The 72,089-nt window shown below is 39.2% G+C and overlaps 2 protein-coding genes and 2 long non-coding RNA genes across 11 annotated transcripts; all 4 read right to left on the reverse strand.

Moving 5' to 3' along the window:
- Positions 1-24,856: 24,856 nt before the first annotated feature.
- LOC148872643 (uncharacterized) lies at positions 24,857-25,899 on the reverse strand. Its single transcript, XR_016107748.1, has 3 exons — positions 25,546-25,899; positions 25,420-25,463; positions 24,857-25,308 (listed from the first exon to the last, which is right to left on the reverse strand). It is a non-coding gene; the product is annotated as an uncharacterized LOC148872643 (long non-coding RNA).
- A 6,769-nt stretch (positions 25,900-32,668) lies between these two features.
- LOC148872644 (ETHYLENE INSENSITIVE 3-like 3 protein) lies at positions 32,669-37,083 on the reverse strand. 4 transcript variants are annotated; one of them, XR_016106604.1, is made up of 4 exons: positions 36,943-37,083; positions 36,699-36,814; positions 34,234-36,215; positions 32,669-33,341 (listed from the first exon to the last, which is right to left on the reverse strand). XR_016106604.1 is itself a non-coding variant. In XM_088967661.1 (3 exons), exons 1-3 carry the CDS (start codon positions 36,949-36,951, stop codon positions 34,433-34,435), a joined length of 1,908 nt encoding a protein of 635 aa, XP_088823787.1. In that variant the 5' UTR covers positions 36,952-37,083; the 3' UTR covers positions 34,036-34,432. The 4 variants fall into 4 exon arrangements, 1 of the variants encoding a protein (XP_088823787.1); XR_016106603.1 differs by having other exon boundaries at positions 32,669-33,743; XR_016106605.1 differs by lacking the exon at positions 36,943-37,083 and having other exon boundaries at positions 32,669-33,743; positions 36,699-36,872.
- Positions 37,084-49,118: 12,035 nt separating this feature from the next.
- Positions 49,119-51,236, reverse strand: LOC148872645 (uncharacterized). Its single transcript, XR_016107827.1, has 3 exons — positions 50,680-51,236; positions 50,420-50,579; positions 49,119-49,930 (listed from the first exon to the last, which is right to left on the reverse strand). It is a non-coding gene; the product is annotated as an uncharacterized LOC148872645 (long non-coding RNA).
- Positions 51,237-59,165: 7,929 nt separating this feature from the next.
- LOC148872646 (FT-interacting protein 3) lies at positions 59,166-63,058 on the reverse strand. 5 transcript variants are annotated; one of them, XM_088969240.1, is made up of 4 exons: positions 62,693-63,058; positions 62,377-62,518; positions 62,152-62,267; positions 59,166-62,017 (listed from the first exon to the last, which is right to left on the reverse strand). In XM_088969240.1, the coding sequence occupies exon 4, from the start codon at positions 61,776-61,778 to the stop codon at positions 59,448-59,450; it is 2,331 nt and encodes a 776-aa protein (XP_088825366.1). In that variant the 5' UTR covers positions 61,779-62,017; positions 62,152-62,267; positions 62,377-62,518; positions 62,693-63,058; the 3' UTR covers positions 59,166-59,447. The 5 variants fall into 5 exon arrangements, with proteins under 5 accessions (XP_088825366.1, XP_088825365.1, XP_088825367.1 ...); XM_088969239.1 differs by having other exon boundaries at positions 62,377-62,448; positions 62,693-62,961; XM_088969241.1 differs by having other exon boundaries at positions 59,166-62,267; positions 62,377-62,448; positions 62,693-62,961.
- Positions 63,059-72,089: the final 9,031 nt, after the last annotated feature.

Consider the following 72,089-nt stretch of genomic DNA (forward strand, 5'->3'; position numbering starts at 1 on the left):
GACAGCAGGATGCCATTAGATAACCAAATTTCAGATTAAAAATTCTGGAGCAGTTTACTCATCTACTCATTATAGAAAAGAACAAATCGATGCTCTATGAGGGTGAGCTTAAGAGATTGGTTAGTGCAATAAAATATGTGAGCAACAGAACATCTTTCTCTATAGCAAATTTTTAGTATTTTCTGGAATTCCGGATTTTATCAGAAAAAGTTTTAAATTCGGTTATTTGACAAATTCTTTATACAAATTAGGAAAATTAACTTTTTATTACTATGCATTTAGATATCATATGTGTATATTGAATGTATATATTTATTGATTCAGGTATTTCATTCTATAACATGAATATTTTTTTTTTCATTTGTTTTTTTAAATCGCCATATCAATAAACAAAAAGAAGAAAAACAAAACAAAAACAAGTTATTGAACTCTATTTTTGTTTCAAATAAGAAAAACAAGTTGGAGCAATACATGTTTTTGAAACCATTAAGGAGGTATTAGACAACACACTTTTGTTTTTTAGCAATTGTCACATCTGACATGGCAGTTGCTTTTGCTTTTCAAAACAAAACCAATCATCTTATCAAATACCCCCCAAAATAATTGTTTTTAAAAACAAAAACAAATTTTGTAATGTATAAAATATATGACTTATAGAATATGATATTAAATAATCAAATGAAAACATGTTTTTGAAACTAAAAATTCAATAACATATATATTTCTGGGTTTCAGTTTTGAAAACAAAAAACACACACAATCAAGAACTTGTGTTTTGTTTTTATAACAATCCGTCTTCAAATCAGATAGTTTTGATTTATTTTTAAAACCGACAACAAGAAAAACAATTCACATTGCATAATGGTCCATTAATTTTGCAAAAAATAAAAGAAAGAAAAAGAAATCTCCATCAAACTTGCCTATAATTGCCATGGACCTAGGTTTCAAACCCTATTTCTACATGTCATTCACTGGACACCTACCTGTTTGCCATAAAAAGAGACTTATTATGAAAAGATAGCATTTGATTCCCGTTTTAAATATTAAAATCGGGCCTTTCTACCTTTATTCACTTGATTACCTTTTGATTGGGATATTCAGTCTAATTTAATTTTGTAGTTGAGAGAGAGAGAGAGGAGTTAAGGAAGCACATTAAATTTAAGACACATGCTCCTAAAATTGAATTTAGAGTTTAAGGTTATGCTTGTTTTGAAGGAAAAGGTAAGGGAAGCAAGGGAAAGGATGGAAAAGGTTATACAAACCTTGTATAGGTTTTCTTACCTTTCCCTTCCTTTTCCTATTTTTTCCTTCAAACCAAACAAGGCATAAGTTTCAAAGGTGGGAAACAAAATAGAAAAAATGGATTTTTCACTTGACCATTCAAAACGGGGTTTATTCTTTCGGATAAGCCATCAATGCATGAATGGTACTTATAAATAATATTTTGGTGCACTAGAATTATATTCATATATGAAAATTGCTAAATCATTCCTATAACTATGAAAGAGGAGAAAAACTCTTGTTATGTTGCTTTAAGATTTTTTTTGTTTTTTGTTTATTTTGTTAATTTATTTTAAAATTTTCATTATCTTTTCAATTTTTTTAATATGCCTCTCATGGCTTGGATTGCGGCACGGCATAGCCTGGCCCGGGTTTTCCATGGGCCATACCGGGCTTGACCTCTAAAGTATCTCAAAGGAGGCAAGCATGGCCCGCAAAGTTGTGTCATGTTGCCCAATATGGCCCCATTAACACCTCTAGTCTAATCTAACCTATATTGATAGCGGTGTATATAATTAGCTTATAAGCTTATCCCAACACCTTACACTCCTTGGGCCAAAGCCCAAGAATAAATGGTTCAACTATGATACCGGAAGGATATGATATTGGAAAAACTTTTGATCAATCAACTGGAATTATAAACATGGTAGCCAATCAGGTGTTATCTATCAAAATTCATGGATGGTTTGATTGGTCAAAACTCTACCAATATTATATCTTTCCCATATTATAGATTTTCCCAAAATAAATTTTTATAATAACAAAAAAAAAAGTCTGATTAAAATATTTCCCAATATCCCCAACCCCTACTTTGTGGCTTTCTCACGATGGAAACTCCATTGTATCTTCCGGAGCTGAGTGAAGCTATAGAGGTGGGAGATGGAAAACTTTCGACTCACCGTATCAAGAGGTTAGAGAGCCCCCCCCACCCACCCCCAATTTGTTTTTATTTTAGAAAATAGAATTTTGTTGGTTTAGAAACATGTCTTATCTTTACAAAAAAAATTAACTCGTTTTTCCCATCTGAAAACAAAAACAAAGTCAAGGAACATGTTTTTGTTTTTCTTGCTGATGTGGCAATTTTAGAAACAAATGAAAATAAAACCAATCATGTTGTCAAACGCCCCTTCTGTTTTTTCATTTAGCATTTATAGTTACATTCAAGGTTTTTAAAATTGAATCGGACAACGAACCAGTCAGGGATCCGGTTCCCAGATCGAACAGTCCAACTGTTCGAACCAAACAGACGGCCTGTTCTAACAAAAAAAAAATAAAAAATAGCCAAACTGTTGGATGATTCAAACAATTCAAGCGCTCGAATCAATGATTTACTGACCAAATCAATGGTTTTTGACAAAATAACAATTTTAAATTTAAATGAAATCAGTCATCTGACGGATTCCAGATTTTTCTGATCTGGTCCGATTTGAAAATAATTGCATTGAGACGTTATCATTGGCTCCTAGGGCATTTAGCTTTTCCGATCGAATTACTCAATTAGATGGATGATAATGAACATGCCATTTCCTCTCATGGCTCCCTTTGTGGGCAATGCAGTTACATTTTTATTAGTATATAAATGAAAAGTGCCTAATATTCACTTGTATTTTTGCTTTGGACTTTACCTAAATTTGCTTCAGAGTATATTTCACTTCAAACAAACAAAATCAAGTAAAGCCTAAAACACAGAAAATTAGTATTTGCACTCAATTCATTATTAAATGCAAACCTTAGCCTTTCGGCTCATGGTTGCTGATGTCATAAGTAGTAAGTAGTGGGCAACTTACCAAATTTTATGAAAGGTGTATGGCCATAAACGTGAGCTTTATAATAAAGTTTGAATCTCAAACTTACACTGTAGGATTATACTTTTACACCAATTGACAAAAGCAACTAGACATTAAATTATAATTATAAAGAAAAAAACAATAACTAAACGACCTAAACTCCCAGTTAGTGAAGTCTGACCGTTCGAATCGGTTAGGGGTTTGGTTTCCAGGTCGAACAGTTTGATTGTTCGAATTGAATGGATGATTTGTTCTGATAAAAAAATAAAAACTGGTCAAACTATTAAATGATTTGAACGATTAACTGCTTGGATCAGTGGTTTATTGACCAAATCAACGGTTTTGGGAGAATAATGACTCTTCTGTGATAAAACGAAATCAGTCACTTGACCAGTTCCCGGTTTTTCCGGTCTGATCTTCCAGTGCAGTTCGATTTTGAAAACCATGATATATAGTACAAAATTCCTTTTAATTTCCCTTAACAAATGAAATTTGGTCGAAATTTTTTCTATCAAATCAAATATAAGAGCTTGTTTTAGTTCATGGAAATAAAGGGTTTAGAATTAGAATCGGAATGGGCCACTTTCTTGGCGAAATGGCGTTCCCACCATTCCATTCAATTCCAATCCTCATTCTGATTTCTGTCTGAATCGAACAAACTATAAGAATAAATCATTTGTGTCTGATATGTGGTTGAGGTCCCATCTTTCGGATGCATGTCTGGACACGCAGAGAGAGCCCTTTTGAAAGCCCAGGCTGTTGAACATGGAAAGTCAGAATTTCTTCTCATATCTCTATCGTCTCGGCATATTTTCTTACCAAAGCCACAAGTTTGGACTGTCTAAAAACGCCCATTAACCAAGGAAGTATACAGGGCTATCAACGGATACTGATAATCCGAAACCCAATCTGCCAATTCAATTATTTCGGATTCGGATGATCATTTTACATAATGAGACTGGATTTGGATTTAACTCATTATCTCTAATCCAATTAAAATTCGAATCCAGACAGCTTAATCTCCTGATCTCATAGTTGAAAATGAACTAGGTGCTAGTTCAAATTATGAATGATTAACTCATTGTTTCTTGGGGGTATTCAATACTATATGTGTTTAGGATTAAAGCTCGTTTGTAACTCTTTGGATGTATAGTTCAATCAGGCAAATAAGTTGATTGATTTTCTTGCTAACGCTGGGATTGATGATATATAATGTTATGACTGATAAAAATTTTACAAAATTGGTTCTAAAGATAGAATTGGTCTCCCTAATTTGCGGGTCAGATGGTAGTATTAGTTGTGTTTGCTTTGTCCTATTATTTTTATTTCTTCCTTTTGTTTGATTATTGGGCGTGTGTTAAGGGATCTATGTCCTCCCTTGTTATAATGTGATTTATTAACTTGATTTAATAAATTTTTAAGGTGGTCGCCCCTCCACCTGCAATAAAGTTTGGGTGTGTGTATTGATTTAATATAAAAAATTAAATAATTATCTATAAATATAAAATATATAATTTAATATGTTATACTATTTATAAATTAGTATATATATATATAACAAATTATAATTTATATTTATGTTAATTTATTATATATAAGTTAAAATGAGATTAACTTTCTATTTTCCCTTTATTTAAAAAAAATGAAACGGAGATGGATTAAAAATCTAATCCGAATCCAGCCCTATTACACCCTACATATATACCTAACCTTGTTTGTTTCGTTCAGGAATAAGGATCCTCTAAAAGAGTCAATCCCTTTAATCAAGACTAATACAATACTTCCCTTTTGGTATTCTTCATCATCATCATCATCAGCCATATATATATACCTTATCCCAATTATTGACCATGTTCTGTCAATCCACTCTATCATTATCAGGAGAAAACAATTTTTATCACCGATCGCAGTCTATATTGCTACAAACTGATGCCTTTCGGCCTCAAGCATGCCAGTGCCACTTATTAGTGACTAGTGAATGAGGTATTAAAAGATCAGCTCGACCAAAACATGGAAGCCTTACGTCGACGATATGCTCATGAAGAGCAAGAAGGTCGAGCACCACCTTACCAACTTAAAGGAAGTCTTCGACACCCTCAAGAAGTATAAGATGAAGCTGAACCCAACCAAATGTGCTTTCGGGGTTGGCTCCGGTAAATTCCTGGGGTTCATGGTGACATAGAGGGGGATTGAAGCCAACCCAAAAAAAATACAAGCCATCCTCGATATGCAATCGCCCCAGTCTCACAAAGAAGTGCAACGACCTACCGGCAAAGTAGCCGCCCTCAGTAGGTTCATGTCCAAATCCGTGGACCAGTGCCTGCCCTTCTTCAAAGCCCTTAATCAACCGAAGAACTTCCAATGGACTGAGGAATGCGAACGGTCCTTTCAAGAACTGAAGCAGTACTTGAGCTCTCCGCCTGTCCTCACCAAACCGAGCCCCGAGGATGAGCTACTACTCTACCTCTTAGCTGGGTATGAGGTCAGCAACTCGGTGCTGGTCAAGGAGGAAGATCGGGTATAGAGGTCGATCTACTATACCAGCAAGGTCCTCAGCAACGCAGAAACCCGATACTCCAACTTGGAGAAAATGGCCCTAGCATTGGCCACCTCAACCAGAAAGCTCAGGCCATATTTCTAGGTCTACATTATCCGAGTGCTCACTGACCTGCCCCTCATGTAGGTTCTCCAAAGGCCGGAGGCATCTAGCCACCTAATCAAGTGAAGTGTAGAGCTGAGTGAGTTTAACATCGAGTATGCACCCCATCCCGTGATCAAGGCCCGGTCTTTGGCAGACTTCATTTCCGAGTGTACGTTTACTTCCGAGGATCCAGCCCCACCGCCACAAGTATGGACTTTGCACGTGGATGGCTCATCGAATCGGCATGGTAGCAGGGCTGGCTTCATCCTCCTTGGCCCAGATGACACAGTGTTAGAACACACTCTCAGGTTAAAGTTTAAAGCATCCAATAACAAGGTTGAGTATAAGGCATTGATCACCGGACTTCGCCTCGCCCTAGACCTGGGAGCTCGAAGAATAGAAGCCTTCAACAACACTCAGCTGGTAGTCAACCAGATCCACAGCCAGTTTGAAATGTGAATGCCCACAATGGTGAGCTATCTATAGAAGATGCAAGAGCTCGTCCACTGGCTCGAGCACTTCAACATCCAACAAATTCCTCGAGCTGAAAACATACGAGCCGATGCACTATCCAAGCTAGCTAGCTCTCCAAAAATCGACATCAACATGACAGTAAGGTTGGATACACTAGCCCAGCCGAGCATCGCGCTAACAACTCTCCTTATCCTCCCGGTACAACACAATCCATCCTGGATGGACCCCATTATGCAATACCTTCGGGAAGGCATACTTCTAGAAGATTGGATAGAAGCAAAGAGGTTACAACATAGATCAGCCCGGTATTGACTTATCCAAGGTCAGCTTTACCGCTGCTCACATACTCTCCCATACCTGAAGTGCCTCTCCCCAGCCAAAGCAGATTACATCCTCAAGGAGATCCACGAAGGCATTTGTGGAGACCACCCTAACACGGGCACCCTAGCTTACAAGGCACTTTGGCAAGGTTATTTTTTGCTAACGATGAAGCAAGATGCAGCCCAGTTCATTCAAAAATGTGACAGTTGTCCGCAACATGCCAATCTCCATCACCAGCCCGTAGTCCCCTTGAAGTCGATCACTAGCCTGTGGTCATTCGCACAGTGGGGCATGGACATCCTCTGTCCTTTCCCCACCACAGTTGCACAGAAGAAGTTCCTCCTGGTGGCAGTAAATTACTTCACCAAGTGGGTGAAAGCTGAGGCACTAGCACGCATTACTGAGCATAATGCCCGAAACTTTTTTTGGCGATGTATTGTCTACCAGTTCGATATTCTGCAGATTCTCATCACAAACAATAGGACTTAATTCACTGATTGAAAGTTCGAGGCTCTTTGCACCGACCTGATATCATCCACCGAACCATCACTGTACATCGACCCCAAAGCAATGAGCAGACAGAGGTGACCAACCAAACGTTATCGCATGGCTTGAAAACTTGGTTGGACCAGACCAAGGGAAGGTAGGTCGAGGAACTATTGAAAATACTTTGGGCATACAGAACTACTCCGTGGACAGCCACTAGAGAGACACCCTTTAGCCTAACCTACGAGGCCGAGGCCATGGTGCCCATAGAGATTGGCCCCCCAAGTCTCCGGACTGAGCTTTTTTATGAAGACCAGAATGATGAGGACCTCCACCCAAAGTTAAATCTGGTTGAAGAAGCCCAAGACTGTGCACATATCAAGATGGTGGCATAGCAACAGAGGATGGTGAAGTACTATGATTCTAAAGTTAGAAGATGGGAGTTCTAAATAGGTGACTTCATCCTCCGCAAGGTCATTGTGCCCGCGCCCAAGAAAGGCAAGTTTAGACCAAATTGGGAGGGACTGTATAGAGTCACCAGAGTTCTTGGATCGAGCACCTACAGACTCGAATACCTCGATGGCCGTCCAATATTAAGGAGGTGAAACACAGTGAATCTTTGAATGTACTATCAGTAGTTTGATGATCAATGAAGGATGTTTTACCCGAGTCATCCGTTTGATTGTCCATCACACCGCACATGCACACACCGTGCAGAACATGACACTACACACACATCACATGAACCATACTACACTCACCTCACGACACATACACCATGCAACACGTGCATAGCTCGACACGATGCACTGACTCAGTTGATCTTCGAACGACCTGAGCCCATGACACATAGCTTGGCGGTGCACCGCCGACCAAGCAACTTGACTCGGTTGTTGACGACCTGAGCCTAAGGTGGAGAAGAATGCCCCTGCCCATCAAGGTCTGAGGGCATTCATCAAACTCCATTCGCCCACCATAGCTAGCCAAGGAACGACCAACCCTCGAAGAGCCCTAAAAGCTCCTAAGACCAGAAACTGAGCATCCCAAAGATGAAAGCTCAAAATGTACTTCGGCCCTACTAGCCAAAGACTGAAGGTCTCAGTCAACCCCAGACCTCGGCCAAGGTAAGACCAAGGAACCCAAAAAACAATACACACACACACACACACACACAAGTTTAGAACGAAAAGTTTCATTAAGTTAAGCCATCAGTACAGTAGATTAAAGCTCGGCATACCGAGCCATTACAAGAACAAGAAAAACAAAGAACCCCATGGATATTCAATCCTTGGTAGGGGGATCAACGGCTTCGTCACCGTCCTCACCATCTTCACCATCCTCGTCCCCATCAACCTCCTCATCAACAAGATTGTCCGAAGTAGGTGGAGTGTCCAAGTCATACGCCTCCTAAGTTTGCACAATCTCGCTCAACTCTAGGCAATGACATAGAGCCCTCCTATGGAAGATGTTGAATCCAACCTCAAAGGAAGCAGAGGCAAACTGGTCCATCTCTTATAGGAGCTTCACCGAGGCCTTGTATCGATCTACCGCCTCCTTAGCAGTCTCTTGCCTTAGCCACTCCTTCTCCGCCTTTAGCTCGGCAATCTCGTTCCTTAGACCACACACTATGTTCGCCTACTCAACCAACTGGGTCTTTAGCTCGGCCACCTCCTCCAGCGTGGCTGACTACTCCACTACTGCCCGAAGCTCGGCCAACTGAGCCTTTTGTCGCAGGTACTCGAAGTGCTCCGTTTCACACATTCCCCACAAGTGCCAAAGATGGTCAACTAGAGCTATTGCCGAGCACGCGTTCTGTGAACAACAGAAGTATCCTTAGAATGAAGAAATCTACTTAAGAGCAACAAGAGTGAGTACGAGCTTACCTGAGTTGCTGCCCGAATGAGTGAACACTGCAAGGTGCCACTCCCAGTATTCCCGACCTTCTCAGATATGTTTGAATTGTTGCCCCCCACCTTAGTCTATGAAGAAAAGGCAGCTCAACAAACCTCCTCGGGATCCATGACAATGATGTCTTCATCATCATTTCCCCGCCACTGAACTCTTTCTTGGCGATGGGATGCCCTCTCAGAAGACCTTGAAGGAGGAATTGCCTTAGGGCGGACCTATGGCTGTAAGCTAGCCCGGTTCTTCCTCTGCCAATTCTCCCTCACCCAACGTACAATCTCCTCCTCGTTCACCATCTCTACACCTGCACCACGAAAACATGACAATGAGTACAAGATCAAAGAAGTAAACAATATATAAGTAAGTGAAGCAATGAAAGGACAAACTGGCCACCTTTAATATTAACCCAACGAGCATCAACATCTCTGAGCATATGTACACAGCTATGTCTATCTCATGAATCATGCTCAGAGATGACCTCTCCTCCCAGGTGAGTGCAGACCATAAAGGTCACGACACTCTCATCCTCGGCTCTTGTAGCACAAACAGGAAGGGGAGGCCCCCGGGACAATTCACGAAGAAGAAAGTCTCCTTCCAATATTTCATAGAGGAAAGGGCCCCAACCAACAGTCTAATGTTCTTCGTAGTTGAGAAGTAATAATAGCCCTAGTGGTGAGGTTTGAGCTGAAGGAGGAAGCTCACCATACCTAGGGTCAACTCAATGTCACGAACTGCACAATAGGGCATAAGGCCGAACAAAAACCTAAAGGAGTTCAGCATCAGCTGCACTGGCAACACTCGGTACCATCCTAGCACTCCCGACAATTCCTTCATCCAAAGGAAACCTTAGCTCAGCTTCCAAACTGTTCTCGTACACGCATCTCTCGTTGGGCCAAGCATCTGTTGCCATCTCTCCGAGATGCGAGCACCTCATCCGGAATTCCTCGGGGATGTTGTATATAGCTTGGATATGAGTCGTATCCCTAGGAATCAAGATGTAGGGTGTGGTCCCAAACCGATGACCAACCCGCAAGGGAAGCTCTACTTCTACCCTAAAGGGACCAACCTTGGCCTCCTCAACTTTGGCAGCCTCGAAATCCCCAACCTCCGACTCATAGTCAGATTCACTAGAACCCGAAGAAGAACCAAAAGTAGAAGAAGAATGGGAAGCTGAGGAAGACATCTTACCGAACTTGAAGTTGAGGAATAAGAGCCAAGGCCGAGCAACACCAACAACAACTCATTGAGCAATCTGAGCAACTCCTCTCACAAAAGACAAAGGAGAAAGGCCCATCCACCCTTTCTTATAACCCCCAGGAACGTGAATCGGCGCTAGATCAATGGTAGGGATCAAGCACCACTCTGACGAAGCTCGGGAAGACCAATCGACGCGATCGTCACCGTGCACGCATAGCCTCGGGAACTGAAGTGACGATCTTGACAAGCAATGGTTAGGGCATTAATTTTCCCGGTTCGCCCTCCAGCACCGCTCCAACCAACACCGCGGATGCCCGGGGTTCACCTAGGACCATCGGTCCAATTAACTCACTGGGTCTCCTCAGGACACCCAGTAGCAGATGCCAACTAAAGTAGGCCATGCCGTGCCTTAGCCGGACACTCCACTCTTCAACTTCGTTAACAAGTTCCTCAACCGAAGAATAGAGGCCCCGACTTCGTAGCTCAGCACCTCCCTCGGTGCGTCATTGTCGAGCATCATGGAGGCCCCTGACTTTGGAGCTCAGCACCTTCCTCGGCATATCAGCACCTTCCTTGGCACTTGTCCGAACTAGATGACTATGCAGCATTCAACCGAGGAATGAAGAGCACTTCCTCGGCACCATCAGGAAAACCTAGAGCTCGAAGCTCGGCCCAACACCTCGGTGCCCCGCTGAGGTACATGACCGCACAACACCTCGACCAAGCACTCCCCCTCCTTAGCTCTAGAACTAGGGGAGTGGTGTTCGGATTCCGAAGTTACAATCCTTGGAGTTCTACAACTAATGATTGAAAGATTCTTTGACCGCACCCCACATTGCCTGGACCTCAAATTCTAGCAAGTACCATGGAACATCAAGCAGACCAGACGCTCAACCAGACTTCAACTAAACTTCAACTTGGAGTTCCTCAGCCGAGGAAAAAAGCATCTTGCCACACGAAACCTTGGCTGAACACTTTGTGCCTTGACTTCAGAACTAGGGGAGTGGTGTTCGGGTCATGGATGAGTTGGTACAGAGAGACACATGGCTGCTTAGTCATCGCTTGATCAGCCCGACCACGTCAGCATAGCTCCGCTTGCTCTGTGGTATACATTGACTCTGTAGCCTAAGTTGGGCTACGCTATTACTGTGGCCCCCACCTTATCTTCTCAACCACGTTAACTACACGTCACGTAGATAAGTGTAACTACGGATAAAGATGAATAAGGAAGACAACTTTGCCAAGGATTAGGACTCAATCCTAAATAACCCGGTGGTTGACCTCATCATAATAACCCCGGAAGCCCAATCCGTTCAAGAAATGGATCTTCGACTGTAAAAAGGTATTCCATAAGGAATTCCAACTTCTAACACCCGTACTTTCTCTTTGCTTGGCCCAGAACTCTCCTTGCTCAAATTGACCTTCTGGTACCTCCTACTGACTTGAGCGTCGAAGTACCTACCCGGGGATAACTCCTCGGGCCTCTAACATCTTTCTTAATCACAGGTCTTAAAGTGCAGCTCTGTCCTTCCACCTCGGCTCCGCCCTGTTGGCAAGGAATATCTAGTTGCTCTCCTCAGTTCATGTACCACCTCGGATTGAGCAGCATCAAAATCATTTTTTACTATTTCTATTTATGTTGTTGTTTTTGTCTATCTCTAGATCTTCTAATCCCTTCAAGTTGTAAGAACTTCCCTTTTGATGATGGTTAATAAAATTTTAAGGTGTTTTAGATTAGGAGATTTTTATTGAACGTGCTTCAAGGAATAGGTCTTTGACCTTCTTTTAGGAACATCTCTCACTAACAACTTTGGGAGATATTCCCAATGCATGCTGAGATGTATATGTAGGACGTTTATGGGGCGCCCTATGTGGGACACATATGTGATCTCACCTGAAAGGAGATGGATTCCTAAACGAATGGGATAAATGAATTTGCCCCCTGTTATCTAGAGTAAAAGATGGTTAGGCAGGGAATCTCATGCGAAGTTTGGTGGAACGGATAAATGATTTGTTAAAATTAGAAACTCCTACCACTTATTCACTTGTGAAAGGAATCTTATTTGGTTTGGGTGATTAGGGGTTGGGGGAGGATGATGGATAGTAATAACTCTACGCCAGCCGCCTACCATCATCATCCAAGTTTTTTTCTCTATGAATATCTATGTTTTTAGAGAGAGATTTTAGGGTTTCTGTTTCAACTTTTAACTTTGTGTTCTGTATGTTCACTTTGTCTCTACCTATCCCTTGATGTATTTAATCTATAGTTATAATATCACAATTTAAGGTCATATTAAGGTTTTTAAAACCAATCTGCACAACAAACCAGTAAGGGGTTCGGTTTTCGGGTTGAACGGTCCAATTATTCAAATTGAATAGATGGCCTATTCTAACAAAAAAATATAAAAAATTAAAAAACCATCAAACTGTTGAACAGTCTAACAGTTTGAGTGGTTCAACTGCCCAAATCAACAGTTTTGTGGGGAATAACGATTATGGGGTAAAATGGAACTGGTCACCTGACTGATTCCCAATTTTTTCGGTCTGACCGTTCGTTCCGGTCTGATTTTGAAAGCCATGTATCATATAATATCAGCTAATGATACATAGAAGCTGAGATGGTTATTTGGTGTCCCTCCATATAATTGAAGCACAAGATAAATAAATCTGTGTAATTGCAGACTTTCCGTGCGATTAGATCAGTAGACCTCACATCAACCCTTGCTTAACTACGCCCCCTTCCTCCCCTAACAATTAAAAGAAAAGAAATCATATAGGGTCAGTTTGAAAGGAGTACAAACTAAAATATATGAAATGCAAAAATCTGTATTTTGTATTATTTTATATGTATTTATATTTATATTTGTATGCCGCCAGAGATTAATGAACCAAAAAACCAACCATCTATTCCACCCATCGGCATCAGCGTGGTTGGTACTTGGTAGAGGAAACTAAGCAATCACTATTACATATTCTTTTATTTTTTTCTTTCGTATGGCTATCAAATTCTCGGGAACGAATTCGAAATGCTTTGAGCCATTACTTAATTAAGACTCTGAAATGTTCTTAATTAGAATAAATAGGAAGCACCATTTTTATCCCTCCGAGGATCAGTTTTTTTTTTATCAGAAATCTTCGCCTGAGTTCAGGTTATGCCATCACTCGGTTTGACTTGGAGCAGTAACAAGGGGTGCAATTTGAGTACCCAATTTGAAGTATTTAGATTGAATTAAGTTGTTTTCGTAGCTTCATCAAATTGTTTTCAAGTATATCCTAATTTTTCTCCGAGATGTATTCTGATACATCTATTAAAATTGTCTTTCGGATACACATGACATTTCTCCTGCTTTCAACTTTGGTTAGGAGTCATTTTAAAAATTATTTCACTTATTCAACTAATATTTCTCGATAAAAGAATATGAATACATGAATTTACCAGGATAAATCATTTCCCCCCCCCCGGTTAAAACCTTCTTGTCTCATTTCTCTCCCCCCCAAAAAAAAAATAAAAATATATATATAATAATAATAATAATAATAATAATAATAATCTTTCTTCCTTTCTCGTCTTTTGTAGGAAAGAAAACATGAATATAAGAATTGCAATTGTTCAATCACATCACCCACCAATTCTTTCATTTCCCGACATTCTTAGCGGGTCAGATTATCTTTAAATTTCTATTTTTCCATATAATCGATCAAATAGTCGCTATCGATGGGTTTTTCGATTGTGACATATTAACACCTTACTTGTGCCGCCACTATAGAAAAATCCAATTTCAATTTTATCCATGATAAAGAAGTTGGTCGACACAATATTCTAAAGATGACTAATATATTAAACAATTCCAAAACGAAAATACTAGAATTTTATAGATAAAATGGTTATTGCCTTGTTTACATGTAAAATAAAAGAACGCGTAAATGCACTTATCCAGGTAAGTATTTCTCTAAAAATACTTACCTAGGTAGCTGCATTTATCCGAATAAATAACTTATCGAAAAGCGAACGAGACCTTAAACCAAACACAGCTTTAATGTATCCATCCACATGTAGGTCACAACTCCTCATTGGTCAAGAAGCCAAGTTTGAGCTCAATAATGCTCTCCAATGCGGCAAATAAAGCAATTTTTAATAATTGACCCACCAACAAAAACTTCTAGTTTCCAATGACACTATATGATTGAAGTTCCTTGAAGGCTAGAACGAGTTCCAATTTCAAATTTCCCACCTAACATTTATGAAAGACTCCATTTGTTCCACTGAGATTTTGACAATGTAAATTGTTTCTGGTCCTAAGAGATATAATACCATCATATTCCTTCAATTATTTATAGGGTTTATCAATCTGCCCTCACTTGTCTAACTTTTGTACTCTCACTTCTGTACAATACCCATCCCGTGATCACTCCTTACCCACTTTCCCCTCATACTGTGATACTGATAGCTTCACTTCATGTTTTTATGTTGACAAATTTGTTGAATGAAATGACATTCATCGGACCAAAATTACAGGGATTTTTCCACAAATTCTTTTGACCATCCAAATGGATCGGGCCAGTTGGACAGCTACGGTCACCTGATCGGGCCGGGCCTCCTTTTGTGTTTTTGACATGAGAGGTATCATACTATCACCTGGTGGGCCCATCGAGTGGTGGGTAGATTCAACGTCATGTATCATGTTTAACAAGTGCTACTTAGAAAATCAATGTCGACCGTCAGTTCTGTCAAAGGCCCATACATTCTGTGCTAATTTATCAAACTTCCAACACTTGAACTTCTTTGTTTACTACTAGTTTGTTTAGAAGTTTGCACTAATACAATTGTACTTGTTTCTGAGTTATGACCTCTGATGTTTGCAGTTTATACCATTGAACTTTTCAACTGGGTCAGACAAATTCGGCGCTGATGTTGCCAATCGGGGCCTAAGAAGGCCCATGGACAAATTTCAGCTCAAACCCCTTTGTCAAGTATTAGATCTCAAACATACATTTGAAACTTAGATTACTAATGTGAATTAGTTTTTTTTTTTTTTTTTCTTTTTGAGTAGGGAGGAATTTACCAATGTAAATGGTTTAGGTTGGGATGGTTGAGTATTTTTCCTGGGCCCAACATAAAGTAAATTCTTCAAATCTGATACTCAGCCCCGTTTGCTTCGTAGGAATAGAGATCTGGAATCAGAATAAAATGGATAATTCCGATTCTAGTTGTTTTGTTGGGTGGAATCGGAATCCTATTCCCATTTCTACTGGAATGGTATTCCCCTATTTGAAAAAATGGCCATTCGTTGTTCCTCTTTCGGGAATGAAATCTCATTTCTGTTGATTCTAATTCCCATTTCCATTTCTGTCTAAATCAAACAGACTATCGGAATAAACCATTCCAATTCTGACTCTGAAAGATTTCAATTTCAAATCCAATTTTGATTCTGACTACGACCCTTGGGCTCCATTTGGGAAGAATGCATATAAGGGGTTAAGTAGATTTCTGATTACAATAATATACTATCCAATCCAGGCATGAGTTGAGCATTTGAATGGACCAGGCCCAGTTAAGAGTCAACTCTTCAAATTGAGTATCCCATTTTCACCCCTAAATCCACCCCATATCATATCAAAGGGCAAATTGAAAGAAAGGTTGTTTTTACATCTTGTGGGGTGCTCCCCAATGTGTATAATAGTTTTTTGAAAACAGAAACAATTGCCACATCAGTAAATTTGCTGATCTGGAAATGAAAACAAAGTCGTCTACATTGACAAACACCCATCTTAGCTATTTATTTATTCCATTTATTATTAATTTTAAACCAGAAGTCCTGTTAAGTGTTGTTCGGCTGCCCTAGCAGCTTCCTTATCCATCATATCTAATCGTATCAGATCGAATCCCTATTGTAATTGGATATTTGGATGGTATGAATGAATTAAGCTGAAAATTATCGAAGTATTATATATTAGCAATAAAATGAATTAAAAATAATTTTTCTATTATATCCTCTGTATAAAACTTGAACTTATGACAATTTAATAAGACTGCAACAACCAAACCAACTTCACTAATAGGTACAAGTATATATGAGCATACACATTTAGGTGGAATCAAATAGAATAGGGGTGGATCATATTTGGTCCAGTTTTAAAAGGATTGATTTTGGACCAGCCTTGAATATTCAGACAATTACCTATTATTTACAACCCTAATGTAAGCCGAACAAATTATGATGCGAATAGGTGTATAATAAAATCGAAAAATTACAAACAGGCTCAATGCAGATTTCTGAATTTAACTGTAGACCTATAAATATTCAAAATGTCAAAAAATTTTTACTCTATACATCAATGCTCGTCCATAAATTGACATCAATTCTGACCTGGCATCCACTCTAACTGTAATTTGGGCCTATGAATTCTGACGCTAGGCTGAATGATCATTCTCCTAATAAAATGTAATAATGCCAAGAATAGAAAGATTTATTGTTAAACCAATACACCTGCACAAAATTCTAAAAACAATTTTTTTTATTTATGTATATATTTACGATTCGATACACGTAAGTTTCGATAGGCGCCGTGGAGGAAAAAATATTTCTCCCCACAACAAACCTCAAAAAAGCCGTTTTCTAATAAAAAGATAATGAGGATGTTTGGTTCGTAGGAATTTTCTCAATAAATGCTGCCACATCAGCATTTGGTTCGATAAATATTTATTGGATTTGAAATCAGTGTTTGATGCAATCGTTTATTGAGAAAACATTGATAAATGTTTCTTCATTGATTTTCATGAGAGGAGTCATTGGGAAGCGTTAAATTCTTGCTTCTTCCCACGGTTAGACGTGAAATGCATAGCTGATGTGGCACCGACATGTAAGCTAATGTGGCACTTGAGATTTCTGGTCCCAGGCATCGCGAATCTACCATTTTACAAGAAAAAAAAACCTGCCCCAAACCCTATCGAGAGAGGATAGCTGCAGACAGTCGAACTTGTAGAGAGAGTGCTTCTTCTCACGCTGACCGGAGGTTGTGGACGCCGGTAAATTCGCCATTGACACCATCAATCCCCCACCTTGACGCTGACAACGTGCTTCATACACTGTTAATCCCCCGCAAACTTTTGTGTTTCTTGCCGATTTGAACAGTATATTCGCTGTCCCCTTCCGAACGTTGAGATTCCTATTTCCTGTTGATTATGATGTTGTTATAATTGTCTGTTTCCCTCTTTTATCTTTGGCTATTCTCACTTGTGCCCATTGGTTTCAAGATCTAATTTTACTTGGTTGGCAAACCAACATGCTAAAGAGATGTATTTCAGTCCATGTTTGACACTATTTTCTTTTGTTCTTTTTCTTCATGTTTTTCGATGTTGAGTGAAGCTTCCTTCGGTGGAGTGAAGATTCCCTCTTGTCATTATATTTGGATGTGTTCACAGATTATGATGTTGAATGTCCTTGATTTGTACATATGATGCTGAATGTTTTTCATTTACATCTCTGTTTTTTATTTAGGGTCAGTTTGGAAGAAGTAAAAATACAAATATGTACTGTAAAATTACATATAAAATAATATAAAATAGAAGGTTTTATGCTCTACATATTTGTATTTGTACTCCTTCCAAATGGAGCCTTAGCTCAGTTTGGAAGGAGTACAAATGCAAATTTGATGATACAAAACCTTGTATTTTGTATTATTTTCTATGTATTTGCACTTTACGTATTTGTATTTGTACTCTTTCCAAATTAAGCCTTACATATCTTGTCGTTCTTTCATTGGTAGCTCCACTTCCATCGGTGGAGTGAAGCTTCCAAGATCCACTATTAAATCTCAAAATCGTACATTATGTCCAAGCATGGGTAATTTGGACCATTGAATCGACTCAATGGCTCCTAAATATCAAGTAAAAGTGTCACACCAAATCACCCATATGGCAGTTTCTTGAAATAGGCCACTAAATACCCAATCATGAGGAAATATTTATTTTGCTGAATTGTAAAGTAACTTTATGGGTTGTTTCTTGAAACGTCCCGAAAAGGCCAAATCAAACAAATGAACAAAAAGCATTTAAAGTAAGTGTTTATCAAATAAACACCCCCCTTCCCCTCCAATAAACAGCAATGGTACCAAACATATACAATAAAACATTAACTAAATATAGTGTAATTCTCTACACTAAAAAATGCCTACATGGCTCTGAGTTGGCAGCATTTTTCTAAAAAAACAACAATAGTACCAAGTACTCCATGTGTAATTATATAATTAATCAAGGTTCCAATTTCAAATTTTGGAAACTAATGAAGTAATCATTCTTGTCTTCAAAAATAAACAATGAAAAAGAAGGAACTAGAAACTACTTTTCATGGTAGAGATTGCTTTCGAACTTGCTTTATCACTTAGGGTCTGTTCATTTTTTGGATTTTGAGAGTGGGGAAAATTGGTCCTTGGATTTTGGTTTCCGTTGATCAATAAACCCATTTTCTTTTTTCAAACTTATATGGATCTACAGAAAATTTATTTTCTCCCAAGTGGATAAGTAAACTTCCCACCTAATATGATAATTGGACTACAGAAAGGTGAAGTTTCATTTTGGTATGATAGTTGGACTAGTCTTGGCCCTCTTATTTTTTAATTAGATAATGAGAATCTTCAAGATTTCAATGTCAACCAAGTTTTAAGTGTTAATGGTAATTGGTGCTTTGAGTTGGTTGATTCTATTCCTCAATTCGTTGTGGATTTAGCTAGAAATTTGAAAGTCGTTCTTAATGATGAAGATGATAAGCTCATTTGGAACATAAACCCAAATGGTGGTTTCTCTATTTCTTCAGCTTGGAATCTCATTAGGGTCCATGGTAATTCTGTAAATTGGTTTCAATATGTTTGGAAAGTGGGCCTTCCTAATAAAATATCCATTTTTGTTCGGAAATTTCTTCATGGTGCTTTACCTCTTGATGATGTGATTATAAAGAAAGGGTTCCAGCTAGCTTCTAAATGTTGTTGTGGTGAGCATTGTATGAAAAGCTTTAACCATCTGTTTGCTAATGAAGATATTATAGTGACCTGTTCAACGTTCCAATAATTCTAACTCAACATGTTATTAATAGAATTTATATGTGGTGGAATCTTGCTAATAATGACTCTCAAGTTCATCGTCTCCTTTAAAATCCCCCCTCAATTATAATATGGTTAATATGGAAAGAAAGACGCAGTTGACGATTTGAAGGGAAAGGGGTCCTTGCATCAACAATCATTAGAAGGAGCATCAAGTGTGATGAGGGCAGATTTGGGCCTTCAGTGAAATTGTGACACGTGGCACTTCGTGACAAATAGGAAAACACCCAATCAACAAATTTACGAAGTTGGTGACCCACCCGGGCACCAGTCTGGCCGGCCTGGCGTGACCTGCACGCGGCCTGACGCGCACCTGCGCGACCTGCGCGCGACACACGCGACCTGCGCGACCTGCGCGCGACACACGCGGCCTGCGCGGCCTGCGCGAACTGTGCGCAGCACACGCGAAATACGCGCGGCACGCGCGCGGCCTGCCCGAACTGCACACGGCCTGCGCGAGCTGCGTGTGCGTGCGGCGTGCGGCCTGCGCTACCTGGCCGACCTGGACCAGCCTAGCGCATGATCCGGCCAAGCCGCCCATAAGGTGCCCACCGACAAACCTGGCTAGACACTGACCCGCCGACTGACACAGGCGCCAGCTTGACGACCTGGTCTAGACATTGACCTGCCGACTGACAGGCGCCGACCTGACGACCTGGCCTAGACACTGACCCGCCGACTGACGCAGGCGCCCCTCTGACAACCCGGCCCAGGCGCCGACCTGGCCGCCTGACACAAGCGTCAGCCTGACGACCTCGAGGAGTTCACCACCGTACCCCGGTTCTGATAGGATGCGACGAGTCTTACTGTTTGGAGGCTTTTCACCCACCTAATCCGCGAGGACTCTGGTATATAAAGACCTCACACCCCAAAGGGGAGGGGGATGAAAAAGGGGAAGTAACCCCTGCTCTCTAGCTCTCTCATATTATCTTCAAAGCTCTCTACAATAAGAGTGCTAACTTAAGCGTCGGAGAGCCCCCACCGGGAAAATACCCCCGGGACCTCTGATTCAGTTCTCGCAGGTCCTTCAGCTCTCGCCGCCTACAAAGAGGAGGAAAAGATGGAGTTCTCGCAGGTCTCTCAGCTCCCGCCACCTACAAAGAGGAGGAAAAGATGAAGCTCTCGCAGGTCCCTCAGCTCCCGCAGCCTACAAAGGAAAGAAGACCACCTCATGCTGAGGGCAGTCGGATTGCGCCGCACCAGGGAGCTCCAGCATTCTCTAAGTCATCGGCCGCCTAGTAGGCAGTCCGCCACCAGGCAGTTCACCACCGAGCAGCTCGCCATCGAGCAGCTCACCACCGGGCAGTTCGCCACCAGGCAGTTCGCCACCAAGCAATTCGCCACCAAGCAGTTCGCAACCAAGCAGCTCACCACCAGGCAGATCGCCACCAGGCAGTTCGCCACCGAGCAGCTCGCCACTGAGCAGCTCGCCACCGAGCAGTTCACCACCAGGCAGTTCACCACCGAGCAGCTCGCCATCGGGCAGTTCACCACCAGGCAGTTCGCCACCAGGCAGTTCACCACCAAGCAGTTCACCACCAGGCAGCTCGCCACTAGGCAGTTCACCACCAAGCAGTTCGCCACCAAGCAGTTCGCCACCAAGCAGCTCGCCACCAGGCATATCGCCACCAGGCAGATCGCCACCAGGCAGTTCACAACCGAGCAGCTCGCCACCGAGCAGCTCACCACCGGGCAGTTCGCCACTAGGCAGTTCGCCACTAGGCAGTTCGCCACCGAGCAGCTCGCCATCGGGCAGTTCGCCACCAGGCAGTTCGCCACCGAGCAACTCACCACCGGGCAGTTCGCCACCAGACAATTCGCCACCGGGCAGTTCGCCACCAAACAGTTCACCCCCAGGCAGTTCTCCACCGAGCAGTTAGCCAGTAGGCAGTTCACTACCAAGTAGCTCATCACTAAGGCACGCCTCCACCGGGTCAAATAACGAGGTACTTAGCCAAAAAATTTTACATCACAAAACATTGGTACGTGGCCGAAAACGGTTACATCAAAGTGGCTTATGGATTTAAACTTGATTCAAGCAAGCCCATCCTCTAAAAGCAACACTTATATCTTAAATGTGCTTCATATTCCTATCAAGCATGTTAAGAGGATCACTATTCACTAGACGTTGATGGAGCTTTTCCTGGGAATCTGGGTGTAAGCGGAGGAGGTGGTTTTGTGAGAAATGGTTCTTGTGCTTAACCACTATGGTCATGGTTCTTCAATTCTTGCTGAAGCTTTGGCCCTTTGTGATAAAGGAATAAGGGAGGTAAAAGTGGAGAGTGATAATAAATGGCTAGTAGAAATCCTTCTTGGAAATATCTCTCCTCCTGGAAAATAGTCTGTCTTGCGTGAAATCTAAAGGATGACCTCAACCATAAATATTTTTTCCACGTGTGCCCAGAGTAGGAAAAGATTGTATAGATTTTTTGGCCAACAAAGGAATTGATTTAAAGTGTTTCACTACTTACAACTCTTTGCTAAGTATTCCACATGAGATCGTGAATCTTTTAAGAGAAAGACTACCCAAGGCTTCCTGTGTTACGTATAGGTTAGTTTTCTTTGTTCTTGGTTGTATTGCATGTACTTTTTTAGGATAGTGAAGCTGTGTGTATTGTTCTTTAATTTGGGGGCAAGGCAAGCTACGTCCTCCCCTATACTAAGATTCCTCCCTTTTTGACAATGATTAGTAAAACTTAAGGTGCCTGTCCCTCCAACTGGAGTAATCTTAGGGTTCAAAAAAAAAAAAAAACAAATTTTCCATCTGGGGAGAAGTTGTCAACACTTGGATGGAACAAAATTGTCCCTTTTTATAATGGCTTTTTATGGATAAAATGGTCATCATCTTATTTACCTGAGAAATAAAGGAACATGGATAAATGCATTTACCCAGGTAAGTGTTTCCTACAAAAAACTTACCCATGTAAGTGCATCTACCTTGAAAATAAAATAATGAACACGGATGTAAAAAACCAAAAAAAAAAAATGATTGGTTTCCTATTTTTTCTTTAAGCCAGACTGTTTTAAGATTTTGAAAAGGGTAAATTACAAATTGGTACCCTATATTATTGGGGTAGTGTCACTTAAGGGTTTGAACTTTCAAGTATGACATTTTAGGACCTTGAACTTTTAGAAATATACATTTATTAAATTGGTTTTAGATTAAGGGTGAAATTACTTAAATGCCCATGTTTAGATTCTCCTTTTGAACACAGTCTAGTGGTTGCACAAAAGAAAAGACGATCCATAGAATAAGAAAGCAACTAAAGTTTGCATCTAATAAAAGAATCCAGAAACAAGTGAGAACATTTGAGTTCTCTAATGAAGCCTCCAAACGGTGAGGATGAATGAATTTCAAGCAATGCCTACACGTTGGTTTCTATATCCTACAGATGCACCACCCACCAAAGTTTTTTGCCACCACTGTTTGCATCCAAAGGCAAAAGAAAATGAAAAAGAGAATGTGAATAAGGGCATTTTCATAATTTTATTGCTAATTTTAACAGAATTGGATTCAAGTGTATATTTCTAAAAGTTTAGAGTATTAAACCATTGCATCGCAGTTGAAAGTTTAATCTCTCAACTGTCACTACCCCAAAGTACAGGGTACCTATCTATAATTTACCCTTTTAAAAATAGTGAAAACACATTATTTAAATATTGAGGATTGTTTCCTGAGTTAACAACCCTATGCCTAAAGGAAACAACCACATGATAAATGCTATCTACTTAGAAACTATGAACAGAAACTAAATCGAACCATTGGCAACATGGATGCCTTGTGTTCATTTCCATTGGTGATTTTCAACTTTCCCTTTCTATGATTTGATAAAACAGCATCACTCTATTTTATTTCATCATGGTATCATGTCTTTTTGACATCATAGATTTTTTTTTTAATTTTTAATTAAATTAAATTGAACGAATGAAAACAAAGAAGTTTCAATAAACATGGAAATATATATGTTTTGTTGATGTAGCAGTTGTTTTCGTTTTCAAAAACAAAACCAGTCATGTTCTCGAACCCCTCAAAATGTTTTAGTGAGTTCTAATATAGTGGAGGCATAGCACTGCATTGCGACCTCAATGAAACATGGGTATGCCAACCAAACATGGATATTAAAATCCAATTTTATTCCCTTTTGTGAGAAATCTGCTGTTGGAAACGTTTTTGGAAATGAGAAGAATTCCTGCGGAATTGCCTAAGAACATTTTCCAAACGGCCCAATAAGCTAGTGCCTTTTTGTTGGTGATTTAGGTATTGGTCAAAATATAGAAACTTAAACAACTGCCACATCAGCAAAAACAATACAAAGATTCTATCTACAGAATTTTAATGTAGATACAACTTGGGCAGCCATCACTACACAACTTGGAATAGACATTACATTGCCTCTGATGCAACAGGCCAGCTTGATCTAATAGTTATTCAAAGAGGTATATGTTAATCACTCTTCAAATGACTGATTAACAGCAGATTTAGGCTCTTAATTTTTTTTTTCTCCAAACATAACTTATTGGCTATTCATGTGGGCCCCTTAAATAGTCAAAAGCCTTCCCAAAGAATTGGGATCTGCTCCTCACACACACAGGGTGCCTCACAATGATTTTACAGATACATCCCACTGTGCATTGGGAACAGGTGTTACATGCTCAAGGCTTTTGCATCATAACCCCAATTGAAACTAATCCGGATTTAATTAATTACCTCCCCACAAAATGGTCCTTACAGGCTTACACCCACATCACAGCACTTGCAGTGGTGCATTGGGAACATATATGTCCAGGAGTGAGAACATACAATACAAAAGATGTTCCTGATGAATCCGAATTTCCTTCTCATCTACCTTATTATCATTCCGAGGTGCATTAGAAACATTTCTCCTCGATGAATGAAAACATAAAGATAGTCCTGCTGTGCCACTGCAAGTTACTGTAGGTGGGTGGGAGGAAGATTATCTGAGGAGGAAATCAAAACACAATTGAAACATAGCAAAGGGGAAAATAAAAGAAAAGAACAATTGGGAACATTTTTGCAATCGTATTGAAATAATGAGATTTCGTCCTCCTAAAACCAACCGTTCATACGGCATTTTGCAATCGCATTAGAAATATCTTTCTATGAATAAAAACATACAAATATGGTGCGAGAACAGAACAGTTTTGTGAGGATGAAATCCAAATTCCTAGATAGTATGATCTGGCCAATTCAGACCATCCCACAAAAATGAGTCTGGATCTCCTATTCACACAAACTCTGCCCACGTCTACTCACATAACATTGCAGCCACACATGAATAATATCTCATCCTCCTGCATAAGTGTGTTGTGGGTAGACTTGGGCAAAGTGTGTGGGCAAGAGATCTGGAATCGTCAAAAATCAAACCCTCTTGGCATGTCCATTCTCCACCATAGATCAGCCGGGTAGCAGCCGGAGATTTCCACTGATAATTTAATTTAAGAATCCCCAGGAGAATGGTGGGAGCCCTTTCAAGGGCTATCTATACTGCCACGTGTAAGAATCCTGACTGTTTAAATAATTAAATTAAGTGACTACCAATTTTAATTTGCTCTGCCTGAGACAGAAAACCAGAGCTTAATTTCCACCAAAACAAAACCAGAACTTGGTTGCAGCCACACACCCTTCTCAATTTGTCCAAAACATACAAAAGGAGAGCCAACTGTGTTGTATAAGAGACTTTGTAACAGAAATTATTCTCTCTATAACAATATTAAAAAGAAAAACAACAATCAAAACCAGAGACCAATAACATTCTCTCTGTAACGATATTAAGAAAGAGAAGAAATAAGACCTGGGCATCAAAGATGCCTTAATTTATATTTCGATGATCTTATTCATAGAGTATATGACTGAAGCAACTAATAAGTTAAAGAAGAAGAAGAAAAAGAAGAGGAGGTAAATGGTGGGATTCCATCATCAGATTCATATATAATTTCAGTATGTGATATCTCTCTATCTTTCCCTCAAGGTCCCAAGGGGTGTTGGTTGTGGTGAAGAGGGTCAGGGCCCGTCGGAACTTGCCTTTCTGAGTCCAAGATAAGACCTGAATCTCGTCTCTGATATCCAGTAAACAAGTGGGCATTGGGAACCTTGCTAACCTGAAAATCCAAAAAAAAAAAAGGCAATCAAGAAAAGAACATTTCAGTAGTGGAACAAGAATCAACGAGAGGATGATATGTTTTTTTCTGGTTTTCGTCAATATTCAATACCAGTGTTGTTCTCTTTCCTGCCCATATTCTTTCACCATTAAAACCTGAAAACGAAGAAATCGTGTCAAGAGAGAGACAGCGAGAGAGAGAGAGAGAGAAAGAGAGAGAGAGAGAGAGAGGACTTACTGGAACGGGAAGCTTGAATAAAAGGAGACAGAAGCGCCATTAGAATGAATAGGCAGGTGAGAAACATTGTGGTTGTTGTTCCTCTGGCTCTGGACATGGCCATCAGCTCTGCCAAAGTAGCAGCAGAGAGAGAGAGAGAGAACACTGAGGAGACGTGAATTTGAGTAGCTTTTCCTGGGCTCTCTTTCAGAGGGGGAGAGTTTAATAGAGTTTTCTGAGGCCTTCTTTCTTCAGATTCAGACAGACGCCATGCCGTTTACTAGGAATAAAGAAAGTGAAAAAGGGTGAGGGAGCAGGGAAGGTGACTGAGGACTAAGCAGACTCTTTGATGATTCAAAAAGAGAAAAGGGAAAAGGTGGCCAGTGGCCAGAGGCGACCTAATAAAGCAGCCGTCATACACGGGGGCCACGTTTGACGGCTGGATTGGAATTTACTCCAATGGTAGCGTGGGGAGGGTACCAGATTCCAATCTGACAACAGAAGTGCCTAGATGCATGGAATCAAAATTAAAAATGAATGGTCTCGTTTCTTCTGAAAAGATTCTTTGGCACGTGCTAAATGAGCTGGTATGATTGGGCCACGCCAGATGGGAGTGGCGTGAACGGTGGACATTACGATTCTGAGACACGCCCCGGACGTTGGGGGTGACGTGGAGATGTGGCCAATCATTGAATAAGAGGCGTAATCATCGTCGGGAATCGAACTTTTGTCCTTTTCTCCCATGCAAAATGCCCCTGGTTGAAGGCTTAATTACACAGTACACACATCCTTAGGCCTTAAAGAGACTATTTTTGTCATTCTACCGAACAGAGGACTGGAGGACAACGGATTAGTTCAAATCTGATGGCAGTACGAACGCCTTGAAGACCGTTAATATGACACCATGTGGGCCCGAGTGTTTCAAAAACAGAATCATGGATTATCAAAGAAAACATTTCTTTCGTACGATTTGATCCGACTCGTATTGATAGCAGTCTCGGGATCAAAGTAATCCAGTGGTTATGGGTGCAACGGGGGCGGGTTGGATCGGGTTGAAGCTCAACCTAAAGATGCAAATCGCGGGCTCAGATCTGGTCCAAAGTTAATTCCAAGTTTATCAAATCAGGCCCAATCCAAGCAGACCAAGCTTAACCCACTACAAGTTGGATTGGGCTTGTGCTGAGCCAGGCTAGGTTAGTTGGGTTTGGGTAGGTTGGTTGGATTTATAGTCATTTTTTAATGAGTTTTATAGCCTAATTTTAAGAGTGAAATTGATTGTAAATATGTCATTTACAAATGTACATATATACATATATATGTATATAAAATTAAAAGAAGTTATTTTTATATAAATATAAAACTTTTATTTATATATTTGGTCAAGTGGACTCAGGCTGGATTGTGTCGGGCCTGACCCAAGACCCCAAAGCCTAAGCCAAGTTTAGATCAGGTCTGAATTTTCTAGCCTAGGCTTAGCCCAAAGACCAAAAATGGGTCAGGTCGGACTCAGATTGGACCAGTGTCAATCCGCCATCAACTTGGTCAGTCAAATCATTCAAACGATCACCGAGGCAAGATTCTAGGTCCAATTCAATTAAGACCCGCCAAATGGTCAAAAAACATTAACTTGGTCAAGAATGGTTCAACCATTGACTCTTTTCGACCTAGTGACTGGGTCGTGGATTGCACATTCAATGCATGCAAACTTTCGAAGGCCCTAACTTTGCATTCCGATGTTCGATTGGGGTGATTTTTTTATATTTTGAATAACTTTTCGAGATCTATGTGTCCCAAGGTGCCCATCCTGCTATTTTTGCTTAAAAAACCCTTTTGGCCTCAAATTGCATTTTCTAATATTTTTTGTAAATAAAAAATTAAAAAACATAAATTAAATATAAAATAATAAATATAACATATCTAAAACATACTTATGCACTATTTATTGCTAAATATATATTCACACACACATGCACATATAGGGCTGTTCATAAGAAGGCCCAACCCGGACCAACCCAATCCAAGCCAATCGGGTTTTCATCAACACGGGTCGGTTTCGAGTTGTGCAAATTCCTAAACCGATGATTCGGGTTGGTTTCGGTTTTCACACAAGAAAACCCAAACCGATCCGAATCAAACCAACTTAGTTCAAACATGAAGTTCCAAAGCCCATTAGGCCACCTAGTTTTTGAATGGTTGCAAGAAACTTTGGATTAGTGAATAGTGATTAATGAACAACTTTTGTGATTAACTTTTCATTTAAATTTTATCATAAGAGATGGTTGAATCATTCAATTTATGATTATTTTTAAAATTAGCAAGACTTTATCACAGGGATGAACTTAGAACCGAAATTGACTCAAACCGACCAGGTCGGTTTTGCTTAACACTGGGTCAGTTTCAATTTCTATGTCAGGTAACCCGATTAGGTCGAATCGATTGGAAAAATCATAATAAACCGACCCAACCCGACCTGTGAACAGCCCTACACACACACATATATATATACACTACACCAATACCAATAGACAATAGTCCAGTTGTAGGTATAATGTGGGCAGGCGGGCTGGCATGGCCCACTTTTGCAGGCCGGCCACACAATTGTGGGTCATTTCCTGCCAACAAAGCCTTTCCGGCATCATGACTATCAATGTGCAAAATTCCAAAGGTTAAAATCTGCCATGGTACCAAACGGAGAAATGGTCACCGTGGAATCCAAATATTCCACAATTAACGATTCCAGTTGCACCGTGAATTCAAATTTATCCCAACAGTTGAGATTCCAAACACTGCAAAAGTGGAGTTTCCCAATGCATTGGTATGCAAACATTCTTCCATTCTTTTTCCCTGGTAGTGAATTTGGGCAGGTCCGGCCGGAGTGAAAGTCAATGCAGGCCCAACCCAATATAACCAACATACCCTACCCAGGTCCAGCCCAAATTAAAATTTGATATACTTAAATTTGGCTCAGGTTTAGGTGGGCTTATTGAACTCAGCTTTTCGACCAATTAAACCATTTAACTCGGCTAATGGATTATAACTCAGAAATTTGCTCTTTTCTTTTGTACTTTTAATTATTACTTCTCATTTATCACACTTATTTTTTTATTTAATATGATAAATATAATATTAGAGATATGTTCAAGTTTTTTTACATGTATTAATTATATATTTTTTAATATTTTAATTTAATTTATAATACTATAAATTGATCTATTTAACCTAAATGGTTGAACCGCTGACCCACCACTTATAAAAAAATGGTTCTGTTCCCATGTTGGTTTTAAAAGCATTATGAGAATTTAGGATATTGTCAAGCTGTCCAACACCAACTCCTTAGTTTACTTAGGCCGTCTGTTTGTATGATTTCCTTATACCGACCAATGACCAATGAGATGATCCTATATCAAGGGGTAGTCCACATAAGATAAAGAAGAAAACTTAACCATAAAGAACAAAAAACAACACCCTTCTCATTTGCCCAAAATTGAAGTCCAATCTAACCTTTATAGAGGATTCTCTTACTAATGGTTAAAGAGAATATCACCAACTTTTTCCTCAATAGAGGATTCTCTTTTACTATCTTATGGCTTCATCAACCAGCCTCTTAAATATGGGAAAGTTGAGATTCTATTCAATTTAGAATTTCCCCATTTTTGAGGAAGAGGAAAGACAACATTATTTCCAATGTTTTAAAAACCGATTCAAAATCAGAACCATTTGGGCCACTGATTTCCAGGTTAGCAGTTCAACTGTGCAGTCTGAACAGATCAAATTGTGACACTTTAAAAACTAGTAAACATGTATGTGCATTTGTGATAGTACCTTTAAAACAAAACTATTTATATTTCACGGACAGTTTTTGAACAGTTACAAGTGGGCAGTTTTCAAACAATTATAAGTGGGCAATTTCTAAAATAACAGTAAATGACAGATATGTCCTCTTTATGTCCATTGTATGTTTAGTCAAGAAGGATAGAAAACATCTAATGAAAATTCCAGAATGAAGAGGCACTCACTCTTTTATAAGTAGTATAGATTAAAGATGAAAAATTGGCCTAAAAACTGTTGATTGGGTCAAACAAGTTGATAGTTCAACCACCCAGATCAGCAGGTCACTGATCAATTCAATGGTTTGGGGCTGAAATGGAACCACTATCCTGACCAATTTCTGGGCCAATCGGTCCAACCATCTGGATCAACAATTGTTCAAAATCCTTGGTTATTATCTTTGGTGAGAGAGAACAAAGGAAGTTTTCATCCTCTGAAGGAAGAGTTGAGATAGAATTAGTCCATTATTACGTATTTGCAAGCTATTTGAACCATTTCCTTCACAATTTTAAGTATTCTCTATCAAGGTTATAATGGAGTTATTGGGTTCTATATTGACTGGCATTACCAGTGGAATCTTCTTAGGTTTATTAAATTAAACCGTTGTAGTGATTTTGTTGTATTACCCAACAGACTATTTTCTCTTGATGTTTGGGTTCTTATGGTTGTAACTAGAACTATGCCCCATTGTTTACATTAACTATGGATGTTTGGCTGTACTAGGTCCCATTGAAGGATTCATAGTTCTATAGATAAATCTCAATATCTCATCAACATACAAGTAAATATCTATATAATACCTACTGCATAGTTTTCCTATCAAGTTCCTCTTTGGTTCATTCAAAGATAGAAATGGTCAATTTTCTAAAAACGCTGTTTCGAAGCCCACAAATGTGAGAATGTCAAAGGGTTACCCCAAATATAGGAGTGATCAGATGATCTAGAAATCAGAAATGAAGAATATTGCATTGCAAAGACTATAAACCCATATAATGAATGGTTTCTTGCATTGAAAGGACAAGGAAACAAGAAAAGAAAGAGAGGAAGTTCCATGGAGAAAAGGTCCCTAGTGCATAGAATGGAGCAAATACTAAATTAAACCTCTAACAGCAAAATTAACCTAACATCCAAGTAGAAAATCCTGCAAAAATAAATCAAAGCCATCTGGTTTGAAAACAAATTGTTTCTCAAAACAACACCACAGAAACATTTTCTTGGTTGCGTGTTTTTTGTTTTCACAAGTTTGAAGAGAGAAATTTTGTTTTTGTTTTAGAAAACATAACTTTGATGGTTTCAAATACATGATTTATTTTAAAACAAAACCATCTTGTTTTCACTTCACAAAACAAAAACAAGGTTAGAGAACTTTTATTTTTCTGACATGACAATTTTGAAAACAAGTGAGAATTAAAATATTCACATTGTCAAACACCCCCTTACTCCCTTAGTAATTGAAAACAAAGAAAACACCTGATGAGTGGAATAGAAGACTGAGAATCCCTATATATTTGAGCAAAGGCGACATACAAATAGTGTTGTCAATAGAGCCTGAAGATTTGAGATTCATCCTATCAGTTTGGATTTGGATGGTCTGTTTACTTAAACCAGCAAAAATCAGGGTTTTGAAATCCAAATCCATTTAATAAAACAGATCATTTGTTTTCTTTATGTAACATGTACAGAGGCTATAATTTATAAGTCCATTAATTTAAATTTACTCTATGTACAAAAAGGAAAAAAATCATTTGTTTTCTTATTTTTTTTAGAATTCTTTTCTTCAGATTTTGGATCAAATTCAAGATGGTTTATCAAATTTGAATCAAATCCAAAAAATTAGAAAATTCAATAAACTAATAGGATTCAAATACAATATGAGACCCCTAGATTTGATTGGATTTTGAATCAAGTTTTGACAAGGAATTTCATAAGCAGAATGAACTTGGATGTGGCTAGATCTAATCAAAACCAGACACAATTACAGCCCTATAGACAAAGTTTCAATAATTATTGTTGCATCAAGCTTATGAAACATAAGGGGGGAGAATTGAGCAATGATTAAGACATATAAACATTTTAGTTTTTGCTACAAGACATTAAACTTGTGTACATTAAAAAGGATATGTTGGTATAACTGATAATTTTAATTTATCAATGAAAATAAGTATCTATCAAAAATTGTCAAAAGAAATAATGAAAGAATTAACAAGATATATGCAGATCAACAAGAAAGCAAGGAAAGCAATTACCAAGGCCAGAGTTAACACATGATGATATTTATGATGAGCTTCGATCAAACCGAATTATTTTCACTGGCAGTTACTAGTCTTCTTTGCACATGGTTAAACAATGCCACTCAACTTAGTAGCCCTAATAGGTAACAAGAGGATAACACATCTTTCTGTAAATTTAGGTGTAGAAATATACAATTAATTAAAATTCATGGTCCAAGAACATTACCATATAAATATAGCCATATGGATAAAGTCGTTATGTGCTTCAAGAGTGTTGTGCTATTGGAAATAGCACAATTAAAGCTATAAAGGATGGTCTATAAGATTGCCAATCACTAATAACAAGCTTCAACAATCAAGAAAATGAGAAATAATACATTGTTTCCTAAAATCACTCTAGAGTTTACTTGAAATACTTGCCACAGGCACGATGCTGAAGCTCAAAACAATTCAATTTATTTGCTTACTAAATCACCCCATACGTATATAGACAAAGCATGGGTCGGATATACCCCCTCTAGGACCAAGAGATAAGAAAAAAAGGAAATTATAATTCTGCCACTCATACCTTTTTTTATCAATAACAGTCAAGAGCTATTCATTGATAATGAAAACAGAGATGCATACCCCTGCACCTCAAGGTCAAAGGAGCTTACAAGTACGGTCAAGGATGACACTCAAATAGGAAAAAAAGGATGTACAAGTAGCCAATGGCTGACACCCGAGACCAAGGGCCTCCCAAACAAGAGTATGTCTTCCCACCCTTTCCCTAGCAAATGCATCAGGAATGTCATTGACCAACCTAAATGCTACAACTCATAATCTCCTTAATCAATGATACCAAAATTTTTAAATAATTAAATTATAACTAAACAAATCAGACTCCTTGGCTATACACCAAGACAAGAAAAAAGATCAAATACCCGCTGGACACATTAACTCCCAAGAATTGTCTCTATGTCATATCAAAACCTGTGTATGGATTTTTCCCCCTCCTAGAATATGTTTTTAGGGGCTTATAACAACTCCCCATCAGTTGAAACTTTTTTCATGATTAAATGCCATCAAAACATAAGACAAGGTAATGATATAAAAGCAGAACTCACCTGAGAAAGAAGATAGCAGAAATGAACTGTCAATGTGATACCAATAAACCATACATGTTCTACCGATCAAAAGGAAAAAAAAAAAACATTATTGTTTCTGTTTACAGGGATAGGCACCAAAAGATGCCTGGGCTGACCCATAGTACAGAATTAAATAATACTGAAATGAGCAACCAAGCTACTTAAGTTTCACATAGTAACCTGCTATGAAATATCCAGTCTGACTACTGTCTGAGGATCAAAATCCATCCATTCACAATGTCCAAATATTTTTCAAATCATTTAAGCCTGGAAAGGAACAGTGTTCTGGATGTCCCGCCATTACAATCTATCAAGAGTCATGCTCTGTGGGATTATGTGTTTAAATCATTTATTACCACCTCAAACCACATTTCGTTGGACTTCCCCCTGCTTCTTTAGACCCTTCGACTTGTACCAAGTCACCCTTCACTGGTGCAGTCACTGGTCACCATACACATGATCAAACCATCTCAGTCAACTTTCCCCCATCTTGTCGTTAGCTGGAGCTACTCTTAAGTTCACTTCAATGTACTTATTTCTGATACTCTCTTTTAGTCGTGCCATTCATCCATCTCAACATCTTCATCTCAGCTAAACCCATGAATATATTGCTTCTTGATTTCTCAGCACTCTGTCTCAAATAGAAATGTTGCTCTTATAGTCTCAGGGATAATACAGATATACATCATATTTTGATACAATGGTGTATTTTTAGAGGCCTCCTAATATAGAAAAGGGATAGATCCTTCGCATATTAGAATCAGTCAAATGTGGCCCCTTATGAACCTAGAAGTTCTAATTACCCATTCTCTTAGCCTTTTGCAAATACAAATCTTTCTTTTCTCTTCCATCTGTCTGTATTTTCATATGAATTTTCAGACTTTGAATAGAATAAATCAGCATGGAGTCATTCTCTTAAAGATGAATATTTTAGATGAATACTCAGGCATACTTCTGAAACTGATTTACTTGACACCTTGGCAAAAGAAAGTGAAGGGAACTTCAATCTTGCATCTTAGTTTTACCATCAAAGCTTCACATAAAGCCATTTGGAAGCAAAAAAATTCTCTATCAGTATTCATGATTCCAAGCCCAAAAATCCATTTCTACAAAATGGTCAATGCATGTGGCATCCCTATTAGACTAGTAATGAGAAACAAAATGCCCTGAATTCATCTGTTGCAAAGAAAAAAGTACATATATAATAAAAAAAAAACAAAGTGAGAAATGAGCAATACAGATAATAACTATTTCAGTAAGCATATTAAAAAAAACTATCAATTAAAAGTTGTATACTCATTTGATCTCATCTTCTCCAAGGAAAATGGCACAAAAATCATGACTTTTATTGTCCAGCATCAATGAGTGCACTTATTAATTCACTAAATTTACATGAATCCATGCCTTTCATCCACATTGCAAGATGATAGGGCAAACTGAAACATAAATAACCATCTAGAAATTATAATTTTTAGATTGTATATTTTCTTTCTTTTCTTTTCTTTTTTGATCGAACTACTTACAATTTTTGGATCTGGTAACGCCAAATTAGCAACTCCAGTGGATTAAAAAAGGTCCATTGTCCTGCCTGCAATAGAAGCTGCGCCCTGTAATCTGTGACACGAACAAAAGTACAACCATATTTGAGCAACAAGATCAAGATACACATTCACAAAGAAATGTTGCTCACACTCTATGCTGCATTGTAATAGGTGCCGCAGACTATGCTCCGAAATATTGGATTAAGTCATCATCAAGTGAAAAATCTAAATCAGCATCTAATGAACTAGTGCCATCAAATCCAAATAATGGACTGTTGAATCCTCCATAATCTAATGACAGGCCATCAAGCGGAGACCCATAGTGGCTTTCAACGGGTTTATCTTGCTCACTATGGAAATTATCCTTTCCATAACGATGTATTTCCTCTCCCGCAATCTGATTTCTATTTCCATGTAGCAATGGTGCATGGTATCCTGTTTCCTCAGGTATCATCTGGGGATCTGCCATTGATATCTGTAGCTGCTCTTTATCCTGATGTAGCCTATTTCCTACTGATGGATCATAGAAAAAGTAACTAGGTCTAGGAGGCAATTCAGCATTTTGCACAATTGAATATAATAAGGGTCTGTCACCAACAAGCATACTCTCTGAGGTTGTTTCATTGGTGGAAGGAAGGTCTGAGAAGGTGTTAAGCGCAGATTCAGGTAACTGGAGCTGGATATCCTGATCTTCTTCCAAAGGCCTCAAAGATGAAACTGGATCATTTTCCAGCTGGGTTGTTTGCATTTGAAATTCAACCAACTGTAAGTCAACCTGGTTCATATCTGGAACCACGCTCCTCTCTTCCCCATGTAGATGCTCATTCTGAGAAGATGGTGTCCCTTGATCAACAGGTTTTGAGCTCCCACGTGGTCTTTTTCTCCTTGGCTGTTCTTCAATTTGCTCTTTATCATTAGAAGGACGCCTTGGGTTATCACATGGGTTTCCACAAGGTCCTGCATTCACTGGTTGAATTCTCCTGTCAACTTTAGGATTAGAAGAAACAGAACCCACACCATCATCAACACCATCAACATCATAGTCACTGTCACTACTAGCCGCAGCCTGCTTCCTTCCACCACGACTTCTTGGAGGCATCTCAGTTACACCAGATACACCATTGTCGCCACTTGGCTGCTGGATAAGTGCTTCCTCTCGGCTCAAGACTCCCAACCAAATTGAACTCTCCTTGGCAGTCATCTTATCCTGTAAACACTTCGACTGCCTGACATGCTTCCTGATCTTTGCAATATTGGGGGACATGTGCTTGATAACTGCAGTTAGCACACCAACCTTCCACATCTTCTTCAGATCATGGGGCTTTCTGTAAGGTGGAACCTGACCCTTGGGTAATCCTAGCTTTTCCCACCAGTCCTCGTTACCTGATGGCCACCAGGGTGGCGGAAGACCTTTCTCTAATGGGTATTTCCGCTGCGGGGGATCGCAGTGTTGCATCAAGGACGAGAGGAGAGAGCCCAAAGTGGCATCTTGAAGGTCCTGAAGGCTGCTCTGAGAGTTCCCATTTCGTTTATTCTCTGCCTCACCTACTGCTAAACACTCTGCTTCATACTTGGCTATTGCCGCCGGTCCGTTCTTATTAAACTTCACCTTCTCCTTCCACCAAGCCCGTATGTTATCAGAGGAACCACTCACCGGCTTTCCCTTCTCGGGCACGATCCCGTACACGAATCCACGGGCATTACAGACTTCCATCAGCTTCAGCATGTACTTGAGGATACCATCTTGGGCTCTGGACATTTTTTTCCTTCGAGCCTGGTCGGAGGTCTGTTTAGGCTTGGGTTTCTCCTGTTGGGCAGCAAGCTTCTGCCTCTCCTTGATCCTCTTGAGCTTGACCCGGTCCTTCCACATGCGCCTTTCCAGCTCGTCAGCTTCAATCTCTTCATCACTGACATCTTTCTCCGCTAGATTATCACACCTGATGTCGTCAACCTCAAGATCCGAACTGTCGCCCAAAACACCCGCAATTATCAGAAAATTCTCAATTTGATTCAAAAATATGAGAATCAAGTACAGGTTTAAAGGGACGAAAATCAAAGAGAGGTAAGCAAGAGTCATGATTCTTTCCTGAACCCAAGTACCCTTTCCATGTATTATACGCTACCTACCTCCCTAATTATCTCAATCAGCTAGTATAGTACAATCAGGAACACTTCGAAAGAAAGCCAAAAGACAAAATTGAAAGCAAAGCTTCAAATGAACGGGGGAAAAACAATAGACGAATCTCCATGACCCAGCCCTCGGTATTTACAGAGACCAGAGGCGTTAACAAATAACAAAAGGTCCGATTTCAGATTCTACAGAAGAGAAGGACTCGAATAAGCCACCGAACGATTTCTTATTAAACAGTAATGTCGATTGAAAAGCATCGAAAATCCACCCCTTAAACCGAAACCAACAAAAAGCAATTGGAAGATAAAGGAGATACCAGATTTCAGCGCCAATCTCTTCCAAATCCGCCATCTCCTTCAGCCTGCAGACGAGTTTGGTGATTACCCCTTCTCCCCCTTCCTCTTCCTCTGCCTTCCAAGAAGCGGCAGAAACCTGGATGATATAGTGGAAGTCTCGAAATTAAAAAACGACGGACAGAAGAGAGAGAGAGAATGAAAAAACATTTTTGTAAGCTTTAAAAGGTTAAAAGCTTTGAGCTTGAATCCCTTTCCTTTCCTTACTGCAATCATATTTTAATAAATAATTAGTGGTAACGCTCGTAGCTCGTTTCTCCTTCGGATGGGAGCTTTGTGCAGTCTGTGTTCCAAAAGTTGACTCAACACAGCTACAACCAGATGCAACAACGATCCATGGGAAGATGGGTCTCTCTCTTGATTGGACACTTTTATGCCGTCAGATCGGTCTCTCGTCTAATCTGCATTGAATGGTTAAATGATTGATGGGTGGTCTATGACTTCGTCTTTGACAGACGATAGAGGGTTGTAATGTATGTTTATGACCAGTGATGGCATAACGTGCACGTCGGCATGGAATGTGTTTGGTGGGGACCATGGTAGCAAGATTCCGCATGGGCGGCTGAGAATCAACAAAGTTCTCCACCTCCACGATGACCGGGGAACCTTGTCCCTAATTCCTAATTAATTAATTAGTTAGGCATAATAAAGAGACGTATTAGAAAACTAAGGAGCTTATCGTAATACATGACGCAAACAAGCCCTTAAAATAAAATGAATAAATAAAAGTCCGGGGCTGCGTAGCTGCTGACGTAATCGTTTCTGGTCTTCGGTCTTCCCACCGAATGATGGATGAAACAGCCGAACAGGGGGCAGGGAAGCGATGAAGCACCGAAGCAACTTGTAGTCATAGGCAGACAGTCTTATCTCTCACACCCCCACCCTAAATATATTACATATTACAATATATAGTATTTATAATATATATCATTTATTATTTATAATATAATATATTATATGTATAGATATAAAAATTTGAAAAATCGGTTAGCTGATGGTATCTGTTTTATTTCGGTTAGGAGATATGCAAAAATCAATGGGTTCGCTTTAGTTTTAAAAAACCCCATGGTTCTGTCAACCCTAGGGATAGCCAATTGTTGGGGAAATATCATTTTTTATGTTTTCTAAGTATCATTTATTTACTGTTGAATTTATACATTATCGTTAAAAAAACATTAAATAAAAAAATACAAAATGTTTATTATCCATTTTTTTCATTTTTCAAGATAAAAAAATGCAAAACATTTATTAAAATAAATATCCATGATATTAATTAATCCATAAATCCAAACAGGAGATGCTCTTAATGCACACCTAAAAACATTATGAATAAAGGGTGGCCACGAGCTATTCGAGTTTAGTTAGTAAAAAGCTTGATTCAGTTCAGTTTAAAACGAAATTCAAGTCAAACTGTATAATAAATAAATAATTTATATATATAGATATATATTATAATAAATAAATTTTATTTATATGTAATAATATTTTTATTTTTTATGTATAATAGTAAATAATTTTTATTGATTTGCGATCGAACTTAAACTTGCAAGTTTTTGAATCGAACCGAGCTCAACCTCAACCTCAAACTCAAACTTAATATTATTTTTAGGAGGAAGCTCAAATAACCATGCATGCTATGTGGAGCAAATCCAATATCCTTTAGACTATTCACTTATCGAATATTCACTAATGGCCATTTGAGAGGGCTGAACTGATCGAAATTTTTCATCGAAGGCCCTCCTGAGTCCCTGACCCTGAGGTAACATTTTATCACTATAGGTTCGAGCCTTTTGTGTCGGTTCTATCCAAATTTTGACAAAAACCCAAACTGAATCCATTCAGACTTCATTGCTTAAGAAGTCAATGAAATCGGATCATTTTGACAAAGTACAGTAGATAAGCTATTTAAAGAAGCTGAATTATAAAGCCCATCAACCAGCTGTCACTGGCCATGTGGGCCCCACACTTGACCAGCCAAATCCTGTTTCCCTAAAGGGAATTTCAAACCTCCTGTTTCCTGAACGTGCCCTAAGCCTTAACCTCTGGCCATTAGGTGATCTGTTGCAGCCAATTCCTGCCCAACTACTTCTACAATAGCCACATCTGGCCATACTTGCAGTGGATCCGACGAAATCCTTTGCCCAAACATAGAAAAAGATTAAAAAAAAAAAAAAAAAAAGTGGAGGAACTTTACACATTATTCTCATGATATTCCAATGAGAGACTCACATGTGGGAGAATTTATTATTGTGAATTCTTATGGAAAACAATCAAGTGGAGGATATGCCATATGGGTGTCAAGTTGATTGTTAACATGCTTTTTCAAATGCTACTCTTTTCTTTCATTTTTTTTCTTTTAATGTAAAGGGTCCCTATTCAATGAAAATCTACATGTGGCAATTGGACCCGCCCCATTGGGCCCTGATCCACCCCACCACAGTCGGAGAAGGATTTTTTAATACTAATGGATTTTGGATTTGTTCGTTTTCTTTGAAGTTTAATATTTGAAAGTGTAATAATTACATTAAGAGATATATTGGTATTGATGATTTTTTTTTTCCTCTAAATTCTAAATGCAAAGAATGTTTCTCTAAACTCTGAATTTTGAATTTTGAATTCTGAAAATTACTAAATATCCATTTTGACTCCATATATGAGAGTTTTTGTTAGTCTTTTTGGAGGTATCATTAGAAAACAAAAAAAATTGTATGAGTGCACTTTAAGAGATAAGAGATAAGATGAAATGAACAACAATTTTTCTCTTAAAATTAAAATATTCCTATTAAGAGATAAGAGTTAAGAGGAAACGAACAGACCCTTCGGGTGGGTTTCAACTTTTAAGGAAACCAAAAACTCTGGTGACTAAGGACAGGGTGGGTATGATATTTGTCCAATCGCCTCAATCCCGACCCTAAACCCACTCTGATTAAAAGTGTGTTGGGTGAACGGAGTGGGTATTTGAGTCTGGGACTGAGGACAGGATATGCAAAACCCAGTCCCATTGCCATTCCTATCAAAATCCAAATAAGTATTGCCTATTATTTGATGAAAAGATATATATGTATATGCATATATATACCTAAAAAGACATTATTACATGTTAAGGCCAAGGTTCAAAGGATTGATACATATAGGTTAGGTGTAGAATTAGGATGGATTCGATTTGAACTTCTATCAAAATTTAAATGGACCCATCCCAAATGCCCAAGCCCAAAGCAGTGTAAAATGTTTGCTTGGATCAACCACAAATTGCACCCATTGGAGGGAGGGGATATTTTTCCCTTTATGGCGTTGGAGAAGAAAGCAGGGTGGGAAAACAATTAAACATGTTTATTTGGGATGAGAAGATGTGGCAGTTTTGAGGGGGAAAACAATTAAACTTCTTCTATTAAACAATTTCGGGTCCCATCGTCCAATCCAGTCCAGTTTTAAAAACCATGCAAATAAATTTTCTAATAACTATCTCAACCTCGCAAATAACACATACATTGAATTGAACCTAATAAAGACTGCTGATAAAAAAATACATCGAACCAAATAAAGACTCTTTAAACAACCTTCCATTGCTAACTCTTTGGAATAAATGACAACTAAGGCGATGTTTGGTTCAACTCTCCTTGTAGAATGGATAAAAATGGATAGAACGAAAAAAAAATATTACTATGAATCAAATGCTTTGTTTTTTAAACAATAAACTTTTTGTGACAAAAATGAGAATAAACGTTTTAAAATTTTCAATTTTTTTTATGATATAGGTATCGATACAATACTCATTAGCAAAAATATAGTGGAAACACACAAGACTTATACCAACAAAACACAGATCAATCATGTGCGCCCTACATCAATAACAAAAATATGAATTTCTACTTGTGGGCCCTATAGAGAGTTGAAACCGTTGTTTGGTCTAGAAGACCTATGAACTTCTACTTGTGCTGCAAGAGGCAAAATTGTTTGTTGACTTTCTTCCACATTGGACTTACATATCTTTTTCTTGTTCTCCAATCTCCACTATTCTCCAACCTTGGTTCTATTCATTCTTTTGTTTTGTTTTTTCCAAAAACCTCTGACTCGATAGAGAATTTGCAACAATGGGCCTAAGCATTTTCTACATAACCCCCTTTTTTTTGCAAAGTTTCACTAATATATCTTCGATCACCTACATTTAATTTCTATATTTCAAGTTCATGATCCAATTTTCGGCCACGTACCAATGTTTTGTGATGTAAAATTTTTTGGCAAAGTATCTCGTTATTCGATCCGGTGGTGGCGTACCTTAGTGACGAGCTACTTGGTGGCAAACTGCCTGGTGGCGAACTCCCTGGTGGCGAACTACCTGGGGGCGAACTGCCTTGATGGCAAACTGCTTGGGGGCGAACTGCCTTGGTGGCAAATTGCCCGGGGGCGAATTGCCTTGGGGGCGAACTGCCTGGGGGCAAACTGCCTGGGGGCGAACTGCCTAGTGGCGAACTCCCTGGTTGCGAACTCCCTGGTGGCGAACTGCCTGGGGGCGAACTGCCTTGGTGGCGAACTGCCTGGGGGCGAACTGCCTGGTGGTGAACTGCCTTGGTGGCGAACTGCCTTGGGGTGAACTGCCTTGGTGGCGAACTGCCTGGGGGCGAACTGCCTAGGGGCGAACTGCCTGGTGGTGAACTCCCTGGTGGCGAACTCCCTGGTGGCGAACTGCCTAGGGGCGAACTGTCTTGGTGGCGAACTCCCTACTAGGCGGTCGATGCCTTAGAGAATGTTGGAGCTCCCTGGTGCGGCGCAATCTGACTGCCCTCAGCATGAGGCGGTCTTCTTTCCTTTGTAGGCTGCGGGAGATGAGGGACCTGCGAGAACTTCATCTTTTCCTCCTCTTTGTAGATGGCGGGAGCTGAGAGATCTGCGAGAACTCCATCTTTTCCTCCTCTTTGTAGGTGGCGGGAGCTAAGGGACCTCCGAGAACTCCATCTTTTCCTCCTCCTTGTAGGTGGCGGGAGTTGAGGGACCTCCGAGAACTCCATCTCTTCCTCCTCCTTGTAGGTGGGGGGAGCTGAGGGACTTCCGAGAACTGCATCTTTTCCTCCTCTTCGTAGGCGGCGGGAGCTGAAGGACCTGCGAGAACTGAATCAGAGGTCCCAGGGGTACTTTCCCGGTGGGAGGCTCTCCGATGCTTAAGTTAGCACTCTTATTGTAGAGAGCTTTGAAGATAATATGAGAGAGCTAGAGAGCAGGGTTACTTCCCTTTCTTTTCCATCCCCTTCCCCTTTGGGGGGTGAGGTCTTTATATACCGGAGTCTTCGCGGGTTAGGTGGGTGAAAAGCCTCCAAACGGTAAGACTCGTCGCATCCGGTCAGAATCGGGGTACGGTGGTGAACTCCTCGAGGTCGTCAGGCTGGCGCTTGTGTCAGGCGGCCAGGTCGGCGCCTGGGCCGGGTTGTCAGAGGGGTGTCTGCGTCAGTCGGCAGGTCAGTGTTTAGGCCAGGTCGTCAGGTCGGCGCTTGTGTCAGTCGGCGGGACAGTGCCTAGATCAGATCGTCAAGCTGGCGCCTGTGTCAGTCGGCGGGTCAGTGTCTAGATCAGGTCGTCAAGCTGGTGCCTTGGCCGGATCATGCGCTAGGCTGGTCTAGGTCGGCCAGGTCGCGCAGGCCGTGCGCAGGCCGCGCGCGCACCGTGCAGTTCGTGCGCGCCGCGCAGGCGCGCGTCAGGCCGCGCGCAAGTCGCGCCAGGCCGGCCAAACAGGTGCCCGGGTGGGTCACCAACTTCGTAAGTTTGTTAGCTGGGTGTTTTCCTAGTTGTCACGAGGTGCCATGTGTCACAATTTTACTGGAGGACCAAATCTGCCCTCATCACTAACCAAATCATCTTACATTTCTAGTGCCATGTTTGTGAAGCCATTAAGCATGTTAAATACCTAGTATGCATAATGCATTCACCACACCCATATTTTGTATTATCCTAACCATTAAAATTAAATAGGTCTCAACTTTATATAATAGCCAAAAATACAAGGCAATACTCAAAATTGAACAACGAAAAAATAATTCATCATTTCAATAAGGGTCATTTACTAGAACATCTCTTATAGTTTCATAGATTTACTTAAACATATCCTATAGTTTGAATTTTACTAAAACACCCCTTATAGTTTGAAACATATTTACTTAATCGATCTTTCATTAAAAAATTCTAGCACGGACTCATGCAAAAAGGAAGGACTTGTTAAATATTTAGATAGGGTAGAGCCTTTCTTAGTCCAATTAAAGCCTTAATAAGGGCATCATAGTGATAAATTAATTAAATTGATTTAGTGTTCAATGCACAGGAATTTTAATTTTGTTATATTATGTGAACAGTATTCTTATTTTTTAGTTATTATTTAATAAGTAGCGGGGGCTGCTTTGAGGGTGGGCTGTCAGGCTGATGAAGGAGTCAGTTGAGTTGAAGATGCCAGTTAGCTTGGGATGAGAAGAGCACTAAGATGCGAGGGCTCTAGAACTCGTAATGTTGCGGGTAATTACTAAATTTGGATCACTTTGAATAGAGATGGTTTGTGCAATAAGGAATGATGTAATGAAAGTTTTTTGGAAGACCATTGCCAATTGCCACCATTCCAGCATATATTCACTGCAAACATCCAAAACCTAGATAAAAAGGACACAAATTATACAAGTCCTACGATAATCCAATTTCTAAGAAAATTAGCAATTATCATCTAACATCAATAGAGATGAATCTTGTATAAATTAAAGTAAATTGACTCGCCCTTCATATATGTTGTAGGGACCATCTTCTCCAATACACCTAGAGAGTATATTTTTAATATATTGTTTTTGTTCCAGAGATCTTGTCTCAACTTAAAAACCTAGATTTTAAAAAATGAAGAAGAATCAGAAGAGCAAAAGAACCGCACTTGATGAACCCAATTCATAAAATAATTAGTAATCTTAAATAGATAAAACAATGCAAATGTAGATAAATAAAATGAAATATCAACCAAAGCTGAAAACCGAAAAAAAAAATAGAAAGTATGGTGCTGGAGATGCAATCCCTACCCGAGAGAGAGAGAGAGAGAGCACAAAGGAAAACCTTCAACTATGGAAAATCTACAAAAGTAGAGAAATATAACTGTTAGACTTGAATTAGAAAATATAAATGAAAAAAAAAAACAAAAAAAATTGTTAAACCTACAACGAAGAAACACCCCCCTCCTACAATTAGTGAACTCCAAAAGTTAGCCATAACATCTGCAAAACTCCAACAACATAGAATCAATAAATCCTTACAAATAAAAAAAATAGAAAATCACAAAAGCATAAAAATTAGGACAATCAAAAACAACCTTCAACCAATCGAGCCAAAAAAAAATAGCCAAAAGCAAAAGCACGAACACCTAAATGGAAGGAAGTGTGGCAGCACACTCTTACGAGGCTAGCAAGAGGGTTTAGAAAGAGGAGAGGTGGACTGACGAGGAGAGAGAGAGAGAGAGAGAGAGAGAGAGAGAGAATAGGAAAAAAAATGAAAATCAAACAATTGGGTTTAATCCAAACCTGCAAAGCCTAAGATAGAGAGAAATGAAATGTCTCTCCCATAAGACAATATTTTTTAAGTAAAAACAATAAATACAGAGCAAAAAAATAAAGAACTAAAAAAAAAATGAGAAGAGAGAGGTGGGTTAGGAAAGGAAGTGTCATATTTAATGAATATACCTGTGTTGAGTGAACGAAAATCTCTAAACCAACCTCTTTAGGGATTTTTAAAAGCTACCATGCAACTGTTAGAAGCAGAGCTACCGTTACTAACAGGAAGGAGAGCCTAACTAAAATTGAAAAACCGACCTCCTAAGAGATTTTTAAAAGCTACCATGCAACTGTTACTAATACTAAGCAGAGTGTACCAAATGGGAAAAGAGGGGTAAAAGGAGATGCAATGAATGACAAAACTTACCAATTAAAACAGCATAGAATTTGGATATGCGCACATGCAAATGCTGAGAATGGGGAGGCCTGTGTGAGAGAAGTGGTGAGAGGCCTTGGACCTCTACACATTTCTCTTTATATTATAGATATAGATTTGTTATGCCATGTGAAAATAATAACATGATCACCTAAATTAAGTGGAAAATGTTCAAGGGAATTGACCAATATTTGTTTATTCCAAAAGGACCCTTATACGGAGTGGAAAATGTTCAATGGTATGGACCCATGGTCGTTTATTCTAAAAATACCCCTAACACATTTGTATAGAAAACAAAATTGATCAAATAAAGAAAAATACAGTGGCTGTCCATGTTTTATTAAGGGTGAAAATGACATTTTCTTTTTAGTTTCTTTTGAGTAAATTTATTTGAATGGATGTTAGGATTAAAACGGCTATTTTCCACTTTCATCTAATGGAAGGTCAATTAAGTAAATCAATTACAAATTATAAGGGACATTTTAATAAAACACAAACTATAGGATAAGTTTTAATAAATTCATAAAATTATAAAAAATATTTTAATAAATTACCCTTTTAAAAATAAAGATGTCTGCTGGGATCTAAAATGGGGAAATCAATCTAACGAATGGCTTTCCAAATTCAGAGAGTTGGAAACTTAAAGGTGAACACAAGGGTGCATGATTATTTATGGGTTCCAGCTATGATTTACCGCCATAAAACCACCTGAAAACTTCCTAGTTCCTTACAATTAGGGCGGTGTAAGAGGGCTTCTGTGTTGGAGGCAAAGAGCTGTGATTCAACTGTGATAGTTCAGCATTCGTGTTCCAAAGAAGCTACCTAGAATAGCTTCTTATTTTAATAACGTTTCTAGCATCCAGAACATAGAGATCAGCTTTATGGATTTTCACCGAACATCACTTTGGCATTCCATTATGGGGCCCAGTTCGAAATTCCAGAAGCTGTGTCCGGAAAGCCAAGCCCCAAATGGGCACTTAATGTGGATGGGGCATATGTACTAGCAATGGAATGGAAGCTAAAATTGCCTAGCTAATAAGTTGAAGCTCTTGCATTCATTTAAGACATCCAATTTAAGCCCCTATTTGGAAACACTTGGGATCACAAAATAAATGGGGAATAAGTATTTATTCTTGTTTGGCAAATAAAGCCCATAACAAGTGTTTATTTTTTAAATAAGTACTTAAAAAATAATTCAATTTTGGATAGACTTTTTTAAGTGCTTATTCAACAAGTATTTATTTATTTTGTTGGGACAAGACTGTCCCCAATGTTTTATTCATTTTCTAGAGACTGCCCCATCTTCAGAAGATCACTTCTTTCTTTCCTCCTCCCTTTCCTTCTTTTCCTCTTCTCTTTCTCACACCGTTACTGCAGTGTATATATGGAAACAAGTTCAATTACGGGATAAGTATTTTTTTGTCATCTCTGTCTTTATCCAATATATAGCTATGTTAAGTTGGGACTATAAAAAGGGACCAGACTGTGAAATTGAATGGTCATTCAGCAATCTTATAGTATAAAGGAACTCACCATACATTTCAACACAAATGAAATAAGTACTTATATCAAATATAAGTGGTTTGAGAAAAACCCTCCCAGATACTAATAAGTACTTTATTTTCTAAACATACCCTAATTTTCTCTTGATCAGTTATTATCTTTCTGATGCTCAATGTATAACCCATCTTCCGTTGGCAAACTCGAAAAAGAAACCGCCATGGCAAATCAGAAATACAATGGCGGAATGCAGAAATTGTACGAGCACTCAAGATTTCCTATTCATTTTTCCTACCCATTTTCTATTCGCTGTGAATTGAAGTCATACATCTCTTATACCAGAAGCTTCACACAACATCTTAATTAGCTTCTGTCCACAGGTTTGCAATGCTGCTGCCCATGCAGTGTTAAAATTTACCATTTCTGTTTCTCAAACTATAGCATGGACTATTACTATTGGATTCCCTGAATCTATTATTTTGAAGGAGATGTAATTAAGGTGAGACTTTGGTTGAATGGAATCAGCAGCACAAAAAACTTTTATCTTTTGAGAATATATATAATTTATGGAATATACAGATGCAACTGTGCTCACGTCGACAAGGCATATTCTCTGATGCCCAAATTACAAAGATGCTCTAAATTTTCATGAGCGTTTGGTAGGCTCCCTTTGGATAAGCTTTTGCTTTTTAGCTTTTGAACCCAAAAGTCTTATGAGCGTTTGGTAGAAATTGCCTTTATTATAAACATTATCATCTAAAGGGAGCCCACTGCTATTGAGCTTATTCTAAAAGCACAGAAGCTTATCCAAATGCAACGACCTTATACATTATAATAAATGTTCGTTTCAGTTCAAACTTCAAACCCCAGAGATGTATGGGATGACACTCTAGAAAGAACTAATTATCCTTCTAAAATGCTCGACCCGAACAATTGTTTCTGGGCCATTGTTGATCCAGAAAAACTGGTAATCAAAGCTGTTCCATTTTCAAGTTGGTTTTTATTAGTTAAAACCTTGCTATGAACAACTTGCTATAACGTTAGTGTGATGGTCCATCAAAAAAGGTTCTCTTTATTTAATGGACAGAGTTCATTCTGAAGTGTGTCATTCTACCCATTCAAGTGTGAAGGGTGAGCTTCATCACCAATGATAGCTATGTTTAATATGAGATTCCCCCATCTTATCACTGCTACAGAGACATCCTACATTAAAGAAAGAAAAGCAGAAGAGCAAAAGAAAAGCAGAATAGAATGAGGACAAACCAAGCATATATAATAACTTATCAGATAAGGGTGTCAATGGACCGATTTTGGATTGGACCCTGCTAGGTTCAAAATCAATTTAGACAAATTGGACAGACCAACAAAATATATTGGACTGTACCAATCGGGTCCAAAATATTTATTAGATTGGATTGGACCTGGTTCATCCATAATAAATATATATTGGATTGGGTTGGATTAAGCCAATAGACTGGATTTAGATGGATTGAAACCAATTTAAATCAAAATGAATTTGAACGAATTGAATGATCCAAACATTGAATTAAACCAGTCTAAATTGATCCAAAACATTCATTGGATTGAATTGGACCTGGTCCATCACATTGGACTGGATCGGATTGAACCAAATTGACACCCCTACTCTCAGATTGTCCATATCCCTAAGTTTTACAGATGGTAGTCCAATTAATAACTTTACCAACCAAATCAGCATCTCTACCATTTTATTTTTTTGGCTGTTGTTAAAATATGACAAACATTTAGAAAAGATACAAAAGAGAAATGATTTTACTGTACGCTTAAATGTCTAATTGATCCCACGGAAAGAAAGTGGAGACCACATCATCTTGCTTCTTATCTCATTCTCAAATAAAATAACCCTCCCCCAACTCCAATTCTCTTTTATATAAAATGGGGGCATAAATTATTTTAATTCTCAATCAAGTCTAATGCAAAAGTAAACCAAAATTTACACTTGAACCAAAATTTGCATTCTTTTTCATGCAAATTTCAACAAGTGAAAGCATAAACAAAATATCACGTTTGAGAAATGAACAAGGTTATAGCTTTCGGTCTCATAATACCCATCCGACTCTACAAATTTGTAGAGTGTAAAACCATGTATTTTGTATTATTTTATATGTATTTGTACTGTATATATCAAACTGAGCCTTAGGACCACAATATAAAGGCAAATTTGTGCCAGTAATGTAATTATCCTACTATTTGCTCATGGTTTGAAACCATAGCATGGTGGGAAATAATAGAATTTATGATCCACTACAAACTACAAACCAGAGCTGAACAATCCTCCAATTAACTCCATATCATGGTACTGAGCTTACAAATGCAAATATATAGAATGCAAAACCTTGTATTTTGTATTATTTTTGTATATATTTATACTGTATATATGTGTATTTGTATTCCTTCCAAACTGAGCCTTAGGCTGTGTTTGGTTGCAGTGAAATTTTATTTGTGTTGGTACAAATGCATGGGAATGAAAATAAAAATAAATGCAAATTCTCATTTAATTTTGTTTTGGGCTTTACTTTATTCTGCTTCATGTCTTGATTTACTTCATTTGTACTGCAATCAAACAAAATAAACTAAAAAATTTAAAATATAAATAAGTCAGAATTTGCACTCAAATCATTTCTGTAGAAATTTATTTGCATTGCAACCAAACACAACCTTACGAAATAAATCCACTATGAGTGATCATCACTCCTTTAACATCATCTGTTCACTCAGATGTGAATTACAGGGAACCGGTGTTGCATGGGCATGAACAGGAGAATCAGAATCCAATGCGTGTCTGGCAGTCTGACTTAGCTAGAAAGATGATAAAAATGATTTATTGACACCTGCTTACACTAGTATAACTATTAAAATACTCCAAATTTTGTTGAATTTTAACATCATAAACCTACAGAAAAAAGTTGTTAGAAGATTAATTGTCTTTTTACTTGATAACATTCTGTGAGAACAATGACATTTTATGTGTACATCAGCTGTTCATTTTATCTCAAATAAGTAATGAGAGAAAGAAAAATGCCAAATAGAAGTGTCCCTAAGAATCCATAGAGTTTCAGTCTAACACAGACACCTCCTCCCTTTAGGAGAATATTATGCAACAGCCTCTTGTGCACTAGAAGCATGTTTCTGGAATTCTTGGGCCACTGAGCCCAACTTTTGCCATTGAAGCTCCTCTGCCAATAAGATCATGCTCTTCAGAGAACCTGCACAAACATCTGTTTGACCCACATGGCCACTACATTGCATGATTTGGAGAAGTACTTGTCCCCCTCTTTGCAAAGGATTGATGGGGAGAACTGGAACTAGTTCGACTTCTGCTCTTAGTGTAAGGGAGAATAAGGCATTCAAACCACCATAGAACAGGTCAAAATCTGAGTCAACCCCATCCAATGATCAACCCGGATCACCAAGCAGTAATATGGGAAAATATAAATAACAGAGATTCCTGGCCCAAAATCCATTCCCCCCCCCCCTCCTCTTTCTCTCTTGCAGTCTCTCTCTTTCCCCCTCTTTCTCTCTCAGCCTCTCTGTCTCTGCAGGAACTACATCAGCCCGATCCCTCTCCTGAGGATGCGTAGTGCAGTCCCTCCCCGGGTCCAGCCACTTCCTCCTGCCTCCCGTCGATTCTGACCGCACCGTTGCTCAGATCTTCGGACTCGACTGTATCCACACCCTTACACTAGACACCTAGAAAAAGGCCAACAGAAGTCCAAACCTGAGACATGGACAAGGAAACCTTATCATTGACCTTGAAAACAGGTTGCCAGCCTATTTAAAGACTATATGTTCTCTGGCACACCACATTGCCTTCCTCAATGATCCACATGCCTATTTAAAGACTATACAGTGCTTCAAATAGCAATCAAAAATTCCAATCCCAGAAATTCATCCAACTGTTAAGGAATGCAAGGCTCCCTATCTGAGAGTAAAGGTAACAAAATTTTCAGGAAAGATATGATTCTAATAAGCACAAAGGTTGAATTATAAGATATGGGAAGTTCATAACTTTAATGTTCTGATCTTGGAATATGGGAATGCTGGCACAGCACTGTCATCTGCAGAGTGCTTGGACACTAGGACCACGCATGGCATAGGATGAATTTCTCTCTATGAGTTCAAAATCCCTAAGCCCAAAATACAGAAAGAAAGAAACCTAATTCAACATGAGTCATTGGAGCTGCAGTTTCATGGTCAGAAACATTACATAATTATCTTCAGCATTCATGTCCTGATACTTTCCCATGGAACTGTCAATAAGGACAACTTGTGGGAGTCTATTCTTCCACTTCCAATCCATTCTCTTTAATTTGCCAAGTGAAAGAGAAGAGGAAACTGGTTGCAACTTGCTACAAGAGCCCGACCTCCTCGATCATATAACAGAAACATATGTTAACAAATAAGCAGATTTTATGAAAGAAGAATCCGAAGAGTACAGAAAAGCAACTTGAGTTTCTGCAATCTCACCTTCAATTTCTATGGTTTGATATTTCAGCTGCACGGCTACATTACTAAAGCCAAGCTTAGCCAGCCAGTGCATGGGAAGCTGATATGCCACTTACCTTGGACCAGCTCCCACTATCCAATTCCTGTGTTCGCAGGGAAGCATGGATACAAATTGGAGAACTGGTCTTCTGTTGATTTCTCTTCCATCCACATTATCCATAACCTAAGCTCCACATGAGCACCTCAGCCACCATGATTCAGATTGCAGATTAGGAATGCATCTTGAATTAATACCTAGCTTTTTTCAAACCCAAAATTCCATTTACTGTATAAGAAGCAGCAAAGGAAAGAAATCCACTAAAAACAAAAAACCCTTTCCATTTAAACAGAAGCTCTTCTTATTAAATGCAGGGAGTAGGAGGAAAAGGTGGTGGCTCGACAAATGCTAGAAGGTGTATTGATAACTTGAATCATTGTTATCATGGATTAATTTTCCCCACCAACAAGCTTAATAACTTGAATCATTGTTGTTTCTCTTTACAAGGACACAGCAATACGAGACTAGAGAATGAACATGCACAGACACATAGATACAATAACTGAAAATGGGATTTTAAATAACCAAATAATGCATACCTCAAAGACAAAAATGAGGCCAAATAATGCCAATGACTCAATGGTGAAGTGGGTAACCTCCCAACAGGTCCGAACCTCCGAAATCTCTTCAGTTCCCTGTGAGTTGTAATCCGTACTTCATGGGTTTTAGGGGAAAAAGATGAATAAATTATAGCATGACACAACATTTGTAACATGATTTAATATGATTAACTTATTTAATTCTTTACTAAATGATGCGTATAATAAATTAATAAAAACCATTAAATGTTATACCTACCAACCATAATAATATTTCATCCAAACATGCATACATAATAGGGCTCTTCACGGGTCAGGTTGGGTCAGTATATTTGTTTTTTCAATAGGTCGGGTTACTTAAAGAGCAAACCAAAACCAATCTGCCATTAAGCAAAACGGACCCAAATATGAAGGATCGGTTTGGATTGATTTAGTCGGTTTGACATTGTTTGTGAACAGTCCTAAATTTGGTGTTACTTCTCAAAAAAGAAAAACAATCCTAAAGACAAAACTAATTTCCATTTAACTAATGTTTTATTTTTCTTTAATGTAAAAAATAAGTAACTAACTAGAAAGAAGAAACTAGTATAGGGATTACCTAGTTAGGGAAAGACTAGAAAATCAGAAACTAACTCAGTTCGGTTCGGTTTGATTCAGTTTCAGTTTTCACACATGAAAACTAAAACTGAACCGAATTATTGGTTTATCCCTCTTCACAACCCGAAACCAACCGGTGGTGAAGAAAAACCGATCAAATTGAGTTGAGTTGGGCCGATTTGGTTGGTTTGACATTGTTTATAAACAGCCCTAATACATAATTTAACACAATTTTGACACAAACAGAACTAAAATAAATCAAAACCTAATATCTACGCATTGTATCAAGTTTTTACACATGAACCATTTTTTGCTTAACGTCCAACAGATTCAAATTAAACACCAATATCCAAGTGGCCCAGACTACCACGAATGTGATGATTGATTATTGATAAATCCAGAATCATAGCGGCCCAGACTACCACGAATGTGATGATTGATTATTGATAAATCCAGAATCCCTTTCAGATTTCCGCTATGTATCTACCATCTACAATTTCAGATATTGTACTTCAAATGACTTTGGCTCAATGCCGTTTCTGAAACACACATGCATAAGGCCCAATTTTTTTCCTTCCTGGTAGCTTAGGGGAACCAAGACAATGGGATGTCCAGCCTTGTACAGACTAGCGTAAAAATAGTGCAATCATGATGCCCTCACAAAAGCTTACCAAAAAAACAAAATTGTGCTCTCCACATCTACTTTACCCAACTCATCAACATGGAGCTTGCAGATATTGGGACCCAATTGAATGAATTGTTCAATGAAGGATGCCAAAATGATTGAACCTCTCTGATCAAATACTGAAGGACACATGGTCTAGCTGGCTCAGCTCAGCTGGTTAAGTTTGAGAAAATCCAACCCCAAACATGGTTCAAAGCATACCTCCATCATTAGTAACCACACAATGATCACCCATTTAAGGCCTAATAACAAATCTTCATTTTTTTTTTCTAAGCCCAATAGGAAATCCCACTTTATACTTTCAACTGGGATTCCAGCTATCTTCTACCCAAAAAAACAGAAGGATTCCAATTTTCATAATCATGGGGGGCTTGAATAGCCATAGATTGTCATCTTCTAATGCTTCCATCCATCATAACCACTTTGAATCCCACATAGTAAGGCAGCAGAAGCTTATAATTCTCCAATCGATTTTTTTCCTCTTTCTCAAAAACTCAACCTTTTGTTTTCTTCGGAATGATAGTGATGATTTGATGCTATTGTGGCCCTTAACCACTGAGTCCCAGATACGGAAGGCCTTAGTCAGCCCAGGATTTTTACATAGCTTCTAACCAGTAACCACCAAAATATTAATGGTTTTTATTGAATTAAACTGTGGATGCACTCCAATTTGAAATTTGCAAATGCAATCATATGTAATTTGAAATTCAATATATGAATGCTACAAAGATCATCTACTTAAAAAAGAAAATGAGAGATATATTTGACAAGGAAAAAAAAATCCAAGAGAAGTTTGCATTAGAAGAAATTAGCTACTTTTTCTGGTGAGTGAGCTACTATATTTCATCTCTGAGGACAGTGTGAGCGTGGCAATGAGTAACACGCAAATTATCAAAGGAGATTTCTGAAATGGTGATAACTAAAGTTGTGTTTGGTTTGAAGGAAAAAGTTGCGAAAGAAGGAAAATTCATACAAGGTTTGTAAAGGTATTTCTACATTTTCCTACTTTTTCCTTTAAGCCAAACATAGTCAAAGTGAATTTTATAAAGAGAAAGGATTAGCTGAACTTGCTAGCTGTTTTATGGGCTGTGAAATCAATCATCATTTTGCTCCACACCAGCCATACATTGTGGATCGTATGCATTTTATGGCTGGTGTGGAATAAAATGACTGGTCTTGCAGCCCATAAAACCATGGTTTTTAAAACCGGCCTAGTGACCGAACCCGTCAGGGGTCCGGTTATCGGGTTGAACGGTCTAATTGTTCGAACTGAATGCTCGGTCCGTTCTGACAAAAAAATAAAAAATGGTCAAAACCATTTAAACGGTTAACTGCCCGGTTCAGCAGTTCACTGATCAAAATCAACGGTTTTGGAGGAAAAATCCAGTTTATGAGAAAAACGGTTTTTCTGGTTCGGTTTTGAAAACCATGCATAAAACAGTTAGAATCAACTAATCTATTCCGTTGTTCAAGCAGGGCAAACATAGGGGTGTCAATGGACTGGGTTTGGGTTGGACCCAATCGAAATTGAACCAATAAGACATTGAATTTGACCAATCCAAACTTTATAGTTTAAAATATCCATTGGATTGGATTGGACCTGATCCATTTGTAATGAATTTATATTATATTGGGTCAGATTAAATCAATATCAATAAGAGTACGGATGTCAAGAGACCAGGTTTGGGTTGGACCCAATCTAAATTAAAAGCAATTTGAACAATTTGAACGGTCTAAGTATTGCATTGAACCAGTCCAGAAAATGGTCCAAAATATACATCGGATTGGATTGGACCTTTTGGACAGGGCTGAACCAATGAGATGGGTGTTTTGCTCATTCCTGAGTCTATAATCAAGTCATGAAAACTTCCTCCGAAAAGGATTTGACTCCCTGAGCCAGGAGCTAACTTGTTCATATCCTATTTACAAAACAAAACTGAAAATGGTCCATTCTCTTACAGACAATAAAATATCATAGATACACGACAAACAAGCCCAGGGCACATTAACAATTGCTTCAAATAATTGAGGCAGGGCCAGGACAAAATTGCTTCAAATAGCAATCTGGTTGCATTGTTTTCACAGTTGCCACATCATAATTCTGCATTAAAACAGCATGGATGGGCTCGTCCTATGTGGGGTCAGTGATTTATAGCAAGCCAGGTTTGGACCCATTGTTTTCGGTCATTTGCTTTCATCATTATTTAATCGGATGTATCTCAGAACTAATAATAAAAAGAAAGAAGAAGAAAAGAAGAAAAGAAAGGAGCAAATCCAAGATTTGCACATAATTGTCCAGTTGTCCACCTCTTTATTCCTAAAGAAACAAAGATCTTGGCTGCAATAGCCAGCTAGAAAAGATCAAGATGACCTGTCCATCTATATATCTAATAGTCAATGGAGCTTGGGTAGAGCTACAACATTTGCACAGCCATCGTTTAAAATCAAACAGTTATCTAGGCCAAGTAAGTGGCATTTGGTTAAGAAATTAAAATTCCTACTCTGTGACTAGACAATCTGGATAACTGGATTCAGGGTGGGCATCTGCAGGGGTAAAACTGTATGTCTATTCCTCCCTAAACCCCGCATTGATTGCACTGGATTGCCGGTGAACAATCTGGATTTGCTGCACTCACTTGATGCCCTAACACATCTGTCAAGTGCAGTTAATCCAGACTCACTAAGATCCCAAGCCATCACCTACTTCCCTCAATGAGTTTCAAAATTGATTGAAAGAGTTTAAACCCCGTTTGGTTCATGGGAATAGGGGCCGAAATTGGAATGGAATAGGCTATTCTGATTCTAACTGTTTGGTTGGGTGGAATCGAAATCTCATTCCCATCCCCAGTGGAATGACATTCCCCCATTTGAGGGAATGGTCATTCCCTCCCCTTTCCTTGGGAATAGAATCTTATTCCTGTTTATTCCAATTTTCATTCTCATTCCTGTTTGAACCAAACAGACTATATGAATAAATCATTCCAATTCTGATTCTAAAGATTTTTTTCTTCCCATTCCAACTGTAAACCAAATAAACCTTAGATTCCTCCTCACAAAATTGGTCTTCACAGCCCTTACAGCCACACATGTGAACATCTATATTCTTGTATGTTTTTATTCATGATAAGATGTTCCTAATGCATGGATGCAAGGGTATAAAATGGGTGTGAGGACGAATTTTGTGAGGAATAAATCTGATCTCTGATTGAAACTCTGAAAAGGTGTGTGATGTGCTCATGGATTGGCAAATTTTATGGCTCTGTCCAGAAATATCAGCCACTTTCCTTTTCCTAGGTACTTGATCAAGGCCCATCACATATACTGGACAGCTGCATGAATCAGTGTCTCATATGGGGAGGAGCAACCGGGGATAAACTTAAGCAGTGTTTGGCATCAGTGCCATTTTTATTTTTTTTTGAGAAAATTGTACCATATAGGTATCATGTCAGAGAAAACGGTGCTAGAAGCAATGCCTTCTTGTTTGGTACCGTTTTTTTTAGAAAAAAACATTGCTCTAGACCACATCTTGGAAATCGGGAAAGTGTGGTCTAGAGCAACACCAAATTTGATGTTTTCTAGGAAAATGGTACATTACTGCCAACGATGCAATAACATGGCATCAATGTGACATAATCTTGGATGTTTGATAACAAGATCAATGTTGAAAACGTTACTGCCAGCATTGGTATTAAACAAAACCAGTGTTGTTTTCTCAGAAAAATACCTATATGACAGCACCGGTTCCAAACACCTACTTATAACTTCACATGCCTAACACCGTTTTTCTCAAAAAACGATGCAATGTTCCCAGCACCGATGCCAAACACCTACTTAGCTATCAAAAGAAACAAAGTGGGGATGGACTGAAACTCGACTAATGTTGTCAAATGTTGTCAAATCCCAACCAGACAACCGCCTTCGTAGTGCCTGATTGGGAGTGGGTGACGGTTCAATACATTAGCAATATATTAAACATATAAATGGAGTAATTCTAACCATCTATAAAATGGGCAAACCAAAATACCAATTTGACAGCCGTTCCTGGTCTAGTGGTCTGACCATATGAACATATAAATGGTGTAATTTTAACCATCTATAAAATGGGCAAACCAAAATACCAATTTGACAGCCGTTCCTGGTCTAGTGGTCTGACCATCCAGTCCAATCCGTTTCTGACAATCATGTATTAGCCAATTATAAAATGGTTCACCATCCCCCTGTACAATATAATATGTGATCTGCCTTCAATTATCAATGATTTCACTCTTTTACTTTTTTAGGTAGGTCTCTGTGATTCAGTTGTCCTGACTCTGTTGCTCACAAAGATAAGGACTACAAAAAGGAAAAGAAGAAACAGGGAAAAGAACCCAGGTATCCAAGGGGCCTTGAGGGGAGGCAGCTTTTAGGGGAACCCTCACCCTCGTAGGATTTGAAACCTAACCAACCAAGAAAGCATCCGCTTTTTCTTTGTTTTACCCAATTGAAATTGGAAGCTCCATCACGAGCTTCTGTGCAGCAGCACCAAGTGTAGATTGTGGGCAAGAGGGCCCCAACACATGTGAACAAAATTCCTCTGGCGCAGTGTTTGGTTCAACGAGATGCTCTAAGACTGTGAGGACCCACACTCACTTCATGTTCATGGACCCCATACAGTGAGTGATACAGGGCTGTTGAGGCTTCTTTCAGCAGCAGCTCTGCTGAACCAGAACCAGAGGAGCTTGCTTCGTTTAGTGCCATCAATCGCTTTCGCTTCCTATAAAAGCATTTGGGGCGTGCCAAACATGCTTAGTTGACTGCCGACACTAAACAATTTTGCAGGAAACAACATTGAACGTAAATGTAAGAATTAGGATCCATTCCTCAAATTAAACCTCTTCCAAACACGGCCCCATCCGGAGAGGCTTTTCATATACTCTTACCAAAACCTTCACAGATGGCGTGTTGGCCAATACCATTGATTTTTTGAGCTCTGCCATTTCAGAAGTTGAAATGCGTAAAACTTCACCAGACAACCAGAGTCAAGCCATTTCCAAATTCAAAAAATTCCCCTTGGTTCAAGAGTTGATATTTCACAACCTCATCAATCTAGAAACTGTTTTCCCTCTTCATGGGTCCCATTCCGTGTCTGTTTTGCTGATGTTTTTCTTGGTGTGGCTTACTGGCTTCAATTTATCAAGTAACCCAGATTCTGAAACAAGTTTAGGCCTCGGTTTTCATGAATTAACATCCCAGGGAAAAAAAACGTTCAAATAAAATAAAAGGCAAAAGGAAGAAAAAGGAGACCTCCTTTCTCTCCCTATACCATATACCATATACAAAGAGGGTGGCAGAGAAACCCAACAGTTCAGTAAGAGTGAACCACCCCGTTTGCCAGGCCTGCATGTATGAGTGCCCCGTACTGGCAGTCAGATTCAGGTAAGAGTGGAAGGTAATTCCGGCCGCTTCCTCAGCCCCTGGTACAATAACAAAATAACTGGTGTAGGTGACTGATGAGTCGCATGGACGGATTTCAAGTTTCAACTTTCAACCAAGCTTTTCCAAACCCACCAGAGAAATAGATGATGGCACTAGTAGTTCTGGTCTAAGCGAGGGCGATTATGTGATTTCCAAGTGTACTTCCAAAGTTCCAACAAGTCACGTGGCAATGGCAGAGCTTTCAAAGTGGCATCACAGGTAATTTTTTCCCCTAATCCATGGGGAAGCCGTATAAAAACCCTGAGAGGCTGAGAATATAATAATTTTAAAAACAAAAAAGGCAAAGCAGCCAGCCACCTCCCCCCTCTCTCTGCTCTTAATTTATATTTTATATTCATACACAAAATATATATATATATATAGACGCCATTAGACAACAAAACACAGAACAGGGAAACGCTAACCTTGTATTATTTTTAAAACCAGCTTAGCCCGAAACGCGGGCCCGGACCTGTCTATCTCCATCACTTAATCTATTGTTAATTAAAAAGATAAAGATCAAACTCCTAAGCAAAGCATTAAACAATACAGAAAAGCTGGACAAGAAAACAAAAGGCTTGTCTTTATCAATATATAGAAGACAATGTTTACATCATGGAATATACACACCAACGTCTGCTCCGTTGCGCCAGCATCTGTGTCGTATTTTTTTTCTTTTCTTTTTGAACAAACGTGTGTCGTATTATGATTTAACAAATAATTGCCACACATGCACTGGTTTAACTGTTCAATACATTTAAGAATTAAATAGATAAATTAGTATTCCCACTAGAACCACTGAATAGTATATGTACAAAATACAAAAGATGGTCGGTTTGATCTGCCCATTATGGGTTTTGATCTGTAAAGACACACTTCTCCATAACGATTTGTTCCAAAAAAAAAAAAAGATTTGTTCAGTAAATGGATGGAATTCAATTCAAAATTAAAATTCACAATAGATTGAGAGGGAAGAGGGAAGAGGGGGCACGTTGAGATACCAGGATCGAAACCCATAGCCAACCTACCCATTCAGAAGAAATAGACAAATGTTGAAGCATACTGTTTACAAGCTACAGGCAATAACAGTATTGGGGTATTGCCATATCTAGAAAGTTGGTGGCAATGGACTGAATTTGGATCAAAACCTACGGATCAACATGCATTGATTTCCAATGGAAAGGACAGTTTAAAACAGAAACAACATAATTAAAAGTGCAGATTCATGACAACTACCAAACCAATACATAGGAGGAAAAATTACACATGATACCAAATAACCCAACACCCACCATGAATTAAAAATAAAAATAAGACAAGCCCCATCCATTACCACATGCACCTGTAGTATGAGGTGAGAGACTAGCTGGGAGCCCGTTTGAGACTGAGGCAAATAACAGCTCAACAAGTTGTTTTTTCATAGCATGCTGTCAGTTCTTGCCGGCAACCTCCTGAAGAAGTTGAGTGGCACCGAAGGAAGCCTGTGCCTGAACCTCGGATGCCTCAACACATAAATGCCTGTGAGAAGGGCCACGACACGGAATGGTGTCACATAAAGCACTATTGCAGCAATCAAACAGAAGGTCACAAAAAGTGCTGTGGCTCTAGGATCCCTCCAGCTCAGAAGAGACTGCAACCTCTCCCCCTGTGTTGCCAAGTCACCAACCACCGTTTGTATCCTCCCTGCCACACTTCTCAAACGATCATACCTCATCCTCACAATATCAGCCGGCCTGGAAGTTGGAAATGTATCAAACTCTTCATCCAATTCATCAGGATGTGCATTCTCAGCATGAGAGAGACGAGTATCCATATGAGGTGGGTTTCTTGGCCTCCATCGGAAGTACCAAACCCCAATCAAGAAGAGGTAGAGAAAAATGGTAGGCAGTATCAGCTCTGGATAGAGGACCAGTATTAAGAAGAGAATGTGGATCAGAATTGTTGTAAGAGGATTTTTCCAATTGCATATCTGATCAAACCATCTCCCAACTGCAATCAGCCCACTCAGGACTCCCATAATCCGGAAAAAATTAGCTTTGCTTCTCCTCATACTCCACATGTGTGAATCCACATCCAGCATATACTCCACAACCTCCTTCCGCAGTGGTGGTTCTGCACGGCTCAACCTCATAGAAACTATTTGAGTGGCCTGGTGCCTCAAGCTATCAAGTTGCATAACAGATAGAGGATGAAGATAATGCATTTTTGGTAACAGTGGTTGTGAGTAAATATGCATCATATTAAGCAAAGACGAGCATGTAAACCGCACAGCCAATTGAACTTCACCCATCTTCTTCACCCCAGACGAATGTAGAACCAGGAGGGGATATGAGTGGGTGTATACTCGATCAGTTTCAAGCGTGGAGAGTCGAATCCTCACCTTTCCAATTCTTGAATCCTTCGCCCCTCCAGCTTTATCTCCACCCTGCAAGTGACAATTATCAAATACACCAATCGTAATGACAGTGCAGGGATCAAAAACCTCCCATGTGTATTGTTCATTCCACCTTGGAGTAAAGCTATCTATAATTGTCCTTGTCCGGACCCATTTCTGACCATATTTCGCCACACAATAGGCATCAGTAGTCCCCCGTCCATCCTTGGTTTTCATTGGCATCAACCCCTGTGCACTCAAAATTCCCAATTCCAAAACCCCAATGCTGGGCTTCCACAACTGCTTTCCTGTTGGCCTGAGATCACTACTGTAGTGTGTTGATTCATCGAGAACATGATAACCACCTTCCAAACAGATCCTTAGATGAATCCTACTAGAAAACTTGGTATCCTTCTTTTTCTGCTCTCCCTCTGCAACTACCACATGCTTCTCAAGGTTAAACCACCTAGTGTTGACAGGCTTATAGTCCAATCTTCTATCTACATACTGTAAAGGAATAACACACTTCCCCAAAATTTCATCCTTGTTAGGTGCCACTCTATCTTCCACACTCAAGACTAAGTGCTCTTCAAATGGTTCTGCCGCCACAAACATCAAATCTTCGTTCCACAATGGATTAATGCTCTTGCTCTGAGAAACTCTAGTTCTCAAAGCCTGATTACCGAGAATAGCTTTAACATAAACTTCTGGATACCTGGCTTTGTCGCTAGGTTGCAAATCCTGAGCTTCAATCACATTGACCCTAAGATACCAAAGCTTCGGAGAGAGATATACCTTTGACCGAATAGTTGCAAGACCGTCGCTACTAACAGTGGCAGCATCCGAATGCCATGCCTCAGGAAATGCTTCATCGGCCTGAGTACCCATCCACACAGCCAACATGACCTCTCCCTTGACCTTCTCCCCCTTCCGATCTTCCAGTCTATACCACTGCGGCGCCAATGGGCTATCTGGCGGAACACGTTTGGGAACTTCATTGAGGTCGAATATAACTCGGCCCATGAAATCATCCTTCACAAAATCCTTGTCTTTCACCACAACCTCAAGTGCAGAAGCCTGGATTCGATCTTTGGAAAAAGCAAAGACCTGATTCCACTCAGGATTTGACTTCTTCTCGAAATGCCGAGTTGTTCCCTTGTAGTTTCCGAGTTTCACCTCAACATAGGGATCACAAGTTCCAGTAACATCCTTTCCAGGTAAGTCCTTGGCCTTGACAACCCGCACGTACAGGTACTGCATCTGCTCAACCAGGTCATAGGTGCTGGTGAGTTTGTCGCCAGTTACCCCTCCCCCGCCGAGGTGCGGCGAGGTCTCCTTCAGGGAGTATTCTTCAGGCGGTAGGGGTCGCTGCATTTTCTGGATGAATGATGGTGTGAAAGATACAAGAGGAGTTGCGGAAACGATAGAACGTGCAGCAAATAATGGGGATTTAAATTCAAAAATCGTGAAACCCTAGAGTTCGGGATTCAGAGTTAGAAAGCCGTGTTAACTCCAAATGCCGGTAGAAACCTCCAGATATCCCAAAGGTTCGGAAAAGGAAAAACCGAAAAACAGAACGGTCTGTCTCCTCTGGCTTGGTGACTAGACGGTAACTGAAAAATCAAATATTTCCAAATACAAAACGTTATCAGAACCCACGAACTTTCGAACGTTGCTCATGACAAGGATTAGTAAATGCTCAATGACTTTAAAAATCAATCAAACTTGAGGAAGATGAGGCACCAACTTTTCTTGAAACCCTAGGTCTCCGAATGCTGGAAGACTCGGAAAACTGGGAAAGAGAATGTAACTATGTAAGAACCACCAAGCTAAGCGCCTCCTTTGAAACGCCAGAGCGACAACCTGAGAAGCCGAAACGAAAAGCGTAAGTTTTAAACAGGAACCAGAAGATCCTCAATGCAGAATCTACTGCAACTCTAGAATAAGCGAATAAATCCATCAAATCACATACGCTTCTCTTATTTATCTGCAACACTGAGGAAAAAGATACCAAAAGCTTGCAGATCTGAACGCAAAGAAGCTTCTGAAATCGAAACAAGACCAGTAAGCTTCTAACTTCAACCAGAGTACGAAAACCTCATCACATTCTTGTCCTATGTATGGAATGGTAAGAAGACACGGATTTTCAATTTATTGCTCCAACATGCATTTAATCATATAGCAAACTTGCAGAAGATATTACAATGAACAATGCAAACATTTTCGAATTGAAGTCCTGAACAGAGAGAGAGAGAGAGAGGATTAGATGAGGTTGCAGAAAGTGGTACCTCAGAGACTGTTGAAGAGGAGAGAGTTCACTTTAGAAACCCTAGATCGTTACGATCAAGAAGGTTCTTGAAGTTGCAGCAATGGAAAACCGCTTTTCTTAAAATCTGAATAGAAAACAAATTCGAACATAGAAAGCCAGAGAGAAAGGGGGGGAGGGAGGGGGGGAGAGAGAGAACAATAAAGAGATCTGATGAATCCAAAGGAATACCCAAGAACCTACTCTCCTCACCTTTACTCTTTTTCTTTTGCCTCTTTTTCTTTTTTCTTCTTTTTTTTTTTTTTGTTTTTTGTTTTGTACAGGGAAGTGGCCAAGTGGGAAATGCGGAAGTGGGATTACCCGAGACGCCCCTGCAAAAACTGTGGTCGGGGTGGGGCACGTGCGAGGACCGTTGTCTTTGATTCGTACGTTAACCGGGAAATTATCGAGTTACACGTTGCAAACCTCTACTAATTTGATCGAACACCGCACATCCGACCATTAAACTGGGACCCGGATGTATGAGATGTATGGTTTGAGATCATATTGGTAAAGAGTTGGGATGTGTTTTGTTGGAACTGATCCGAATTCGAAATTATCATTTATCTCGTTGTAATTTTCGCCACGTTAGGACAAACCGACCTTACTGGGCGGTTCGCACTTAACTCAGCGAGGTGAATCGTTACCCGGACGAGTTTCACTTGATCAAAACGACAAATAAAATCCTGGCTTCATGTAAACCGTATTGTCACGGGGCTATTCAACGAGGCCCCGTCCGGCATTCGATGGGGTCGAGTATACTAGGAATGTAAAAAATAACATACAAAAGCAATAAGAAGGTACATAAATTAGTCAAAAAATACTTTATATTGCATAAATTGATAATAAGCACAAGCATAATCATACATTTTAGTGTTGGGGGATCTCATGTTTAACATTTACACACTTCTGATTCATTCAACTACTTACCTCCCCCCAAAGAGTATGTTAAGATTTTGGGAGAGTGACATAAAGAAACATCGAAATGGTGAAAAATCATACTATAGAATTACAATATTATCTTTGGCATTCTCCCAATACAAAATACATGCAATACCCCACCCAAGACACACTTAAACACTCAGATAGCACGATGTGGGCGTGATAATGGCACTTGATGGTGTGGCAAAGTGGTCACTTGTGACATTTTCCCCCACTCAATTCTGTCTTCGTCTTCGAAGACCAGCTTCGGCTTGTTGCTTGAACTTCTTATTGGTGAAGGAGGGTTCTTCAACTGCACCATCTCTTCCAAGGCCTAGGTACACGATCGGGTGATAGGCTAGATGGTGTGGGTTATGGTGGGAAGACCCATGGTTGGGTTTTATATGAAGTCCCTAGCTAGCGGCTTGTAAGTAAGTAAGGTGTGGCTTATGTTAGGTTGCGGTACTAGCTAAGGGAAAGGTTGGTGCAAAAGTTGAATTTGAATTAAGAGGGTATTGGATGTAGAGAGATGTTTCCCAAGGTTCTCTCCTCACAGGGCTACTATATGGATTGGATGAAGGCCGAGTGTTGGAGTGGACCCTATTGGCTGTGGGTGGCACTCTCTTCCCATTGTGGTAGGTAAAGTTGGTGTTGGAGTAGGCCTTGGGTCTTCTCTTGTGCCCAGGAAAAGCGGGCACAAACGGCTTCTACTGTTGTTGCTAGTGCTGTGGTGGCACTAGCACTAACTTCTTCTTGGAGTCTCTACAACCAATCCCGGTTGCAATAATGGTGGTTGTTGTTGCAGAACTCTTTGTCATCCCTTAAGGTTGAGGTGGGTGTTGGAGTTACAAGGCTAAAACTTGCTTCTTTGTATTGGCTGTGGCGATCATATTGACCATGCAAGGTGACTGCTCATCCATGATCATCAGGGTGTAAATGTGGTGTTGGTGCCGCTTTTGCCTGTATCATGAAGTCCATTATGAGGACAACATCAAAGTCATCCATGTGAACAACGGAGAGGTCAATCTCCCTATCCCAGGTGTCGAGTTGTAGTTTCACTTGGCGAGCCATGCCTTTAGTGGGTTTGGCACATGTGTTAACTGCTTTGAGCTAGCCTGGCTCTTTGGAGATGACCAAATTAAGTCTTTTGGCCTCTACAATGGATATGAAATTGTGAGTGGCTCCTGTGTCAACTAGGGCCCTAGTTGGCCTCCCGCCAAGGCATATACCAACATACCTCAATCCTCTCATAACAGAGGCTGGGTGTTTGGAGGTAGCCCCTTTCTTCATCATGGCATTGACAAGTTGTAGAGCGCCCACTCTTGGCGCCTATGTACTCTATTCCCCATCGCTTTGCTCGTCATCACTCAACTTGGAAATGAGGGCATTTAGCTTCTCCCGCTTTGTGCAATGTATTGCCAGGTGTTCCTCCCCACAAATGTAGCATGTGGGTGGACGAGTTGGTCTCCCTTGGTACTTGTTGTTGTAAGAGCTGCAACTTCCATGTGGTTGTTTTCCCTTCTGGTATTGTGCTAGTTGGTTGTGGTAGGGCTGCTTCTCTTTCGATGGACTTGGAAGTCTATCTCCCCCACTCAAATTTGGAGCACGTAGGCTAGATGGTCAATCCATCCATAAAGTTGAATAGTAGGTCCTTGTCTGACATGTCAGTGATCTCTTATGTGAGAGCTGAGAATTCCTACACATACTCGTGGAGTGAGTCGCCATGCTTGAGGGTCTTCATCCTTCAATGGGCATGGAGCTCCACGTTCTTTGGATAAAACTATCTTTTCAACTCTCGCTTAAATTCAGCCCTTGTATGTATGGCACACGTATCGCGTTCCATGTCAACACATTTTCTGCACCACCACAACATAGCTATATCAGTCAAATACATAGTGGTTGTACGTACTTGAATCATTTCATCATCCACATTAGCTACAACCAGGTATTGTTCCATTTGGCATAAAAGATTATCGAGCTCTCTTGCATCGCGAGTGCCCGAATAGGGATCTGGCTCCTGAATCTTGATGTAGGAAGGAGCGAGCGGAGTTGAGGTGCTAGTCAGGTTGGCCATCACTCTTTTCATTATGGCGCACTCCCCCTTGATTTCATCAAGTTGAGCTTGGACATGGGCAGAGGTGTTTAGGACAGACTTCATAGTTGCCCACTCAATCTTCATCTCATTCAATTCAAGCTTGGACGACCATTAATGTGGAGATGGTTCTTCTCCATGTTGCCCATTCCCTCTTCATCTTGTCGAGCTGGGCTTGAAAACTGTCAAGCTTGTCTTGGATGTGCGAGTTGGATGAGCTTCCTTCTTGTTGGTGCGCAGTGCTGCAAATTTCCTTGAGCGTGCCATTGAGTATGTCGTGGACCTCATCCATAACCCTGCTCAAGAGGCCTTCCACTTCCACCAATGTACTCTCCATGGCTTCCATATTTTGGTGAAGTTTGTTTACCTGATCTTGCATCTCACCTACAGTGGCTTTGCAATGTAGCATGCGCAAGTCAACGACAACATGTTTGTCAGTAGATTTCTCGCATTTTATAGGCTTTAGTGCTCAAGCCTTTGGTGCTTTGTCCTTGATAATGTCATCGGTGGGTGTGTCGTCGGGCTTATGGGATGCGGAGAGTCTATGCTCGATCTCCTCCATGATGTCCCTGTTGTGCTTCAAGGTGTAGTTTCTGTCATGTGTCGAATGGCTAGGAATGAGCTCCTGCTCTGATACCAACTATCACGGGGGATATTCAACAAGGCCCGTACGACACTCGATGGGGTCGAGTAAGCCTACAAATGCAAGCAATAACACACAAAGGGCAATAAGAAGGCACACGAATTAATCAAAAGGCACTTTATATTGCATAAATTGGTAGCAAGCACAAGCACATAGTTTAGTGTCGAGGGGATCCCGTGCTTAACCTTTACATGCTACTAATTCACTCAACTACCTACCTCCCCTCAAATAGTATGTTAAGCTTTTGGGGGAGTGACGTAAAGAAACATCAAAATGGTGAAAATTCACACTATAAAATTACAATATTGCCATTGTCATTCCCCCCATACAAAATACATGCAATACCCCACCCAAGAAACACTTAGACACTCAGATAGCACGATGTGGGCGTGATAATGGCACTTGATGGCACGACAAAGTGGTCAATTGTGATAGTATGGAGAGCCATGAGTGGCTCCTATCCACTACCACCCCTATGGATAGGGGTGTCAATTGGACTGGATTTGGTCCAATCCAATCCAATCCAATGTGAGTCCATTACAAATGGACCAGGTCCAATCCAATCCAATGAATATTTTGGACCATTTTGGATTGGTCCAATTTAATTTCTGAACTATTCAATCTATTCAAATTCATTTTAATTTAGATTGGTTTCAATCCAAATCTAGTCCATTGACACCTATATTCTTATCTTATATCAATGGACCAGATATTGACTTAATCCAACCCAATCCAATATAAATTTATTATGGATGGACTAGGTCCAATCCAATCTAATAAATAATTTAGGTTGGATTGGTCCAATCCAATATGTCGGGTTGGTTCGTTCAATCTGTCCAAATTGATTTTAGACAAGATGGGGTCTAGTCCAAAACTGTTCCACAAACACCCTTATCTGTGGAAACAATGCCAAAGAAAGAAGGGCAGAATTTTCTCTATAAGAAAATTGGTCATTGCATTTCATTTTTAAATAGAAAATTTTAAATATAAATAAATATATATATATATATATATAGATACGTATGGTTAAATTAATTTTTTAAGAAAAGAACTTTAATTTATTTCTTATTATGACTTATGACTCTTAAACCCTACAAAAGTGGTGAAAATAGAAGGAAATTATATCATTTCTTTTTTTTTTTTGTTCTAAATTGTTCTAATGTGGGAAGGATATTGAGTGTATCAAAATGGATAAAGGTAGAAATGGTAAAAAAAATATTTAAGTGCCAATAATTTAATAATGATACAAAGTTAAACAAGAAGAGAATGGTGAAACAGGAATCATATAGGAAAAGAAAAGATGATCAAAGCCGAAATGGAACACCTATTACACAAAGAACAAATATACAAGCACCAACAATTTTTTTTCAAAGAGTTTCATGGATCTCTCATATTGATCACAACACATTTTTTTCTAATGTTTGCCTCTAATAGGTGTCGCAAAAAAGAAGAGTATCCTTTGGTTTAAAAACTCTCATTGTGTTTTGGACTTATGGTTCCTATGAGATTAAGGTAGTGTTCGGTTTCATGGAATGACCATGAGATTTTGTGTTTTGGTCTACACAATGGCTGCTTAGGATGTTCGATTGGCTCGTGGTGTGGACCGATCTATTCTATCTCGTGGATCGGTCCAAACCACAGGTTTATCTTGTGGATTAAACCACACCACTCCATTGTATAGGATGAGGAGTTGATCCCATGCTTCACATATAATGTTTACCCTGGTATAAATCCACTTTTTTTTACCGTTTCAACCTCTCACAAAGCACCACCCCTACCACTACTCTATTTACCACTCAACTCTGACCATTGCTTCTTGCTTCATCTGTCGCTGCTGAAATATGCAATACCTTGTAGAACGCCTATTCAGGTGTGGTGTGGATTATTCCACACATTTTTTTCAACGGTGCAAAACAACTATCCTATTGCGGTGTGGTGTATTTGCATCGAAAATGCACCACCCAATTTCTCATCTATGCTATATAACACCCCCTAAAACAACTATGTCTAGCTTCTATCAAAATCTTTGTCTTTTTGTTCATTGTAGCGGCTATCTACTATCTCCTATTAATAATGTTTCTCTTTGTTCTATACTCGCCTCTAATAATCTAGCATCCATCAGATAGGTCAATTGAACTTAGGACCTATTTGGTTCATGGGAATAGTTCAGGAATCCAATTTGAGACCATTCTGATTCCAATTATTTGGTTGGGTAGAATTGGAATCTCATTCTCATTCCTTCAGGAACCCAATTTGAGGCCATTCTGAGTCCAACTATTTGGTTGGGTAAAATTGGAATATCATTTCCATTCCTGATGGAATGCCATTCCCCCCCCCCCTTCCTTGGGAATGAGATTCCATTCCAACTTATTCGAATTCCAATTCTAATTCCTGTTTAAACCAAACAAGTTATGGGAATAGACCATTATGATTCCGGTTCCAAAGGATTCAAATTCCAATTTTAATTTTAATTCTAACTACAAACCAAATGAACCCTCACATTTGCCTCATTCCCAAGAAGAAGTGACTTTCAACCAAATGGTCATAACAACATCAATTACAAAATAACTGTTAAGATCATTGTAAGTAGATTGAAGAATGTCCTCCCAAAGTTGATTTCTCCGGTAGATGTGGCAACTTTATCTTGAAGCTTGGTCTCTCCAAGGCTTATGATTGACTTGAATGGTCCTTCTTGAGGCAAGTAATGCTTGAATTGGGTTTCTCCACTAAATTTGTAGATTTAGTATGTAGTTGCATCTCTACCTATGTAATGGCTATAATTGTTAATGCTGCTTCAAACCAACACTTTTCTTCCTCACGAAGACTTAAGCAAGGCTGCCCCTTAAGTCCTTATTTATTTATCCTATGTATGGAAGTTCTTTCCTGAACTTTTAACCTCTCATTTTGATGGTGGCAATCTTATGAGGTTTAAGTTTAATTAATCCAGTACCAAGATTAATATTTTACTCTTTGTAAATTATCTTCCTCTTTTTATGAAAGTAATAGTAAGAAAATCTTGTTTTATGAATGACTTCTTCCAAAAGCTTTATAAGTAGTCTAGTCAAGAGTCAATAAGAAAATATCAAGTATCTTTCCCCAGTTGTAATGTACATGGGAGAACTAGACTTTGTATTGCTAGTATGTTTGATGTTATGCCTCTCTTTGAAAAGTACCTTGGAATCTCAATGTTCATTAGTAAAGATAAGGTGAATGATTAGTCTTACATCATTAATAAGGTGAAAGACTAAACTTTATACCGAGAAGGATAAACTTCTTTCCCAATTTGGGTGTAATGTAGTCATTCAATCCATATTAGAGAAAACTTTTATCTATTAAATACAAGCCCAATTACTTCCTAAGAGTTTGCTGGCTTAGTTTGATACCTATTACTGGAATTTTTGGTGGGGAGATTGTGATGATAAGCATAAATTTCACCTATGAATATGGAGCTTCTTGCAATAGTCAAAAGATATTAGAGGCATAGGACTTCATAACACTTTTACTTATAATATTGCTCTTGTCACTAAATTGAGTTGGAAATTTTAGCAACTAGAAATGCTTTATGGGCCTCCATCTGGAGAACCAAATGCGTCCCAAATAAGTCTTTTTATGAGGAAATTGATTTAAGTTCCTATTCCTCCATGTGAAACAGTATCTTGAAGTACAAAAGTTATTTAAAGTCTAGATGACAATGGATAGTTGGAGATGGCTAATCTGTCAATGTTATCCACAACCTTTAACTACCCAACGGATCCCCCTACCCTAGTTCATGGTGCTAGTGTTCCTATGTTAAAAGAAGTTGAGCTCTTTGATCACTAAGTGTATAAAGTGGTGAGCTTATGTACTCTTACACTACTTTGATGCCCGATCATGCTATTTGATCCAAACCATTGATTTACTTTTATCTACGATGAAACTCATCCACAAACTTGTTTGGGTCCACACCCCTAGTGGAGTAATGACTCCCTCTTCTGCATACAAAGTGATTGCAAGTAACTATCCATCCTCTTCACAGATCACCATCATTGCAGTAGAGCTTTCTTAAAAGGACCTTTGGTTGTTAAAACATATCCCTCAAGATGTCATTATGTTCACATGGAAGTGTTTTCATGTTTTGTTGCCCACAAAAGATTCTCTTTCAAAGCTTTCATAAAAAATTGATGAAGTTTGCCCATTTTATGGTGTTAAGATGGAAATTGCTTCTCTTGTTCTCCTTTTTTTTTCTTTTTGCACCATTGCAAAGGCAATATGGTTCAATTGTCCACTATCATCACACACAAAGACCAACTACTCATTCCAGATGAAAGACCAAATAATATGGTAATGGAAGGTTGATGACACAAGTTCTCGAAAGCCAACTATTACTATGGGGTTACTCCTCCTTATACAAAATCGAGTTGCTTATAACCAATATATGTTTACAAATGAGAAGTCAAACCCAACTTCGATCATTTCAATGGCACAAGCATGGTTTGAGGAGATCTACACCCACACAATAAATAGGGAGGTGTTTAATTCGCTAAAACCAGCCCACGCCTAAGTTAAAGTGAACGTGGATGGTGCCACTTCCTTAAATGTACCTAGCATTGGCATTGTCCTCAAAGCTGATGGATGCCATTTTATCTTTGCCCGAGCAATTCCTCTCCTTCTTTACATGACAAAGATGGATGAAACTATTGCATTCCACAAAGGGCCTTTTTATGGCAATTAGCTTGGGTTTAATACACATTATGGTGGAAGGTGATGCTCAACAGATTGTCCAACTTTTATTTGTAACCTCTAAGGACCCCATTGGTGCATTCACTTATTGATTGCATATTGCACACTTGTCACCGGTTCAACTCTTGTATGTTTAGTTGTAACCCAAGAAGATGTAATGTAGTTGCTCACAAATTAGCTAGAGTTATCATCATACAATTTCTTGGCATTTCCCTTTCATTGTTAATCTTATGGGGCAAGATATCTAGCTTGTTTTGAGTTGAATGAATCTATCCATTTTTTGCTTAAAAAATAGGTGGTATTTATCAAAATTCACAAGGGGTTTTGATTGATCAAAGCTTTTCTACCTATAATGTCCTTCTGACAACATAGATTTTTCCAATATCGATATATCTAGACTCTAAAAACACATCTAAATGAGAGAATTGTAAATTTTCTAATGAATTTGAACATCTCAATCCACAAAGCACAATAAATAAATAAATAAATAAAGCTTGCATTTGGATAAGTTTCAAGATCTATGCTTTCAAATTTAGAAGTTCAAAGCCCTAATGTTAGCTAGATACAAATGGAGCCTTGAGAAGATTTCCCTCAATGTTTCTTATTTTCTATGAAACAAAACATACACAAAAATCAACATAACAGGAAAGTCCTTTAAGAATTGTATATATAATCAAAACAATATTATAGCTTTCATTCCTCGAAGCTAAATGTGACAATTTTGCATGAATTACTAGTCCAATTAAGTGATTGACTAATGAAGTTATCTTGTTTGGTTTTAAAGAAACAGACTAGACTTTTTTTTTTTTTTTGAAAAAAGAAGGAAGCAACTTCATTGATCTTTGAGAATAAGTATTTGTATAGTAGGTGCCTAAGCATAGTTATAAGTTAAATACATTTAAACTTTGCATGCAACATATGCAAAGGTATGAACAGTATTGTTTTCAGTTCTATTTACATGGACAAAAGAGATACTAGAAAAAAAGACATATAAGAGCTATAAGT

Source organism: Nelumbo lutea, chromosome 2, assembly GCF_056320005.1.
Source record: "Nelumbo lutea isolate HS-2025 chromosome 2, American lotus-T2T, whole genome shotgun sequence".
Classification (NCBI taxonomy): Eukaryota; Viridiplantae; Streptophyta; class Magnoliopsida; order Proteales; family Nelumbonaceae; genus Nelumbo; species Nelumbo lutea.

Excerpts from the sequence above, each read along its gene's own strand:
- LOC148872646 (XM_088969240.1), bottom strand. The coding sequence starts at position 61,778 with ATGCAGCGACCCCTACCGCCTGAAGAATACTCCCTGAAGGAGACCTCG.
- LOC148872644 (XM_088967661.1), bottom strand. Across the intron at positions 36,216-36,698 it reads GAGATTGGCGCTGAAATCTG|TTCGGATCTTGAGGTTGACG; the intron begins GTATCTCCTTTA and ends TTTGGGCGACAG.